Source organism: Liolophura sinensis, chromosome 11 (assembly GCF_032854445.1).
Source record: "Liolophura sinensis isolate JHLJ2023 chromosome 11, CUHK_Ljap_v2, whole genome shotgun sequence".
Classification (NCBI taxonomy): Eukaryota; Metazoa; Mollusca; class Polyplacophora; order Chitonida; family Chitonidae; genus Liolophura; species Liolophura sinensis.
In genome coordinates this window covers 6,238,044-6,294,975 of record NC_088305.1, presented here as the reverse complement: position 1 = coordinate 6,294,975, position 56,932 = coordinate 6,238,044, and the positions used below count along the sequence as shown (strand labels likewise).

Below are 56,932 nucleotides of genomic sequence, written 5' to 3'. Positions count from 1 at the left end.
GCATTCTGCGTTCTCTAAGCATATGGCTGCTGCCTTCGTACTTGCCCTGTTCGCTGTTACCCAGTATATCTATCACTCTACTGATCTGTGTTTGTTTGGGCTATGCGAATATGTACCAGCCCCTGCTCCATTTCACCCGGCTTTATCACAGCTCTATCTATCGCGTTAACTTTTGCCCTGTTGAAACGTACGTCAAACGCTATCATATTCAGAAATATTGATATTAATAATTGGGCAAATAAATATCAATTAACCGTCCCCAGTCGGGTATATTTTCAGCCCGGGTTTGAGAATAAAAAAAGAGAATGACGTGAAATGTATTAGATCACTCCAAGCCTGTCAGCACAGCACTGTCCTCTTTGATTCTAATATACGATGAAGTTCGATAATGTTACTCACAGCCGTTTGGTAATTTACATCCGCAAAATGCTCTTAAAGGCCTTCTATTTGTACCAACAGTCTATAAATAATATGAACATCAAACAATGTCAAACTTGTCTTCAATGACAACAAAGACTAACGGTTCAATTTTAGAAACGGGGCCCTGATAGCATAGTTGGTAGAACGTTCACTTCGCGAGGCGGTATATCTAGCGTCAGTCCTGGGCCGGGTCACACCTGAGACCTTAAAAGAGGTAGTTGTAACTTCTTTGCTTGGCGTTTAGCATGAAGGGGGCAGTGGCTGACCCGTATCAGTATAACGGATCGGATGGTGCAGCTTGCTTGCCTTCCGTAAGTCGTCTCAGTGGAGCAGCACTAGATAAAAGAGCAGTGAAAATCCGTCCTGCAATTAGGAGGCACATTACACGCGCTCTGAGGACTCCTTCGTCGGCAAAAAAAAATTGTTAAGTATGATGTTAGAGACCAAGCACTCACTCACTCATTCAGTACTAGAGTAATTTCTGACTGTGTGAGTACTTGCATAGTCAGGAGTTCGAAATCAAAAGTACATCATGACAGAGGGGAATGTCTACTCTAGGGATGTCCGCAGCACATGATGGCACAGGACAATGTCTAATGTGCGGAAATCCACAGCACATGATGACACAGGTGCATGTCTACTGCAGGGATAGCCACATGATGCCACAGGTGCATGTCTACTGTGGGGATACCCGCAGTACATGATGGCACAGGACAATGTCTAATGTACGGATATCCACAGCACATGATGACACAGGCGCATGTCTACTGCAGGGATAGCCACATGATGCCACAGGTGCATGTCTACTGTGGGGATACCCGCAGTACATGATGGCACAGGACAATGTCTAATGTACGGATATCCACAGCACATGATGACACAGGCGCATGTCTACTGCAGGGATAGCCACATGATGCCACAGGTGCATGTCTACTGTGGGGATACCCGCAGTACATGATGACACAGGACAATGTCTAATGTACGGATATCCACAGCACATGGTGTCACAGGGGAATGTCTACTGAGGGATAGCAACAGCACATGATGTTACAGGGGTTACCCACAATATATGATGATGACACAGCGGAATGCCTACTGTGGAAATAGACATGTCGCATGATAATGGTAAAGGAGAATGTCTCGTGTAGGGATATCAACAACACATGGGGGCACAGTAAATGTCTACTGTGGGGATATCCACAGCACATGATGACAAGGAAATGTCTGCTGTGGGGATAGCCACAGCATATGATGACGGCATGTCGCATAGGGAATGTCTAATATGGGGATATCCTCAGCACATGATGGCGTAGGAAGTGTCTACTGCAGGGATATCCACAGCATATGAAGGCAAAGGGAATGTCTACTATGGAGACAGTCACAGGAGATGAAGGCACAGAGAATGTCTACTGCAGTGATATCCACAGTACACGAAGGCACAGGGAATGTCTACTGTAGAGGTATTCAATACAGCAACTGTCCTAAAGCACGGCCGCGCCTAGTCTTGATGAAAACCTTGGTGATCTCGATAGTGAAATGCTGATTAGGTTTGATGGACCAATTAAAAGTGTTAAAGCGTTGTGAGAATCTGGGCATTTATTCCTCAGAAAAAAACTGTAAAGAAAGAAGCTTCATTCTATACCTACCTTCTACCTACTTTAACGTTTTTTTTTTTTATTTTTTTTTTTATCTCTGATAGCATTAAGTTGCATGTTTATGAGGTGGAGTATGAACTTAGCAGCTTTCCGCACACCCCTCAGGGGCGAGGTGGTATGTCAGAAATCTTCTACGTCTATATTTATTAAGCGTCTCAAGGCTTAAGTCAAAAATTCAATAAAATTGTTTTGCTCTATGAAGATTAAAATTTGTACTCTGAAGAATAATGTTTTAACCAAAATTTGAGTTCTTCCCTGTTCTGAATTTAGCTCTTTAAGTGCTAACAATTTATGATTCAAGTCTTAAGTTCCTTGATAAACAGGTGTCCTGGACGTTATGAAGTTGACTTTTCATGGGGAAAAGTGTGAATCCGTCCTGGACGTTATGAAGTTGGCTTTTCGTGGGCAACGTCTAACACACGAGGGCAGTCGAGCAGATAACATTACAGCATCGGGGAGGTCTCGTACCCAGGCTGCATAATTACCTCAATTACACTGCTGTTCTCCACATTAAATATTTATAGTTTGTCAGAAAATGTAGGCAAGAGCTACGTTTCGGTCTGCCCTGCATGCCGAGGAGCAAATGAAGGTATGTCCCAGAGGGTGACAGTCGCTGTCAAGATTGTCTGCGCCCAACACTCCTTTTACACTATTATAGGAGTCCGCAAAAGAAGATTGCGTCATTTTTTTTTTCCAATAAGAATTTTGAAGAATTCAATTCCATTGAAGATGTAAAAAATTCGTGATATGACAAGAAAATCACACAATCCCTCAATATTCTATGTTTTAATGCTATATGTATCTTTATACGGGAACATCTACGCTTGTGTTATCAAATAAATCCGGGCAGTTACAGACTGCATATTCCTCACATACAAACCACCAATAAAAATGTGTATCTTGCAAACTAAACATTGTGTGCATCATTTACTTCTCGCAGTACACTAAATTGGCGTTTTTTCTTTCAAACTTGCACACGTTTTTGGGACCCAAGTATAAGGTCCTTATATCCTCTTAAAATGCAAATGTTAAACTGTCAACACGATACAGCATATTAAATGCTGTAAAATGTGAGTGACAGCATCGTAAAATGTTACCCCGGGTATAATGATTCCTTGCCAGTTGTTGCATAACGTTAGATTACATAATTTATTTTCAACATTTATAATGCCAAACACAACATCTATAAGTGTTAATTTGACTTGAGTGTTACATTACATTTTCGATATCTATTTTGAGAGGTGTTAAATATATGACACTTTAGAAAGTGTTATTACCCTAACACCTAATTTTTTCCCTCCTCTGCCACTGCCAAATTGTTTGATTTAACATTATTAAAGATAAAGCATATAGCATTTCACTTTTGGGAGGATACGATTTCTAGAGGACAGGTTAGGCGAGCCAATCATTGACCAGTTATGACCGGAAACGCGACGTGATTGGTCAGTTACGATGATGACCCTACCGGAGAAGCGTCTGTGAATTGTACCCAAACATCTGCTCCTTTATATATAGGATGAAAGGCTACCTATAAGCTATAAGCTCAGTCAAAACTGATGAAAGCAGTGTTATGCTTCCACCAATTTAAAGTAAAAGAAAAATTAACATTTTTAAATTGTAACCTATCTCCTCCCCTTGATACGCCTTCAAAAACGTGCTGTTCGACTGATTAACTTTTCCAAAAAACATGATCATGCTGGCCCATTGTTTAAGCATAACAAACTGTTGTCGATTGAATCTATTAACGTATTTCAAATAAACCAGTTAATTGTTAAGTGCTTAAACAGTCTTGATCTAGTCCCCTCCAGCTTCAGTTCTTATTTTATTAAACAATCATCGGTTCATTATTTCCCCACACGATCTTTGTCAGTCAACTTACAGAGGTCTTTCCATAAAACCAATCTGAGTTTCTACGCTTGTAAGATAAAAGGTCCCATAGAATGGAATAAGTTGCCTTCTGACTTAAAATACCGTGATTCTGTTTCTCTTTTTAAACCCATTTTAAAGTCCTGTCTCATTGCTTACCGTCAGTCAGACTAAGTGCCCTTCAATCGCCTCCATTCAAATGTGAATTCACCTTGTAAATGTTGTCACTCCTAGCTACAGTGGCTTAATTACTACTACCTATATCCTCAGTTAAGGGATGCATATCTTTCAGAATATATACTTATTTATTTATTTGATTGGTGTTTTACGCCGTACTCAAGAATATTTCACTTATACGGCGGCGGCCAGCATTATGGTGGGAGAAAACCGGGCGGAGCCCGGGGGAAACCCACGACCAGCATGAGCTGGACTTGAACTCACAGCGACCGCATTGGTGAGAGACTCCTGGGTCATTACGCTGCTCTAGCGCGCTAATCAACTGAGCCACGGAGGCCCCTCATAATATATACATATTAATACGCATGCAATTTTTGATTCTAGCTGGTCTTACTAAGATATTGTTTCAGGATTTCCGATGGTTGTGTTATGCAATCTTCACTAGTCCGATGTATATAAAATACCCTTATATTACCCTCAGCTCGTATTTTCATAATCTGTACCGCCCTACGTCAACTCCTAAACAGGATAAAACAAGCTCTCTAGGGTTTCTGTTCCCGCCAGGGAGCGGCATATCATTATAACATATACACTTTCATTACCGATGTCCTCTTAATGTATGTATGCATCTGGTGCAATGTGTTTTGTTGTACTCTGCTGCATTTCTGGTGAAATAAATAATAATAATAATAGTGAAATCCTCTCTGCAAGCACACTGTGAAAAGTATTATAGAAAATGACTTATATAGGAAACTTACATACGTGTCAATCCAATCGAATCAAGCAATCAGCAAGAAGAGCTGCAAGGGAAAACAGCATGCACATGATTGCTGAGGCAAAGCCAGTCTTACTCGAGTCTTTCCACTTCATCGTTGGCATTATAACAGGCGTTTTGCTTTATTTTGGGCTGAACACGCTTAACTTGTCAGTAAGCTCAGACGAACATTTGAAAGTTTATGAACATAAATTCGTGTAATAATTCTTACTAAAAATTCATTCTCCTCATTTCATTCAGCGTAAACAAGATTCCTTTATAAGCAGCGACGGGTGGAACAGATCAGAAATTTTTGAACTGAAATTGCAGAAAAATATTTCCTTTCTAGAATATAAAAAATATAACATGGAGAGTATAACTAGGGTTGGGAAAACGGCCAGGTGTCCCGTAACCGGTGATATCTAACCTACCAATTTACCTCAGTTATGATTTTATTGGACCTGTACATAAATAGTTAGATGCTAGCAATTTATACGCACATTGATATGTTAATATCAATTAATTAGATGTCACATATTTCTAAAATTGCTCAAAATATTAGGTCGCCATTACAATAAATACATGGGTCTTTTTTTAGTCATGTGCATATACGGCAAAGTTTAAATGGGCGTTGCTGAGAGTGAATTCTGAGATAGAAGCTCTTTCAGCAGTGATGTGTGTGGTAAAATTCTCTGTATATATTTATATAGGAATGTATAATAGCCTGTGTAGTGTACTTAGGCAGGATGAGCTTCGTTGGTAGCGCAATCTAAAACGTTAATTTTCTCCAGTGACCAGGAATTCATTCTTTGTGTCATGTAACACGAGTTTGAAATCTCTTAATTCTTCTCAGTTTTAGGATAGATATTAACTGTGCTGACAGTAAAGAATTACATTTCTCTCCCATTTTTTTTTTTTTGAAAAGTAAAGATATGAAAGAAAAAACTGAGTATCCCTGCTACAATTACATGGATACTGGCTAAAAAAAAAGTAGAAAAAGGTATCCCAAATATTAGAAGAATTAGGGAAACTTTATCTTTCGTCATAATATTTGTCAACTCCCACGAGTTGGTATCCACAAGGCTCTTCAGGTTTCCAGTGTCAACATAAAACTGTCCGTCTTCATATTTTGTGAGGTCGGGAGTTCGAATCCAGCTCTCGTTGTTTCGACTGCAGTCAGTAAGTTTATCACTTTGCCAAGGTCGGTGGCTTAATCCAGACGCCGTTATATATAAGTGAAAAATTCTCGAGCGCCCGTTACGCCGTTATTCTCGAGAGCCCGTCACGTTTTACACTATTGTCATGACAACGCTTGACCAAATGTCCAACAACTGGGTGACACGGCATGTGCAGCTTTGTAAAATCGATTGTTAACCTAAAAAAGAAAGTCGAATATACAATCGTGGCCTATTGTTGATAACTCATAATAAATTGCCATCATTGTATATTTCGTGGAAGTTGTTACCATGGTAACATATCCTCAATCTAATGACATTTTCGTCAGGTTTTCTCCGATTCTTGATGTGTTACTTCCGCTCTTATCGTAAACATATCTCCAGGATAAAAACTCTTGTCTTATCAATGCAGACTGCTCGCTACTTAGCCAAAGTGGTTTAGAATTCAACAAGTCCTCCGTGTCTCCGACTTGGTGTACTATCAACATTTACAAGAGAAAGTTTTGTCAGCGCACAATGATTGTACTCCGCCCGACATGCCGGGTGGCTTGCACGAGCTTGTGACGTAGCGCCAGTGACGTCACCCAAGAAAGGAATGTCGCGAGCCGTGGGTTAATCTTATTCGCATAGAAAATAGAGACGTCTGTGTTTAGAGTGACATTGTCCAGTTGAATTGGGTCTGTCTCTATCCACATAAATCCCTCCTAAGAGCACTACACCCACATAACAACCGTTTATTGCTTTATGGCAGACCTGTGGAGTGTTTGGAACTAATTCGATAATCCGCCTAGAAGCCAAAGGGCTTCGGCAGAACACTTTAAGACCGCCGCTTGCGCTATGAACCGACGTGTCCTAGGCAATGCAGCGATCTTGTCGTCGCCACACGAGAAACAGCCCGAGCGTCTTTTTGTATATAATAATAAAACCAGACCTGGCCCTTTTCGCTTGGAGATTTGCTAATTACTCATGCGCGCCTGGTGAGATGACTGACAGCTGTCATCTCAGCCTTAAGCCCCGCCTCCTGCACGCTCGGCCGACTGTCAGGCGCTCGTGTAGATTGCAACAACACCTGTTGATAGACGACGCCGTGTCTGTAACTTAATCAGCCTGTTGTGCATTTCACTGTCCTGTTTGACATTCGACCAGACCCGTACCTGGACAGATGCATGCTGATTACGTCAGGAAACAGACGAGGCTTTGCCGCCACTGCATAATACCATGCCTGAAATTCAGCATGAATCGTGAAATGTCATCAACAATAGCCAGTGTCATATAGTCTGTACATCATACAGCTAGGGATTTTTTATGTGATTTCTTTGCGTTAATTAGAAACTGCAGATCAGCAGCATTACTACTTTTACTATCCAAGGTTAAAGACAATCGGTTTGTCATTTTGTAATGTCTCTCAAATACATATTTCAACGTTGCGATGTTATGTGCATGCAAGTCTCCGTGGTATCTACTGTCAATAAACACAGCTCTGCAGTTTCCTTCTTTTTTATATTTTTGTTTCTCGTAAATTCACATTTGGCTTAGAACACTTGAGTAATATTATTTTCTATATTTGTCAGAATATTTTCGTGATATGTACACAAAATACACAGAATCTGCATGTGATATGACAGATCACCGTTGTCAGTTACAGAAAAAGTTATGGAAGGCCCAAACCTGGTATAATAAGCATATACAGAGATTGAGAACGACATCACATTTCAAAATGTATAATCATTAACCAAAAAGGCAAAAAAAGAGATAACGGATTATTTTAGTTCAGAAATATTTTTTTTTTTTTATACGTTTGATTGGTGTTTAACGCCGTATTACAGATAGGGAGACTCGAGGGCAATCTACACAAATGGTCCAAATGAGAGTAGAACGCATTTTCTTCCGTGACGTTGCAGTGCGTGTGTGCTTCATATATGTTTTATGAGCACACGTGCACTGATAATTGCGACGTAATAAAGGAAAGAACAAATGAGAACAAAACAGCTTTGGACCGCATTGATTCAGGCGGGAAGGAGTTTTACGGGTGCCCCATAAGTCACCTCATACAGTGAAGGTCACATCTATTAGGGGATGCTCGCGGCAAGGAAACGCCTCTTGACAGGCAACAGGCAAAACACTCGCCCCTTTGGCTTGTATATCAATGCCTCTGTGAGGGCTTCCGTGCTAAAATATACATACAGGACAAATTTTAGCATAGATGAATAAATAACAGCTTTACTCAGTATACTGTATATGAAATTCCCACAAGGACATCGTTATAGTCGGGAAGATTGCATTCCCATTTAGTACGGACTAGATAGATCTTTTAAATGCAAAATTTTTATTATTGCTTTCCACAAAAGATCAAGTTTTGTTTGTTTCAGCTTGGGGAAACATGCTTGTACACAATGATCAACATTTAAGAAAACGTTAATATTTTTTCTAAACCCATAGCCAATCATACGTTTGATAATAGACAACGCCCTCAGTGGCTATCACATTAGAGAAATGCAGGATCCGCTGATTGTATAGGCAATACTTTCTTATATTCATATGTCTAAGCGGACTTGATAATTAACACTATGTATAACTTCTGTCAGACCTTTAGGTAGACTTGTTTAAAATTTTAAAGTCCTACTATAATGTTGGCCGCCGTCGTATAAGTGAAATATTCTTGAGTGCGGCGTACAACACCAATCAAATAAATAAATTTAAAAAATAATATTTGAAATTTATGTTTTTTTTTTAGTTACACATACTTCAGTTTGTAAATATTAATTAGGCATACTCGATGCCACGACGTGCTCATATGTAAACTCAGAAGCATGTAAGCATGGTCATGTACACAAAAGGTCATGTACACAAAAGGTCATGTACACAAAATACATGAAAACACGGTTGACACAAAATAACAAAACTTTGCGTACACGTCTACAATCAGTCATAGTTTGTAAATAACAGAGCAATATATTTGCAAAAACACATTGATGGTTTATCGGGGAATTCAGTTTGAAGAATATGGAAATTTTACTTGCTGAACCTGTGATGATTTATATAATAAAAGGGGAGTAATCAAAGCTGAGGATACTTGCCTATTCTTATTTGTTATCTTGGGTGTATGTATCGGTTTGTGTTGACTGCATTGTTGACATTCCATTCAGTCAATACAAGAATCTAAATGCAAACAATAAATAAAACTAGTTTTTGACATGATTTAAATCGAATTTCCGCTTACTCTGAGGGACATCCTTTCACTTTTAACAAGTGCATTCTGAAAAAGCGATCTTCTTTTTGATTAAGAACACTTCAGCGCACCCCATCCGTACATTGCGGTGCATAGACCATGGGGAGGCTGTCATTGGTTTGAGACTTTGTAGCTCGATATATTTATGCCCTTACGGTAAACCACAAGAGTTCAGAGGAACCACAGCGGAAAAACTCCCCTCAGCAAACTTATCGTTGATTGGATATACACATGTGTATGCTAATTCTGAATTGGACAAAATGCGCTATTGGTTAAATATCCAGTTAACATATGTTTCACGAATATACCTCGATTTTTGTTAACTGGCGAGCTATAGTGGTTATCCGTGGTTTTTAATAACTATTCACATTATTTCACAAGGTCTGTGTGGCCTAGTGGTAATCGTGTCAGCGCGGCGCAAGGACTCAGGAGCCTTTCACCAATTCGGTTGCTGTGAGTTCAAGTCCAGCTCGTACTAGCTTCCTCTCCGTCCGTACGTGTGCGTGGGAACGTCTACTAACAACATGCCGATGGTCATGGGTTTTTTCCCGGTTTTGTGCTGTTTCTCCCACCATGATACTGGCCGCCGTCGTCTAAGTGAAATATTCATGAGTACGACGTGTACTGGGTTATATTACCTTTAATTTTGTACTGTCTTCATATATTGTTTGTTTGTGTATATATTGTTCTTGTCATAACCAAATTATAACCTAACGATCAAGCTGAACACCAACAAAAGCATTTGCACTTGACTTGCACACATGTCATCGGTTAGGCGATGCATTTGACAAAGACAATAAAAGACGTGCGACACAGAAAGTGAAACCAGAGCAGCGACGACAGCGTGATAGACGTACGACCTAGAGAGCAAAACCAGAGCACCGACGACAGTGTGATAGATATACGGCATAGAGAATAAAACCAGAGCAGCGACGACAGTGTGATATACGTACGACCTAAAGAGTAAAACCAGAGCAGCGACGACAGTGTGATAGATATACGGCATAGAGAATAAAACCAGAGCAGCGACGACAGTGTGATATACGTACGACGTAAAGGGTAAAACCAGAGCAGCGACGACAGTGTGATAGACGTACTGCATAAAGATTAAACCTAGAGCAGCGACGGAAGTGTGATATCTGGCAAATAGTCACATGTAACCGGTGAAATACAGCCTCTTGTCAGTTTACCTCAGTTAGGGTTTTATTCTAACTGGTCATTGTAAATTCTTAAATATTAACAAATTACACGCCCTTTAGCACCATGGATTAAGAAAAATTAAGAAAATACACAACGATGTCCATTACAATTTAATAGACGTCACTGATCTAGAGTTACTGTTTTAAAAAATGTGCTGTCATCACAGCAATATAGCAGAGCGAAGTTTCAAACATTTGCTCAAGGAGACATATAAATTCAAAAACAAAGACGTTTTGCAACAAGACAAAAGCTTAATTCCAGACAATACCGAGCCGTAAAATGTCAGTGCACGATGTTAGCTTAAATATAAAAGGCACGTTTTTTATTTACCATGCTGTGTTGTCAATTGGGCGACAATGCGCAACTTCCCTGTAACCCTGAACAGAATTGCTTCAGTTAAATGTCAACCATTGTGCCCTATTTTTGGGTACCGTTTACTTTCCAGATATAGCGTAAACTGGGTCACCTTAAGACCAGCATCGTGTGCATGATGTAATGCTAAAAGAATTCGAACACAAGACGTTATCCTGCGTAGCATTTTACAGGATTTAGTGCAAAGCTGCAAATCAAATCATCTAATAATCGATCCGCTTCCTCGCTTGACATTCAGCATGAAGGGGGATAGTGCAACGACTGGTTGACCCCTATCAGTATAATGGCTCGGGCGGGGCACCTTACTTGCCTTCGGTAAGGCGTCTCAGTGAAGTAGCACTAGACAAGAGCGGTGGAAATCCGTCCTGCAACAAGGAGGCACACTACATGCACTCTAAGGATTCCTTCGTAGTCATATAACTTAAAAATTGTTAAGTACGACGTTAAACCCCGAGCACTCACTCACTCACTCTAATCGAATAACAATGGACCCAAATCGAGCAAGCCCCATATCATGTAATTCTCCACGCAAACCATGTAGTTTTGGACACATCCCCTGTCATTATATGCTTTGAGCCATATCTTTATTTCCTCATTTCTGTGCTTGGAGTTTGGCGGTGTTTTTGTCTCCGTGCAACAGTCCGGGCCCAACGATGCCATATTTATACCGCTGCCTCAGTGAAACACCATTCTGATCACACTGACTACGATGCTCAACTCAGCCACAGATTACTGATGCCGAACTTTGCAGTAATGCAATGCAAAACAACCAACATTAAATGTGGTTTAAGAAAACGTGGACACCCTGGTACATGTATATTCTTATGTAGTCGCATAAACAGTTCTCTTCAGTACAAAATTATTTCAATCGGATGCAGTTGTTCTGCAAGCAGACAATTTTTATGTTAAGTGTCATAATTGTCTTCTTTTGTCGCCAAGCTATGGTTGAAATATTGCCGATGTGGCGTTCACCCATAATCACTCATCCATTCTTTTGTACTCCTTCTGAGCAACATTTGTATAAGGTTAAAAATTTATCCCCGGGAAATCACCTTAAATAAATATACTTATAGACTGTGTAATAAATTTCCCGTCTACCCGAAGTCGTGATGTTGGATTCCAAGAAAAAGAAAAAAAAAGAAGAAAAATATTCCGGCCTGTATTTCACTTAAGAGATTTACAACATCAAATCTTTATCGACCTCTCCATATGTCCATGTGTCGATGTCACGTGTCATAAAATCATAGCAAGGCGACGTTTGTCCATGGTGTAGTCTATACATAGTACAGGGATTAAAAATATATCTTCCAAGAAAACTTACTGCCCTCAATAACAGACATGCGCGTTCGTAATGCTTGAAAATTAACTCTATGATACTTTATGAAACAACCCCAAGCACTTACTCACTCACTTCACGAAACTATTCAGTACAGTTAAAGCATTTGTGTACCCCATGCTAGAACTATGCTGTCTTTCGTGAAAGAAATTTTTGAACCATTATCTTTGTATTAATGCGCATAGATTTTCGCCGGTAAAGGCTTAAAATTAAAAAATATATTTTTGACATATTGCAGAAGGAAGGAGCACCATCCCTGAAGAGAACAGTAAAGCCAATTTGATTGACAGCCTGAAGACAGTGTGTTCTAGGGATGGATATATTTTACAAATCGTCATTCATGAAAATCGCTTGAACACTCACACGAAATTTGAAATTTCCCCATGAGCAGTTATGAACCACCAGGTGCTCTCTATGGTAATCGAGCCGAGTTTTGATTTCGCTTCAAAACATGTTTTTCTCAAACTGCCTAATCGTGGAGAGTGGCGATTTATGAAATGAAATAGAACTTGGTAACGGAACTATACATTTTTAGTTCTTTGGTGGTTTGTGTTAAACGTCCTTTTGGGAATTGGCCTTGCGCTTATTGACCTGGAACGTCTACCTTGGTTTTCGGCTGGTATACGAATGTCTTTTTTGACGCAGAGATTCAAACTAGATTTGGTACGCGCAATAAAACAGGCAGATTCTGTGTACAAAAGACGACACACACTGAGGCCTTGTGGTTAGCGCGCTAGCAAAGCACTATGTCCCAGTAGCCTCCCAAAAAAGAGATTCCTTTGAGTTCAAGTCTGGCCTCCTCTAAGGCCGTTCGTGGGAAGACCTGCTATCAACTTTGGGATGGTCCTGGGTTTTCCCAGCCAGGTTTCTTCCCACCGCTCTCGTATCAGTGACATATTCTTGAGTACGAAGTAAAACACCTATCAAATAAATACATAAATAAATAAAACTTTAGGGTTGCCGTCTAAACTAAAAGTAACATCGACAGCGATGTTCCACTTCGTATCCGACCTTGTAGACATGGTAATGACCTGAGATGTCATTTCTTTTCATTCAGTTATAACTCAGACAAATTGATCAGACAATTGGCCAAATTATTGGAGCTTTGCGCTGGAGACAGTCATTATTTAACTCTGGATGTCCTTTTGGTTGAATAAGATCGGCATTTTCCGTCAATATCTGTCCTTATAATCAGAGAATTAGACTGACTGTCTGTCTGTGTGATGAATTCAACTATTAACCGTCCATTGAGAAGACACATTTACCTATAGCAACACGTCATTGTGGAGTAGTTAAAATACTAGTATATGACGACGGTCATGATTATGGTGGGGTGAATAACGTAGGCCACCCTCGTATAAGTGAAATATTCTTGAGTACGACGTTAAACATCAGCTAAGTAAATATATAAATAAAAATATAAATTATGGGTGGAAGAACCCGAAGCTCCAGGAATAAGAAATACAAGCCTCCCTACTTAAGGCCGCAGCCAAAATAGACAGAGCTGGATGCGAACCCGTTGCCTGACTCATCAAGGGCATGATGATCGCAGCTATAGTAACACGAGTGCTTTGACGATCTGAGCTGCAAGAGACATCAACAAGTATAAAAAATACACTAAACTACATATAACATTTCTGTATGTAAACGTTAGACCAGTGTCATTATTTGGCCATAAAGAGATAAGCAATAACCACAAAGCTACTAAAAAGTGTCTTGATCTGTATTAGCGTGTGTAATTAGTGAATAAGACAATTAGGAGACACAATTAGGTGACATTTACTTTGGTTATTTTGATTTGTTCTTGTCAGTTCACAGGGTGTGCAAGTGGAATTTATTTGTTTGTTTGCTGTTTTACGCAGTACTTAAGAATATTTCACATATACGACGGCGATAGACATTATAGTGGGAGGAAACCGTGCAGAGCCCGGGGTAAATCCACGATCATCAGTAGGTATAGCAACCGTCTCACGTAAGATTGAGCTGGACTTGAACTCACCGCGATACCATCGTGAGATCGTTGCATGGATCATTGCGCCGTGTTGGCACGCTAATCACCTCGGCGACGGAGGTTCCTTGATCAACATAACTGATTAAGCATCAACACTTAATTAAAGATTTTGACTGATTGATTAGTGTTTAATCGAATACTTTGTTTACTGGCATATGAGTACGGTCAGGTTTGGGGGCGAAGGAAACCGCTGGGTGCCCGGAGTATAAATTGAGATATTGTGATTCACACATGAAAAGCATGTATGCATCACTTTATTCTTTAAACACTGGATGTTGCTGAACGCTTCTGTCGGCCATTACTTTTGGTATAACAGGCTAATTAATTCATGATTTCGGGAATGAATTATAATTATTACAGGCCATCCCCGGGGCTTAGTTTTAATGTTCTTTAAGTTACCAATCTTATACAGTACGAAAGTCTGGGAGGCTAATTACTCCAAGCGTTGTGATGAAACGCTAAGTACTTTGTCCTCATTTCATTTTTCTAAGGTTTCGGTCCTGTCGTATGTGGGAAGGTCTTCCAGCAACCCGCGGATGCCGTGGGTTTCCCCTGGGCTGTGCCCGGTTTCCTCTCACCTTAACGCTTGCTGCCGTCGTACAAGTGAAACATCCTTGAGTACGGCGTTGGTCAAATACAATATGGCGCTGGTCAAACACAATACGGCGTTGGTCAAATACAATACGGCGTTGGTCAAATACAATAAATTAATAAACTTTTCAGGGTATGTCACTCTAAATATTCTGATGTATGCCATACAACTTCCCGTAGAAACTGGACGAACTCCACATTTCTACACTTTCAAATTGTAAGTCACAAATTGAAGGCCTGATCAACTTGCAGAGCCAGCGATTTCATGATTAAGACCATGTCTGTGAATAAATAGATTTCTTGCACTGTCTGCCAAATTCTTATGCCATAGGCCTAGTGATTAATTTTGTTAATGTATTGTTTAACTTTTATAACACATTTCTTCATTTTACAACGTCGCACTGGCCAGATTAAATGTCTATTTTAATCACTTTTGCGTCAAAAAATATCTATAAGCTGGACTCAAAGTTAAGTGAGGAACAGAGTTGCATCCTCTGTAGAAATCAAACACCTCGAGTGCTCGTCTCTGAGTACTTACAGAAAATTAACGAATCAACACAAATGCAGACTCATGGAAAGTGACTAAAAGCGATGTGCTTGTTTAAAGTCTAACACATCCAGACTAACGGCATTTAAATTCTAGGCGCGTGTCACGTCAAGCAAAGTAGAAGATAGATAAATAAACAGAAGGGAGGATCTGTGTAAACAGGAACCTCAGCGAGAACCACGGTAAAGGTCAGGCCAAACTAACAGGCGCTACACTCTCTAATAACGACAACTTGTTTCGCTTGTCGGGTTATCCTAGGAGCCTTCCCGCTGTGACAACGCCAGTCTCGGTCTAGGAGTCAACATAATGTATATACGGCTGAAACATTTACTCATCGACTAAACGTTTTTCGTTCATGGGATGAGTCCGGCTTTTTTGTGTAACCATAAATATTTTGGCTCCACTGATAGGAAAATAGACAAATACACAGGTTACTTGACATCCGGCGCTGACTTGAAGGTTATTTATTTAGTTAGTTAAAATTGGAAATATTTATTTGTTGATCTGCCAGTTTGATTGCTTCCTTGTTTTTGTATTTATTTTATTTTATGCATTTGGTATTTTGCGACGAATTGGAAATTGCTTCCGGTAACCTAATCAGGTTTCCGGTATATATCAATGTATGTATATATTTATGATTTGGGTTTTACGTCGTACTGTACAATTTTCCAGTCACGTGACGAGGAGAAGTCATTACGCGTGTGTGTGCATATACAGTGTGTTTATGTGGCAGGCGAACCCATGCTGCAGCCACTGAAGTATCATGTCGAAGACACTAGATATGACACCTCACCCAATCACATTATACTGTCACAGGGTCAACCAGTTCTACTCTGTTGCTCTATCCTGTCAGTGTCGGGCGCAAAGCGAGGCAGAAATAAGTACCATTTTTAAAGTCTTTGGTATGACTCGACCCGGGTTTGATCTCGGGTCTCCCAACTTCGGTTTAGGGTAGGCCTGTTATCATGTCAATCGACTCACCACAGACAAACACTTGTATTATCAGAAAGTGTTCCGGTGAGCTTAAAAATCGCACTAAAGAGTGACATGTGGACAAAAGAAAGGGTAATATTTAGAAGGAGAGTAGAATTTTACCCTATTTGCTCAACAGAAATCGTCGACTTGAAAGTATCTACAAAAAAATTTTGTAAAAACCATATGAACTTTTTTGACCTCTCATCTCAACGCTTTAATTTTCGTCTCTACATGATTCAATCTCGTTCCTAAAAGCGATTCTACATCAAAAGTTATCGATTAAACAACAGGTGTTTCAAGGTTGCTTCATAAAACTTTCACTCTAGGTTTCTTAAACTCAACAGTAAGTTTAATATGGTCTTATAGGCAAATATGGGTACAGCCTTGACGTCTTCGTATAAGCGGAAAATGGGCATGATCGAAAACACCAATCAAATAAATATATCTCTGGCTTGTGTGATGCTTGTATCCAATTCTGCTAGCCTAGGGATTAGGGGCTGTACAGGCACCCCTGCTTTTTACATAAACATTGTACTTTTATGAAGAGTTACAAAGCAGGGCGACAATGGAACACCAATTATTTAGTATTCCACACAGACAATTATATACAGCTTGAAATTCAAATTGGATGTTAAGCTTACTATGTATCGGCTGTCTTGGCTACATCATTGACAACCTGTGATGACTTCTCTCTTGTATGTCACCAGCTTTATTTATATGCTGTTTATTTAATTATTCCCTACACGTTCCCTTGGGAACTGGTGTTTTACGTTGTTCTGGAAATGGATCATGCGTTTTTCCACTGGAAACGCCCTTTCGTGGTTTACAAGTGGTATATGAATGCCGGACTTGACGCTTGGATTTCCCTAGAGGGAAGAAATAAGGTTAGCTTGAACCAAACGCGCTAAATCCGCCGGTGATATAATAACGTTTCGGCTTAGCGATGGCAGTTCGAAGTAGACACTTCCTCCAGCTCGCCGCCATACACACCTTTGTAAGAGCAATAACCACATGATTTCATCTCTTTACACTCATCTGCACCTGTGACCGGCGGATATCCAAGCTGCGCATGCGTTGTCACGGACTGTAGTGTCGCCGATGGGCCTGTATAGCCACATTAGGAGTGTTGGGTGTTATCAGATTTCAAGCGACGAACGCGGAACTCAAGTAATTACGCTTTCGTTGCAAAGAAGCATGAGTGATTTCCCTAAGTAATTCCCATAATTTAAGGCAAACAATTTCAGAAATCTAGAACCACTTTTCGCTTAATTCAGTAAGACTGCATGATATTATATTTGACCTGATGATCAAACGATTACTATAAATGTATATAACGGTTGTTAAAACTTCGGAATGAAGCACATGTTTTATGATTTTGTCTGAATGCTACGTCACCTTGATCATACATAAATGTAGGTACCAGATGTCCCAATCCAACTTTCTAATACAATCTCATACTGTAAGCCTTGCCTGCATGTTTTCTGTAGCCTTCTAGGGTTTTAGGCTATATGTCTTAAAGAGCTACTTTAGTGTTAAGACATGTATGTCTTAAGGGCATGGTTAAATGATAAGGGTCGCGATAGTTGGAACTGCTTTCTCGAATTGTAGAAAAAAACGCATTGTATTAAAGTCGTTGGTGTTAGTTCAGGAGGATAATACAGAAACAAAAGTTTTCCGCCGTTGCCTGGTGTGATGCCATGCAAGAACACTTGATGTCACCTATCACTGATTATAGTAGCAAATGACGTCATGCTTTCAAATGCGCATGACGCCATTCCTGCGTATCTGCATTACGCGACGTCACACCAGCCTGGTTCATCGTCAAATAAGGAATATTATTACGTCGCTTCAGGAAAATTTTACGAAAACTGCCGAAGATTTTGTTTGTCAGGACTCTTCACTTATAGGGGTTAAGTAGCTTTATTCAGAGTAATTTTTTTTAACCGTGGTGCTAGCTATGTTCCATAGGGTATCCTTCATATCAGTTTAATGTTTCAACCTGGCGTCTCTTAGGACTGGAGTAGCACTTTAATAATAAATGTCTACACCATGAATTTCTACTGGCTTTTGTTTCAGCAAAACAATGTGATCTGCGCCACCACTTATACTTGTGGCATTCACCCATACGAACGTCACATTTGAAATTCAATTTCGATTTCGTGTCTAGAATATCCAGTAGATGTCTGAAACACTGCACAGATGTTGGCCTGGATAAGCTTTTGCAGTACGTCGGGAGGTCTGCCAGCAACCTACGGATACTCGTGGGTTTTCCACAAGATCTGCGTTGTTTCCTCCCACCATAATGCTGGCCTTTGTCATATAAATGAAATATTCATGAGTTCCGTACAGCGTAAAACAGCAATCAAATAAATAAGTAAATACGCTTCTATCATAGGCATTTGTCAGAGACGCGATATTTATGAACAAGAGATTTTTTCGAATATCAAAACCGACACAGCATGGGCCATCGCTAGTTAATTCCATCAAAACATACTTGCTCTTCCGTGGCCCAAACCCATGATGTCATTGGCCCCAAATCAGCAGTAGCCGGTTTGATTGCGGCTTTTAGTCAGGAAGTTTTTCTAGTAGTCGGGGGGGGGGGGGGGGGGGGTGAAGGGGGATGCTGATTTACTCAGAGGCTTCTTACCTCTGCCGACGCATATTAAAGTTAACGATTCGTGCGTTCACCGTTGGAAGCCAGTGAAATAAATAAACGGACTAATAAGAATATAGCAATGTTTTCTTGTTTGACAAGTGGCAGATAAATGTTGAAAAACAAACCTAGATACGTATTCAGTCTAAGGCGAGGGCGTAATTAGCCTTGCCACACAGCTCCAGTCTACATGTGTACATCTGGAGGAGTGTCCGATGACTAAACTGGCTACTACTGAGTGTCCACATTTCTTCTGGACAGTGGCCATTGCAACTATATTTTTATCTGGGATCAAACCCGTATCGGGTCATACCAAAGATTTTAAAAATCGTACCTGCTGCCTCGCTTGGCGCTCAGCAAAGAGAGATTAGAGCAGGGAAACGGGATTGGTTGGCCTGGTGTCGGTATACTGTGACTGGGTGGGGTATCATGTCTTTCGTCTCTGGGCATGATACTTCGGTGACGGCAGTACTTTGGCTCTTCGTCGCGATACATGTGATATGAAAATTGCCCAGTACCTTACGACTAATCATGCATAGCATAAATACTGGTCAGTATTATGCCTAGCTATAGGACCTGTATATCTAAGACATCTATTTCTGACGCTAGCAAACTGACGTTCGTCAAAGAGGTTTCCGTTATAAATAAGTCAGACAGAGGTCAGAGTAAATATCATCCTTTGACAACGGTAAAATGAACATGCTAAACTCATGCTGAACAAATCAGTGTTCTTGTTTTTGCTTTTCCTCCCACTTCTACCCCTCATACAGTATATAGGCCTACTATACAGATAGATAGTACAGCTTCGAGGTGGTTTTCGCCAAGCCAACGTTAAAATGTAACTCGTCAGTAACAGTACTCGTCTTAGTTATTTGGGTGTTTTTTTTTTGTATGTGAGTGATTTTGGCGAATGTCAGCCGGGATGGTAAGATATGGGTAGATCTGAAAGGAACCAAGTCTCGGAGGGAAATAGCGGTTCAATGCCGCCTTGCTACTCGCGGCGACAAGCACGCAACACATTATGCTCCACAACAATACGTATCTGGATTTGATATGAAACAAACATTGGCATCGGAGTAAGGCATGGGAAGAGAAAGCCGGAGCACCTGGCAAGGATGTATACACATATACATACATGGCGGGAGGGAGAGAACCAATGGGGATGGGGGAGAGTGAAAGGGTGCATCCTTAAGGAAATCAAATTACAAAGACAAATATCCGTTCTGTTGGTATATGGACCGTTATTTAGGGAATGATGGACATGTACAGGTTATTTGATTGGTGTTTTACGCCGTGCTCAAGAATATTTCACTTATACGACGGCGGCCAGCATTATGGTGGGAGGAAACCTGGCACAGCCCGGGGAAAACCCACGACCACACGCAGGTTGCTGCAATATCTTCCTACGTACGGCCTGGGAGGCAGCCTGTATCAGCTGGACTTGAACTCACAGCGAAAGATTTATTTAATTTAAATGTAAATTTAATTGTTGGTTTGGATATAGCTAATTAAAAGTTAGCACATTTGACATAGTCCGTATAGATAATGTAAAAAATCAGAAGATTGGGAATAATGCTTCCTATATATTGGTTTAAGATATGGGGCCTACTTGGCTGCATCTGTTCGGACAAAGACATTTCTAATGCCTGTTCTAATGCATTTATTAGTTTAAAACATAAACTAACGTTAACATGCAAATAAATACTTTATATCCATCTATAAAACCTTGGTTTTGAGTATTGAGTATCATAGAAATGATTAGTCAAAGTTAACTAATCTACAGAATAAAAATGTCAGATAGATAACTAAAGTACCTTTTGTCTTTGTTGGCCAAAATAGTATGAATACAGACACACATGAGGGTTACATTTTTACAGTGTAAAGTGTCATGATCGAGGTTATAAAGCACAGAACAGTATCCGACCGTATCGATAGCTAGCGTATACACACTAAAAACTACCCTGTTAAATTTAACAAACTATTAACTTTCTGAGACATGCTATAATAGATTATGTTACTGCAATATTATGTTATGTGCAAACCATATCCTGTTACACCAACCAAAGTATTCTACTGTAATAACAGAACAAATCTGCTACAGATAACACAGCGGTTTGTAACAGTAACATAATCTGTTCTGCCATCAAGCGCATCCAACCATACATCTATACTGTTTAATTTTAGAGACAGATTTGTTTCGACATCATTGAGTGAATTCGGTTAATCAATATTAAACCATCGACGATCTGTTCATGGGCATTGATGGATTGATTTATTGACTGATGGGTGATTGACTGTCTAATTCATTAGATCTGATTTGTGTTTCACCTAATATTTGACTTAAATGACGACGGTCAAGTTTAAGGGTGGGAGAGACCTAAGTGAACCCTACAGAATCTTAGCACCTCGCTGGGTATAACTCACTAAAGCTATCAGTTGAACTAGCTGCAGGTGGATTCGAACTCAAGACCTCAATGATAATGAGCTATATATCCCAGTTACCCTTCGATTGCTTGCCACTGTCCACATATATCCAACGTGGCGATTTTATCCAACGCATGCAGCTCCTTAGCCCCGGCTTAGGTGGAGAGACACTGAAAATGCATGACTATTGTCGAGAATGAATGGTTACAGCACTATACATTGAAAAAAAAATCAGTATCTCAAAGCGAACAACGGGAAATTATATCCAAATTTTGCTACATGCATGTAATGTTATGTCTCTCTGTGACAGGACCGGACCCCATGACTCAGTTGGTAGAGTGTCAGCTTGGGGAACGTTAGGTTCAGACTCAATCCTGGATCGTGTCACACCAAAGATCTTAAGAGAAGAAAATGTAGCTTCTTCGCTTGGCAATCAGTATTAAGGGGATAGTGCAACGACCAGTTGACCCGTATCAGCATAATGGCTCGGGTGGGGCTGTTTACTTGCCTTCGGTAAGTTGTCTGATTGAAGCAGCACTAGATAAGAGAGCGGTAGAAATTTTTCGTATAAACTCGAAACCCACGTCCAACATTCTGGTTTCCCGATCATCAAGCGGAAAACGAACTGTACTGTTCGCTACCTTCTGGAAAGAAGAGTTCTACCGGAAATGTACAAACTGCACTTTGGCGGTTTCCGACGGCAAATCCCCTCCTAACACAAAAGACTTCAGGACTAGTTTTTAGGCAAAACGGAGTCGCCCACAGTGGATTTTGGCGCTGACTTTATTAATAATTTATCAACTTGAGGTACATATTAGAATTTTTTATGGCATGTACCTGCGAGAAAATGCAAACTCTTTTCAATGGTACTTGTTTGATATTTAAAGTTTCTTCTCCTTTAAGTACGACGTTAAACCCTAAGCACTTATTCACTCTGTGACAACAGCGAGGGAACACGGGAGGTCCCTAGACGATGATTATGGCCGAAATGCCGAACATGCTGCAGCTAAATTCATCTTGTATCATATGATATAGGCTAGATAAATTACAATGAAACCATGCTTACCCTAATTCTTCAACCTTTTCAACCGCATCTGCAACTTATATTTTCAAACATTCTAACAGAACCATGGAGTTTAGAGAAATAATTTGCACATTTAGGAAGCCTGCGCCTTTAGTGACACAAATAAATCATCGTAGCGTCATTTTCAGAATAACTGTGTGCATAAATTCCACTGAAAAAAGTTTCTTTAGAGGTCGAAGAGGTTGAAGATTTACAGTACCCGATATGTCAACCATTTACCACGTAGGCCTATGCTGAATATAATACCTTATTTTGCCCATATTTTGGTTATTATACTCTTCTCAGCACATTGCGGTTTTTTTATTGCAGCTATATGTATTTTTCTAAAATATCACCACAATATATGTTAAACATCCCATTACTATAATTATCCTCGCCCGCGTTAAACATTCCCCCAACCGGTTTCCACCCACCATAACACTGGCCGCCGTCGGATAAGTGAAATATTCTTGAGTACGGCGTAAAACACCAATCAAGTAAATAAATAAATCATTCCCTCAGCCCACACCCAATTGCCGAGTTAACTGCACTTCCCCTGCCCACCCCGTCTCCACCCTTGCCCCACCCTTTCTATTGTAGAGTAATCTTATACAAACAGATCTCTCCAGACTGCACGTCATGTACAATGCAAATGCTTAGCTGCTTCGTTAGTCAGCATGAATTCTTCCCTACAGCCTCTTATTTTGATCAACAAAGCCCTAGCTTAGCACGCTCTTCAGGGCTAGTCCACAATGCGTCTTTATTGAGCAACGCATAGCGGTTATACCTCTCTAACTACCGTTAAGCCCAAATAGCAAATACGGTTTGATTTCTCACGTGGATTAGGTTTACTTACATGACGTAATGTACTTATCGTACAGGTAAATCTGTACGTCTGGGCTATAAGCCAGTCTGTCTGTCTGATCACCTGGTCGTCTGTATACAGGTCACAATGAGATTTACAGCCTATAGGCGTCCGTAGAACGGGCAGTAGATTTTACCAGTCAAGAATGTTGTGCTTCTCGATATAACCTGGGATATTATATAATAATAGACTTACTCTCCGATATAACCTAACTGCAATACCACAATCGGGGAGGTTAGATTTCGAACTCTTTTGTCCCTAAAGGTAAAAACCTTTCCTTGCTACTATATCATGTGACTTGTCGGAAGTGTTATGCTAGCTTTGTTGACAAATGATTTAACGATCACCTAACTTTGCACACTATTTTTTCAGCTGACCATATGTTATAGTAAATGTGGTCAAAAGTAGTTGCCTGACACATCAGGATACTGTAGACAGGACGTTTTACCTTTATCTATAAAAGAGTTCAAACTCCCTAGTGGAAGGTTTTCGCAATCAGTGGTGGGACTTCTTCTCAAAATAATATGCGGGAAAAATGACATAAGAACTCGACTATGGCTATTAAAAGTACCTTGTTGGGCCAGATTCTGAGAGTTCTGTTGATCTTAGAAAGTTGTTTGAAAAGTATAACTTGTACTAGAGAAATCTAAGTTTCAGCACTAGAAGTAATTTATTACGGTATGACATTTATTTGCCTTTGAAAATGCACTTTTCGGGTGAAATTTTAGACCATTTACTGTCATACAGAACGTAGGCCTGCGTCGATCAGTATAATATTAGAGTTATCAATATAGAATTGATTCAGTATCACCTGTAAACGTCACGGTTATAGAAATTCACCTTTCACCGCGGACACCACGCCTCCTACTTGATAGTGTCTCTTAATTACCGACATTGTACCATTGTTGGGATCCGATGGATTCAAGAGAGAGGAGCATGGTGTGAAATTCCATTTCACGCAGATTCAAAATATGTCATTTTACAGTAAATAAAATGGCAAAAAGATTATTGGGCTACTGTGCACTTTTGGAGCATTTTGAACAGGCTAAATTATAGCGGTGTCAAAGGTCATGTATAGTCTTTAAACATGCTCTAAATGTTCCACAATTTCCACATATTTCCACATTTAAATACACAGACACAGATGCAACACTATAGGCCTATGAGTGAGTGAGTGAGTGAGTGAGTACTTTGGGTTTAACGTCGTACTTTACTGTCTGTTCAGTCATTAGAGTGCATGTAATGTGCCTTCTTGTTGCAGCAGAAATTTCCACCGCTCTTTTATCTATACTGATACGTGCTAACCAGTCGTTGCACTATCCCCTTAATACTGAATTCAAAGCAAGGAAGCTACAACTTCCTCTTTTAAGATTTTAGATCTGGCCCGACGCAGAACTGACCCTGGATCACCGCCCCTGAAATGGACGCTCTACTAACTGTGCCATGGGGGTCGGTTAGCACTATATGTATATTCCTGATGAACGCAGAAATATAGCAATCACAGAATGCTTAGCGGCCGAAAAGAATGCGTGACGTCACTCTGCTTCAGCTTGCTCTATATCGCCCAAAACAGCACCTCAGTATTTACGTGGAGTTTATTCACTGACAAAAAAAAAAAAATGTAAAGAAAAAAAAATCATGAAAACAATATTTACAATCAGCACAAAATGGCCTATTACATGATGCGTAGGCCTACTTCACTTCTAATTCTGTTCTTTTCTCTCCATAGATCACTGTCTCAATAACAGAAGGTTCCAGATTATTCCCAACCTTTTTCCATCCGTTCATTTATCATCTCGTACCTTTACGTCTCTGAAAAGAAATCTATGCAACTGTTATGCATAATTTAAATTATCGATCTCTTCCTTGGGCGTTTTTTTTTACTAGCTTTGAGCACGTCTGGAGGAGCTGTTTTTGTTCTTTCTAAGTTTCTGTGCAGGCCAAGGCTTTTAGTGCCGATTGCGTGGTCTAAATTATGTAAAAGCCCTAAGGAAAAGATGGTAGCTAGGCATATACTTGCTTGAACTTTTAGGCGTGCATGGGGCAAAGCATGTACATCTGATATGGGATACGCATAGAACATGGCGAGATGGCAGATGACTATAAATGTTTCTTTAAACATTTTCAGAACGTACTTTCTCGAAGGGCTTAGAACATGGGGTCTGTTGCAGAGACTCACAATCAAAAAGTTTTCGCCTGATTTAAAGAGCCATTTGCGTACAGATAATAAAATTTATTCGTTGAAAACAGGACTAAATAATACCGCTTTTCTGAATATTCTTTCAGAGTAAAGAACCAGTCATGAACCCAAAATTGTAGCAAATGACACAATTGCTCAATTATTCCGTTATTCATTCTTACAGTTATGTCTTACAACAGAATACCTGTATTTATTTACAAACCGTATTTATATTTATTTGATTGGTGTTTTACGTCATACTCAAGAATATTTCACTTATACGACGGTGGTCAGCATTATGGTGGGAGGAAACCGCTGAGAGACTGAAGAAAATCCACGACAATCCGCAGGATACTCACAGATCTTCCCACGCACGGCTGGAGAGGAAGCCAGCATGAGGTGAAAAGCAGAACAGCAAGGCGCTCGCTGGTCGAACTGCTTTGCATGAGAATCTCAGACGTGTGACCCATGCATGCTCAAGATATCGCTAAGCTATTGCTCTGTTCGTACTGGCGACCATCTTGTTCCGATTTTCCATACGTTTAGGAGCTTTTAATAACTTTAATCTATACAGGTATAAATGCTTCGAATGTTAAGACACACGTTCTTTAAAAAATGTTTGAACATTGTAGAACAAGACAAGTTGACAGCCAAAATCAGAGCCACATTCTACTGGATTTACCCGACATTAATGCACCTTCAATTTATCGTATTGTTTACAAGTCCGATCCACGAGCGAACATTGCATTGTGGGAATCTTTGCTCTGCCTCATTTACATGTTATCTCGTGATTTCCCCTTAACTGGTCCATCTTGGTTGACGGCTGGTCAGCGATTGTCTGTTTCAGCGCATAGATTCACGATTGCTCAGCTCACGTTCACACGGTTAGCAAATATCACGCATACGTCATAAAAGAACACGCCATATCAATACCCCAGTATTCCTGAGGTAAACGGCCAACGGACATCGATTTCAGAAAAGAACAGACAGAATACACGGTTATCAGTGCAAAATGTGTGTTTGTAGAAATCTTACATTATACATAATGACATGCAGGGGGCCTCCGTCGTCGACATGGTTATAGTGTGCCATTGCGGCGCACGGACCCAGGAGCCTCACACCAAGGCTGTCACTGTAAGTCCACCTCATGTTGGTTTCCTCCCCAGCCGTACGTGCAGAGGTTTGCCAGCAATCTGCGGATGGTCGACGGTTTATCCCGGGTTTCCTACCACTAATATGCTGGTCACCGCCTTATAAGTATAAAATATTCTTGTGTACCGCCACCGCGTAAGACACCATCCAAATATTGCTCAAGTTAAGCCATATAACATTTGTACTTCAGATATTAACGGTATGTTACATCAGCGACATTAAAGATAATTTTTGAAATAGCGTGGTATACGGCTTGGATAATGACTAAAGTCTTTCCGTCATTGACCGCTTAACTTTGCATGAATCGTTCATAATTTCTCACTTTAGATGCTTTTTCAGCTCTTTAGTGGTTTGCGTTGAGAATTCTTACGGAAAATCGTCTTGCGATTATTGGCCCTGAATCCTTCTCTTTTCAGCGCAAACTTCGCTCGCTACGTTCGCTTCACTTCTCTGCCACCATGCACAAGTAAATTTTGTACAGAAATCTTGAACAACGTCGTGGTCACTGGGGTCACGGTGATGAGGCAGAAAGTGATGCCAGAAACACAAAAACTCTCTCATCCTTTGTTTCAAACATTACACATACATCCTCTTTAAATAAAGTATGCACAACGTGACGACTTCCAACACCGGAAACAGGTTTATTTATGGATGCTGATGAAACAGATCTGCGCGCGGGCAGCAGTGATGAGGCCAAGTTTTGATAAGCCTACGCCCGTCACTTAGGATCAACAGGTCAAGCTTATCTAGTACCGGCAGTGACAGTGATACAAAATGAGCACAGAAAACGGCACATATTCTGTAAGAAGTATGACCTGGAACCTCCACTATGGTTAGCGGCTTGTACATGATCGACGCCTACATGATACGACAAATCGTTCTTAATTATTGTTCCGTGGTTCAGCTATCAAGACAAGTCTCAAGCTTTGTCGGATTTGCTCAACACCACGCCATTGACATATAGTGCCACCTTTCAAAAAAAATATATTCAAGGATCAAATGATCCTACATATAGAATGATTTCCCATGTATGGATGATATTAACGAAGAAAACCTCAGCTGTGCATCACAGACAATTTTCTTTTTTTTTTTGTCTCTTGAAATGAAGTGCGGAGGAACCAAAGAGGGTACACAGGGAGAACACAGTGGAAAAGCACTGGAAAGACAAGGGGTGTGTGTGGGGGGCGGGGGGGGAGGAAACACGGGAGGTGGGGGGGGGACGCACTGGAAACACAAGGGGACTACACAAGAAACCTAGTGAAACACATGGGCAGCCACAGAGGAACCCTGTTGGCAATAAACGATCTCATTTTACATCATCTAATCAGTCATTTACAAACGTACGTGTACATGTACATGTGGATTAAATATTGGATTAGAAAAACAAAAAGAAAAAAAAAAACTCATGCAAGTTTCATGCAACATAATAATGCTTTTCTTTTCGTATTTTATTGACTTTCAACGCCATGCTCAAGAATTGTTCATTTATTCGATGGCCGCCAGTATACTGTAGGTGTAATGAGAGAGTGAGTGCATGGGGTTTAACGTCGTTTAACAAGTTTTCAATCATACGATGACGAAGGGGTCCTTATACTGTAGGTGTAATGAGAGAGTGAGTGCATGGGGTTTAACGTCGTTTAACAAGTTTTCAATCATATGACGACGAAGGGGTCCTTAGAGTGCATGTAATGTGCCTCTTTGTTGCAGGACAGTCTTTCATTTAGAGTTGCTTCACTGCCCCACCCGAGTAATTATACTGATACGGGTCAACTAGTCCTTGCACTTCCTTTCAATTTCAACTACAACTTCCTCTTTTAAGGTCTTAGGTGTGACTTGACCAAGTATTGAATTCCTGAATGCTCAGCGGCTATTCGGGTCACTGTCGACTATTGAAGGGATACAGATCAGGCCATAAACAACACTGTGAAGGAAGGGGTTAATCATCATGAAGTTTTACAGTCGATGCCGCAACCCCGATCATGTCTCAATCCAAGGGAGACTACTTTGAAAATAATATAAAAATTCTTTACATAGTAGCCTCCCCTTACATCACCACCGCTGTCAATGCACTCTGAGGTACCTAGGCTCTTAAGTAGAGGTATGATACCTTGGCTTAAAGCCGTTGTTGAGTCCTCCGTGACTTAGTGCTTAGCGCAGCGAAATGATTCAGAGGCTTCCCACTGTGAGTTCAAGTTTATCTCATGCTGGCTTCCTCTCCGGACGTACATGGAAAGGTCATCCAGCAACCTGCGGATGATCGTGGCTTTCCCCAGGGCTTTGCCTGGTTTAATGACGGTCGCCGTTATATAAGTGAAATATTCTTGAATATAGCTAGTCCCCACAAATAATCAGATAAATAAATCAAGCCACAGTCTTACTAACCTGTGGCAGTGAATTGGTGTTGAACGCCAAATGAAACGTAAATGGTGCAATTTGTCAGCGATTGTCGAATTCGGCCACTCCCATGATAACAGGACAAGCTGTTTCCTTCACATTATGGAATTTTTGGAATTTTGAATTAATCCAAACAAAATGCGCAAATCATCATAAAACACTAACATCAGTATAATTATTTCAAACTCTGGGCATCATTTTGATTTTGTTGCTTTCTTTGTGTCCCTGATGCTGAAGCCTTTTTAGACTTTGACGGTGAACAACTTGGTTTGCCCTGCTTCTTTTTCCCAAGCGATTTACTTCCTTTCAATGCCACCTTAGGACATTTGGTCTGTTTGGAATTTGATTCCGCTTTCTTCCTTTGCTTTGCACTTGGAGATTTCTTGGTTCCTTTGCTCTTTTTCTCTGTGAAGATATAAGCAAAATCCCAATAACTTTACCTACATTTAGGAAAAATATCTGTAAAATATATATTAAATTACTGAACATTAGCAGATGATAAATAGAGTAAAATTCAGGAGTAACATACACCCTTTTAAATATTTGACAGTTCAATCAGAATCAAAGAAATCACTAAATGTGAAAAATTTGTTTAGAGCAGTAATTGCATGAAAACCAGGAGGATCATGAAATGAACACAAAATATGAAAGACTTAAGCATGGATAAGGTTGTTTTTGGCTTGATGTGAGGTCTTGCAATGTAACCAGATTCAAGATTCTCCTCAAGTTAGTTTTGAAGATATCAGCAAATCCCACTCACACATCAAAATAGAAGAGGGACTGCTACACACACAAAGGAACAGATATCACAAAGAAAGCATTACATTGCTAGGAGCTATAAACAAGTAGACCTTGTACATATGAGTCCACATACCAGATATGTTTTCGTCAGCAGAGACCAGAGTTGGCATATGTAACATTTCCGTGCCTACCTCTCTCTCTCCTGGTAATTCTACAAAAAAAAAACCCCTCAAAAATCAGTTGAACAAATGCAATGTTTGATCTTCTCAACATTACGAAAATGTACATCATTACCAAGAAAAAGCATCAGCAGAAATTACATTCATGACACAAACTATTAGGCTCCTATTCTTTTCACACAGACACTCTACTGGAGTATGTGAAAAGAGGGGTGAATCTTTTCACACAGGCGCTCAACAAGATTATGTGGAAGGAGGGGTGAATCTTTTCACACAGGCACTCCACAAGAGTATGTGGAAATCATACACTACTGCATTATTCGTATCTTCGAGCATACATTTAAAATAATTTGTGTAAGTAACTCTATTAGCATGACTCCAGCTCACCACTGGCAAACAATCAGCATGACTCTAGCCCACCACTGGCAAACTATTAGCATGACCAGCTCACCACTAGAAAACTATCAGCATGATTCTAGCTCACCACGGGCAAACTATTAGCATGACTCTAGCTCACACCTGGCAAACTATTAGCATGACTAGCTCACCAATGGCAAACTGTCAGCATGATTCTAGCTCACCACTAGCAAACTATCAGCATGAATCCAGCTCACCATGAGCAAACTATTAGCATGACCCTAGCTCACCACGGGCAAACTACTAGCATGACTCTAGCTCACACCTGGCAAACTATCAGCATGGCTCTAGCTCACCACTGGCAAGCTATCAGCATGACTCAAGCTCACCACTGGCAATCCATCAGCATGACTCTAGCTCACCACTGGCAAACTATCAGCATGACTCAAGCTCACCACTGGCAATCTATCAATATGGCCCTAGTCCACCACTAGCAATCTATCAACATGACCCTAGTTCACCAATGGCAATCTATCAACATGACCCTAGTTCACCAATGGCAATCTATCAGCATGACCCTAGCTCACTACTGGTAATCCATCAGCATGACCCTAGCCCACCACTGGCAATCTATCAGCATGGGCCAAGCTCACCACTGGCAATCCATCAGCTTGACCCAAGCCCACCACTGGCCATCTATCAGCATGACCCTAGCTCACGCTAACCACTGCCAATCTATCAGCATGACCCTAGCCCATCACTGGCAATCTATCAGCATGACCTTAGATCACTACTGGTAATCCATCAGCATGACCCTAGACCACCACTGGCAATCTATCGGCATGGCCCTAGCTCACCACTGGCAATCCATCAGCATGACCCTAGCCCACCACTGGCCATCTATCAGCATGACCCTAGCTGACTACTGGCAATCCATCAGCATGACCCTAGTTCACCACTGGAAATCTATCAACATGACCCTAGCTCACCACTGGCAATCTATCAGGATGACTCAAGCTCACACTCACCACTGGCAATCTATCAGCATGGCTCTTGCTCACCACTGGCAATCCATCAGCATGACCCTAGCCTGCCACTGGCCATCTGTCAGCATGACCCTAGCTCACCACTGGCAATCTGTCAGCATGACCCTAGCTCACCACTGGCAATCTATCAGCATGACCCTAGCTCACCACTGGCAATCTATCAGCATGACCCTAGCCCACCATTAGCAATCTATCAGCATGAACCTAGCTCACCATTGCCAATCCATCAGCATGAGCCTAGTCTACAACTGGAAATCTATCAACATGGCTAGCTTATTAGATTATTGGCAATCTATTAGCATGACCTGAGCTCACCACTGACAAACTATCAGCATAGCCCTAGCTTACCAATGGCAATCTATTGGCATGACCCCAGCTCGCCACTCGCCATCTATCAGCATGACCCTAGCCCCCCTCTGGCAATTACTAACATGACCCTAGTTCATCACTGGCAATCTATCAACATGAACTTAGCTCACCACTAACAGACTATCAGCATGACCCTGGCTCAACACTGGTAAACTATCAGCATGACCCTAGCTCACCACTGCCAATCTATCAGCATGACCCTAGTTCACCACTAGCAATCTATGAACATTACCCTAGTTCATCACTGCCAATCTATCAGCATGAACCTAGCTCACCAATGGCAATCTATCAGCATGACCCTAGCTCACCACTGACAAGCTATCAGCATGAACCTGGCTCACCAATGACAAACTGTCAGCATGACCCTAGCTCATCACTGACAAACTATCAGCATGACTCAAGCTCACCACTTGCAATGTATCAGCATGACCCTAGCTCACCACTGGTAAACTATCAGCATGACTCTAGGTCACCACTGCCAATCTATCAGCATGACCCTAGTTCATCATTGGCAATCTATCAGCATGAACCTAGCTCACCACTGACAAACTATCAGCATGACCCTAGCTCACCACTGACAAGTTATCAGCATGAACCTGGCTCACCAATGACAAACTGTCAGCATGACCCTAGCTCATCACTGACAAACTATCAGCATGACTCTAGCTCACCACTGGTAAACTATCAGCATGACTCAAGCTCACCACTTGCAATGTATCAGCATGACCCTGGCTCACCACTGCCAATCTATCAGCATGACCCTAGTTCACCACTAGCAATCTATGAACATTACCCTAGTTCATCACTGGCAATCTATCAGCATGAACCTAGCTCACCAATGGCAAACTATCAGCATGACCCTAGCTCACCACTGACAAGCTATCAGCATGAACCTGGTTCACCAAAGACAAACTGTCAGCATGACCCCAGTCTACCACTAGCAATGCATCGACATGACCCTAGTTCATCATTGGCAATCTATCAGCATGAACCTAGCTCACCACTGACAAACTATCAGCATGACCCTAGCTCACCACTGACAAGCTATCAGCATGAACCTGGCTCACCAATGACAAACTGTCAGCATGACCCTAGCTCATCACTGACAAACTATCAGTGTGACTCTAGCTCGCCACTGGTAAACTATCAGCATGACTCAAGCTCACCACTTGCAATGTATCAGCATGACTCTAGCTCACCACTGGCAATCTATCAGCATGACCCTAGCTCACCACTGCCAATCTATCAGCATGACCCTAGTTCACCACTAGCAATCTATGAACATGACCCTAGTTCATCACTGCCAATCTATCAGCATGAACCTAGCTCACCAATGGCAAACTATCAGCATGACCCTAGCTCACCACTGGCAAACTATTAGCTGGACTCTATCTCACCACCAGTACCCTGTTAGCAGGACATTCCACTACCATTCACTTACTCTCGACCTGTAGAAGATGTTGAGTAAATGAACAGCTTACGTTCTGCCTCAGGACTGACCACTGCATTTTCTTCTTCATCTGACATCTGTGCAGAGCCTCGCTTCCTCTTTCCCTTCGTTCTGCCTCTACGAGTTCCCTTTCCTTTGCTTTTTTGGGGGCTTCCAGAATCATCCGAGGCAGACACAGGGCCCGGACGAGCAAACTTGGCAGAGGTTGTTACCTGCTCGTAGGCACGATTCCTTATCCTCTTACGCTTGCTGCCCACCGATTCTGTTTTCTTGTGACAAAAAAAAACCCAACAAACAGACACATGATAACCTCTCTCCGAATCAATTCACAGCTGAGGCAGCACGTAATGAAATATACACATATTATTTGCTACAGTGACGTAAAACTCCAATCAAATATATAAATACATGTAAATAAATATAGTTACACTACACATTTAGTCTTATTTGCCAGCTTGTCCTTGAGTCGTAAGAGGCTCAGCTATGGCTAACAGGACTAAGTTTGGTTGTCCTACCAACTTCAATCTGAAAACACAGACCACCGACCCTCATACGTGTAAAAACCACATAGATTTCTGGAATAGCACAGATATAAACAAACAACAAACACTACCCACATCTTTGCAACATTCAGCTGTAAGCGAACAATTTTGTTTACATTTTAATACCAGTATTTTGCACACATGCTCAATGCTACACCTAAAGGGTACACTCATTTAAAATGACTTCGTGTGGCCCAATAATGATTTATTTATTTATTTGATTGGTGTTTTATGCCTAACTCAAGAATATTTCACTTATACAACGGTGGCCAGCATTATGGTGGGTGGAAACCGGGCAGAGCATAGGAGAAACCCACGACCGTCAGCAGGTTGCTGTCAGACCTTCACGCGTATGGCCCAGTAAAGCATGAATTGCCTCTCTCACACACTAAATGAATGCAACTTGTAACTAATGTATTTCCCCTCATGGAGTTATGGGCCTTTGATAACAAAAATATACGTACAAGTTTAAATTCTGGATCAGACTCGCTACTGTCTCCTGATGATGAGTGGCCTGGGTTCTGGCAAAAGATAATTTCATTTGATTAATTTAAAAAGTAATATGGTACATGTAGAAGAATGTCAGATTGAACAACTGATGATTTACAAATCTGAGATGTGCATTAATTTGGCTGACTGTAATTAGTGAATAAATATCCCAAATTGGAAGTAACTGATTCCACAGCCAGAATAACACTGACGAAGCAGTTGACAGGCAAGCAGTGTGCTGTCATAAATGATAAGATATCGGTACACATAAAACTTGACAAAATTCAAAATAATGAGAATTCAAGAATTTTCCACACTAACATCAACTCACATAAAACGGGCAGTCACAAGGTAAATATAGAGGAATTTTGTGATGGTTATCTCACCTGATATCTAGCCTTACGTCTTCCCTCAAATCTCTGTAAAATACTGGAAATTAATGAACACAGATGAATGAACACGAAGATGTGACATTAAACAGATTCTCAGCAGAGAATTAAGCATAATCAGAAGAAAATCTTACTTAACAAACCCCCCCCCCCCCACACCACCCCACCCCCAAACACCAGTAAATACAAAAAACATAACTCTTTCACTTAAACCACACCAAACAGCAGCTTGTGTTAAATTTTCAAGGGTTAAGATTCCATCTTCCTCTTATATCTTTTAATACTTCAGTACTTTAGTATTGTTTTTAGAAAAAACGGAGATAAATATCTTTATGCTGCATACAGCATAGTTTATCTTTCCCTTATTAGCTGTGTTCTAGATATATAAAAAAATTTGGAGATTTGAGAACATTTCCTGTACTGTCAAAACAGTAACAATTGCGACCTTTCTTAAAATTCTTCTATATCAATACTGAGGACTACTGTTACATCTACCCTACAAAGGGGTTGCTGTGGACGCATGCACGAACATCCTGGTATGTGCTGTGCTTACTTTTTGATGTTGAGGATGATGTTACCATTCAGGAGATTCAGGGATCGGTCGGGCTGCTCCGCTCCAGGGCCTGCCAGTGAACATTTCACATTGTAATACTGTGTGTGCAGGGCTTCTATTTGCTACCAAAAGAAAAACAGATCCATGAAAGAGATGTAGGAATGAATGCATTTAATGCTATATTGGCAGTATTTCAGCCATAAAATAATTACATGATTACAAAGATTATGAGTGTTAAGATTTATTATTTGATTGGTGTTTTACACCGTCTCAAGAATATTTCACTTATACGATTATGGTAGGAGGAAACTGGGCAGAGCCCGGGGGAAACCCACGACCATTCGCAGGCTGCTGCAGACCTTGCCACGTACGGCCAGACAGGAAGTCAGCAAGAGCTGGACTTCAACTTGCTGGAGCAAACTGGAGAGCCTCGGGTAAAACACACTGACCTATGGCAAGCTACTGACAAACTTTTCCACATGTGATGTATACATACAAGTGCATACAGTATGAGGTTGTATGTTCTAATCCTGATCTTGTTTGGTGGAGAGGTTTGTCAGGAATCTGTCAAAGGGCGGTGGTTTTACTCGGACACCCCAGTCTCATCCACTCATAAAGATGACTCAATTTGTATTTATGAATTTGGAATTTATTTCAGTCCAATACAGGCCATCATATAATTGAAAACAATCTTGATTATTATTAAAAACCAATCAATCGATCAATCAACTAATCATTCACAATCCAGATGCATGCATTGTTGACTGATACTTCACACTTACCTCCAGCAGATCAGCATTAATGATGTCCCTAATTAAGCTCTCTTCCACCTCCTTCATGGGGTCCTTAGAGCGGTCTGACTCTGGCTCTGCCTCCTTACTCTGGGGGAAATGCTGCGTCAAGAGCAAACATACACATTACTGAGTTGGGGAGAATGATCTGAGAGAGTCAGAAAAGAAAGCCATAATATGGGACACAGGCCACTAAATGAACACACTGACAGTAAGGCACACTTCTTTTTCCTAAAACTAACATGACAATTACGGCATTTGACTTGTGCACTATTCGAAAATTAGAGTTGGCTACATGACCAGTAATAAACACAACCAGTATTCATAAATTATAATCCAACCTTAAGAAAATGGACATGTACATTCAAGTTGAATAAGTCATAAATCATGTCTTATTTTCAGTCGACTGCACTGCCCTCATTTGTAATCTTTTATAGTTTTATTCATCTTTTGAGGATGAATACAAGTCGATAATGTGCTGTTTGAAGCACCTCCATTCAGATACTGGTACCATGATGCCTCTCTTGTTCACTCAAATAGTAATATCATTTAATATGGAAATTGGCTGTAGCCATAGGACAGATAAGAATTGTACAGAGAAAATCAAGGCAAAAATTACCTCATTCTTGGTGGCTACGAAGTGAAAAGCATGTATGGCTCGTAGCTTGTTGAGAATGAAAATGACGTCAAGATGATGCTGTTCTTCCAACGTCTTCATGAAATTCAAGACCTGAGTCCACTGGGATGCAGTCAGTCGTATCTGATAAACAAACAACCATGCTCTTTGATTTATTTGATTTATTTATTTGATTGGTATTTTACGCCGTATTCAAGAATATTTCACTTATACGTCGGCGGCAAGCATTATGGTGGGTGGAAACCGGGCAGAGCCCAGGGGAAACCCACAACCATCTGCAGGTTGCTGACAGACCGTCCCACATACGGCCAGAGAGGAAGCCAGCATCAGCTGGGCTTGAACTCACAGCGACCGCACCATGCTCTTTCAGGTCCATTCCAAAACGGTATAACTATCATTCACTTTGTTGATTCCTTCTGATTTTCAAAATTACACACAAAGCATGGGGACGCTGCATATTTTGTAATCTCATGAGGTGGCGCTAGCCTGAAGCAGGACCTTGAGCCACAGTTACGTCAAAAATGGATTGTAGCGCAACGTCTACAATTTTAAAATATATTAGTTTCCAATGTTTAACACCAATAATTAAAAACATAATGTTCTTGTTTTACTCATTTTAAGCTTGATTTTGAATTGTTTTCATTTCACCTTGACACGTGGCTGACAGGGCTGGGTGCAGTAGAGGCCATACAGCATGTAGAGGGCGCAGACTCGTGTCTGGAATGGGGACGGAGGGAACCACAGAACACTGGTCATCTCAAACACCATCTCCATCAGCTGAAAACCAACAGATGATCAAGTCTCCATTCATTCAGTCACGTCAAGGAACTGCATATATAATTTTTCATCGGAATGTTTTCCACCCTATTACAAAAATAAATACCAAAACATAGTATTTATGCATGTCTAATAAAATGCGATTTTTCACCTCCTTCACATGCATAATGATACTCCTTGTAAAAGGTGGAAAAAACACAGCAGAGCCAGTTCTGTACGATTGATCATTGTTTTATCTGATTGTTGCATATTAGTGTGTCCTTGATGCACAACTCTCTGTGGCTACTGCATAGCACTGTGTGATTGGGCATTGCTTTATGTGATTGTTGGATTATACTACTGTGTACTTGATGCGCAACACTCTCTGATTGCGACTGCTACACAACACTTTGTGGTCATTGCACAATGCTGTGTGATTGCTACACAAAACTCTCTGGCTATTGCACAGTACTGTGTGATTGCTACACAACACTCTGTGGCCATGGCACAGTACTGTATGATTGCTACAAAACACTCTGTGGCTACTGCACAGCACTGTGTGATTGTTACAAAACACTCTGTGACCACTGCACACTACTGTATGATTGCTACACAACACTCTGTGGCCATGGCACAGTACTGTGTGATTGCTACAAAACAATCTGTGGCTATTGCACAGCACTGCGTGATTGCTACAAAACACACTGTGGCTATTGCATAGCACTATGTGATAGCTACACAACACTCTGTGGTCATGGCACATTACTATGTGATTGCTACACAACACTCTGTGGTCATTGCACAGTACTGTGTGATTGCTACACAACACTCTGTTCCCATTGCACAGTACTGTGTGATTGCTACACAACACTCTCTGTCTATTGCACAGTACTGTGTGATTGCTACACAACACTGTGGCCACTGCACAGTGCAGTGCGACTTTTAGTATTTATTCCTATGGTATAGCTACCTTTTTCTTTTCTTATTCAATTATTACTGTCTCTGAAGGGTAAACCAGCAATGCAAATAAAACGACTACCTGACTTTTGAGTTCATTCCTTGACAAAGAACTGATTAGCCTAAGTGTAAAGCTTAATGACTTGACACAGCTTACTACAGATTCTACAGAATACAGATCTATTCATTAAGCCTTTATCACAATATTTCCTTTTTCTTCTGTCCACTGTATTTTTCTTCACTGTAGAGTTTTCACTGAATGGTTTTATGTACCATGCATATGCATTTTGTCCTTTCATATGATGACATCCAGCATTATTATGGGAAGTTCCATTTTGATTATCAACATAATATCTTCACCATATGAAAACAACTACCTGGTTATGAAAACAACTACCTGAATTTTGTGAATGTTAAAAAAAAACACCTGTTTTGACCCCCTGGGCTATTCATTACAAGACACCTCACTCAGAGTGAATGCGTGAGTGCTTGGTGTTTAACGTCGTACTCAACAATTTTTCAGTCATATGACGACGAAGGAATCCTTAGGGTGTAGGCCTATGTACCGGCCTTCTTGTCGCAGGAATGATTTCCACCGCTCTTTTATCTAGTGCGGCTTTACTGAGACGACGCACCGAAGGCAAGTAAGCCGTCCCGCCCGAGCCATTATACATTAACCAGTCGCTGCACTATCGCCTTCATGTTTAACGCCACACCTGACTTAGATCATATTTACATTTCCCACTGATCACATATACATGTAGATATATAGGGAGGGGAAAATGTCCAGGAGGGGAAAATGTCCAGGAGAGGAAATTGTCCAGAGGGAAAAATGTCGGGGGGGGGGGGGAGATGTCCAGAGCGGGGGGGGGGGGGTCTGTAACCCCACTTACTTCGCGGGCCTCTCTTTCGGTCTGTCGCCCTGCACACAAGAAGTTCAGTTTCATCTCCCGCCATATCTCTGCGAACACCTCGTACCGAACACAGTCTGTTGCGGAAAACTTTTTTACCACTTTGTCCAAGTCAGTTTTAAATCCTGCCGCAAGAGATTGCGTGGGAAATATAGGGGAACTTTGAGACATACTGTTGCCACAGTTTGCAGTTTAGAGCAACAGTACTCGTTCTGCTCATGGCGGCTGCCCAGTGCTACTCGTTTAGAGTCGAAGCATTGGAATGTTTTTTTTTTGCGAGCGATTGTATAAAATTTCAAAACCGCGGCAAAAAACGCACAGCGTAAATCGAAGGACACTGTACAAATAGATCACGAAAACTAAATGTATATTTTTAAATCTAACATTAAAGTCTCATTCCAAATATATGTAAAAAAAACCATGAACCCAAAAGACATTATTATTCCACATTTATTTTTATTTTCGTCTATTTTAGAAGTTTTTATTTTTACTTAATTCCCAAGTTTCTCCCGTTAATCTTAAAACATCCAAATGGACATTTTGTTTTCAGTACGCTGAAAAAGGTCAGTTCAAGTCAGCTTTATGGATGTTAGAATGTACGTGGGGTTTTAGAATGTCAAGAGGAACACCGTCAAATTGATTTTAATGTTGTCTGTAAACAAAGGTGAGAGCTGAAGTCAACATGCGTGATTGTGCAACTGCTTAGACTTTGAATTTTGTCATTGCCGGTACCACTGCACTGTGAATTACTCTGACCAAATGAAAAAGTGTAAATCAAAATGAATTCGAAAACTGGGCACTTAGTAATGTAAAGTCAATAAAGTGTTAAACTTGAAAATGAGAACATAGGTAGACACAGCCCTCCGTTCTCATTTCTTACAGTGGTATTGGAGGGATAGTGGGAGATTTTAAGCTTAGTTTGCTGGCAATGGGATATCAGCTTTTCAGAATTAGTATTTGAGACTAACAAAAGCACACGTATACATTGCAGTGTAACTATTTAATTGACTATTGGCTGGTCACGGAGTTTGCCTACAGGGTGAGACGTGTGTGTTGGTGCTGGTTATCACTTGGGGCTAGCCATTGCTCCAAGTCACATCATGATGCCAGAGGGTCTGTTCCATTTGCTCCCCGGTGGCCACTGGAGGAGATGGTGGCCACTGACGTGTCGTTCCATTGGCCACTAGAGACCAGTGACGCCACTGTCGCTACTGAGTCTAGCGTCAGTGGAGTCGGTGGCGTGAATTCTGGAACATGGGCCACTGGATCTGTCACAAAGGGTGGTCAGATCAACAAATGAAACGCCATAATGGTGTCTCCTTGTAGCAGGCTATGTGTAGTGCTGCCTCACTACAGTGTCAGAAATCCAAGAAAAGCAAGTACATGAAACAAGATTGTTATATTTAAAGGTAAAGTAGATGTATGACATAGCACAGGATGCTATATGAAGACACTGGTTATCGTCTTGCATCATATGCAGAATGGTCCAATCCTGTGTCGTATAGATACAGCAAATTTGGACTCTTGAAATTAAAGTCATCGGTGGAAAAATATAGCCATAAGATGGCTGGATGAAAGTCATAAGAATTTACAGATCAGTTCAGTAGAGGACATGTAAAACTGTAAATATGATTTAAATATATACCTTAATTCCTCAACCTTTTCACAGATGAAAGAGCAACTTTCAGTGAGATTTATGCATCTGTTTAATTTGCTTTCAGAGACCAAATCTACATTGGTTGGATTGACCAATTTCAGGACTGCACAAAAAGTATAATTTTACCAATCTATAATGTTCTCAGAATATACTTGAATAAGCACCTTGTAAACATGTGAAAAGATTGAAGCAGAAAGTATATGTTTTGACTTGAGAAACATGTGGAGGCAGCAAACAATTTAAGGTTAAAGGTAGAAAAAAAAAGTTCGTTCCAACAAATATTTGTATGATTTGTAAACAGATTTGTTTGTTGTCTTGCAGGCTATGATAAGTGAATATGAATCTATTTTCATAGTCTACAAGATGAGTAGAAGAATGGGGTGAAAACCTGGTGATAACTTTGTCAGAATGAATAAACAGCACCATACACTGTTGAGAGGTCTTCAGGATCTGTATGAAAACAAACTCCTGACAGATGTGGTCCTTTGTGCAGACACGGAAGAGTTTCGGTGTCACAGAAGTGTGCTAGCTGCAAGCAGTCCATATTTCAGGTACATCAATTGTGATACAACTTAAGGATTGGAACATCATTTTAACCAAATGACTAATAGCCGTTGCACTAAATTAGTATGCATGAAAGTACATCCAGGCTTTTAGCCCTTACTCCTTCAAACCTCACCGCCCCCCATCCCCTGCCCCACGGCCCCCGTCCCCGCCCATCTTTAAACACTGGTCACTGTCCCTCTCTAAGTCCTATGCTGTGCATGTAGTATTGTCACTCTTGAGCATGGAACAAACTAAAGCAAATATTTAACCACCACCTCACAAAAAAGGAATAAAATAATTAAATGAACAATGTATTGGCGAACATTCAAATATTGTGATACTGGCTTCTTTCAGAGGCATTTAGGAATTGGGATGGTATAGATTGACAGAGGCATTACTTATGGATAACAACTCCAGGATTTATTGTGTTGGTGACGTTTCGATGTAGGTTCTTACATATGGTTTGATAACGATGTAAGAACCTACGAAACGTCACCAAGAACCTACGAAATGGATGCATCAAAACGTCACCAACACAATAAATCCAGGAGTTGTTATCCATAAGTAATGCCTCTGTCAATCTGTTGTGATACTGGTACACCAAATTTGATGATTATTATTTTGTTCTTAGTATTGATGTTTTTTCACATATTTTTGTTTCCAGGGCCATGTTTACAGCTAATGTTAGAGAACAGGAAGAGGCTAGGGTGCAAATTCATGAAGTCGACGCTCCAACAATGAAACTGGTCATTGAGTACATATACACAGCCTCTGTTGCCATCGACAGCAATAATGCTCAGAACATCTTCATCGTGGCCAACATGATGCAGTTACTGCACCTGGTTGACTTAAGCGCAGATTTCATGAAGTCTCAACTCTGCAGCAGCAATGCCGTGGAAATTTTCAACTTCGCCTCCTTCTACAGTTGCGACAAACTGCGAAAAGCGGCCAGGCAGTTTATTTTGGAAAATTTCAGAGAAGTGTTAGGCACAGAAGGTTTCACAGGATTTGATATAACAGATTTAGAGTCAGTTTTGAGTGAAGATTACCTTGGAGTGGAATTAGAAGAACATGTTTATTCTGCTGTTATTAAATGGGTAGAGTTTGACAAAGAAAACAGATGTCAACATCTGAAAAAACTCCTCAAGCATATACGCCTGGGTCTTGTTCAGTCAGATTTTATCAGTGTCATGAAAACAAATTCTTTGCTTTCTGACAACAGTAGAATTGTACGCCAATTAGAAAATTTTAATTCCCATCCAGGGTTGGTATTGAACTCTGAGGCAGCTAAGAAAGGAGATATGAAGTACAGTTTTTTTTCCACGAGTATGTCGCCAAGGTTGGGGATGTTAAAACGGACCATGTTGGTCTTTGCTGGAGGTGCCAACAATTCCGAGGAGCGCTCTCTGACCTGTTTTGATCCCAGTACAAACAACAACTATTACGGAATCAAGCAGCATTCAAGCTTTGACTTCAAACACAAAATTGACCATCACAGGGTGATATCTTTAGACAGCAAGCTCTATTTCATCGGCGGAGTTCTTTATGAGGAGTATCATTTTGAGCCGACAGCGTCGGCGTTAGACGCCGTTTTCCAATACATTGAAAAGGACCAATGCTGGATAAGAAGAGCACACATGCTCACGCCGAGATGTGCCTTTTCTGCCCTCAGCCATTGCGGGAGAATTTACGTTATGGGTGGTAAGACAACATACCCACGTGGAGGGCCCCTGTTCACGGCAGAGTGTTACGATGCCGATAGTGACCAGTGGCTTCCCCTGGCTCCAATGCCACTCGGCCTTTACCATCACGCATCAACGGTATACCAAGACTCTATTTTTGTGTTTGGTGGAATAGAGGAAGACGAGCAACATGTGAATACTGTATTCCAGTACAGCATTTCTGCCAATTCCTGGACTTTTGTGGAGACGATGATGGCGCATCTGCGCGCGGAGTTCTCGGCCGTCACATACAAGGACAGAATTTATCTTGTGGGAGGAGCCAATAAAACCGAGAACGTCACCGCTGTGGAAATATTCAACCCCAAATCGCGACGTTGGCAAATTGGCGCAGACTTTCCAGAAGATCGTAAGGCTATGTCAGCCGTCCTGATTGGAGATTGTATCTACGTCTGTGGAGGAGTGAAGTACATAGGAGCACGGGGGCAAAGACGCAGTAGGATGGTGGAAAGTCGCGACCTCTACAAGTACAACCTTGTAACTAATGACTGGAGTAGACAGGTAAAACTAGTGCAGTATGCTAATATACAGACCTGTACAGCCTGTGTTCTTAACACCAAGTTTCTAAATGAGAGTGATTTCATCAGCAGTAACTAACAAAAGTGTGTTAACTACTGACGGACAAAACATGCTTCTGGATGAGATAGTTTAAAAGGGTGTTAGCCACTGACTGACAAAACTGTCCTAGTTTCTGGGTGTAGTCATTCAAAAATGATGTTAGCCAGTGACTGACAAAACTGTCCTAGTTTCGAGCCTGGTACATGTAGTTTAAAAAGGTGTCATCCACTCACTGACAACTTAGTTCTGGATCTGGTAGTTCAGAAGGGTGTTAGCCAGTGACTGACAAAGCTGTCATACATGTAGGCCTGGACCTAGAAGTTCAGATTGGTGTTTACCACTGACAAGACTTTGTTCTTGACTCAGTAGTTGAAAAGTTAGTAATTAGTCACCAACTGACAAAACTGTCCTAGATTTGGACCCAGTTGCTCCGAAGTATGTGAGCCGCTTACTGAAAAAACTATCTTAGTTCAAAAGGGTGTTAGTTGCAAACTGACAAAAGTTCTGTGCCATGTAGTTCAGAAGGGTGTGAGCCAATGACTCACAAAGCTGTCCTAGTTATGGGCCTAGTAGTTCAATAAAAATGGTTTTAGCCACTAACTGACTGAACATAGTTCTGAACTTCTGGTTCTGGTAGTTCAGAAGGGTGTTAGCCAATGGTGTCAGCCACTTACACGTACTGACTGAACTTAGTTCTCAACTTCTGGGTCTGGTAGTTCAGAAGTGTGTTAGCCAGTGAGTGACACAACTTAGTTCTGGGCTTGGTACATGTAGTTCAGAAAGGTGTTAGCCACTTACCTGTACTGACTAAAGCATTTTGACAAGGTTTTTGATTTTGCCTTTTAGTCAGAAATGGTTTTGTGGAATTTGACAATGAACTGTATACTTTGGAGTGAATCTTGCATTAAAGTGGGCAGATGTATAACAAAAATTGCCAAAAATCAATTTTTCACATGGCCGTCAAAAAATTTGCCTGAAGGTTAAACCTTCTATCAAAACCAACATTTCTCAGTTTACATGTAGTTTTAACTAGAAGGTGAAAATGCTCTATTTTCTCGCTTTCAGGTCTATATATATATGTGTGTTTGTACTGTTTAGTGATGCAGTAAGGAATTATGCAATACTGTGTTGTTAGTTTAGCACTTTTGCTGTCAGATGTTATAAAGTATAAGCTTCTGGCATTTGTAACTAAAGTTGTAACTGTTTAAAAGGTATGGTTAAGTGCTGGCACTTATCACTAGTACTGTAGTGTTGTAACTGGTAAAAAAAATAGTATGAGCTTACAAGCTGTGGATTTGAACCAGTGATCTCTGGGTTTCAAGAGTGATTGGACAAACCAGCTGGGGATTTGAAATTCTTTGCAGCTCATTGGTAGATAGCCCTATACAACACCCTGTTACATTCCCGTACCCCTCCTCTGCTTGCGAGGCCCTGTCTTCTTAAACTACCCAGGAAAGAAGAGGCGAGGTACATGAACTGGCATTTTTTATTAGCCTTTTAGTGCTATAATTGTTCAAGAAATATTGTATTTATATTTTGTAGTTAATTTTTTACTGGTGTAATTATTCCAGAAGTATGGTAAGGTACTGGTACTTACAATTTTATTACTAACCTTTTAATGATATAACCGCTCAGGCAGTGTGGTAAAGTACGGGACTTGAGATCTGGGTCCTTCTTGAATCTCCCAGCTTAAAGGGATACAGAACTGACACTGATTGACTAATAGCGTGGATAGGTTTTCCTGGCTTACACCCTGCAACTTTGGTCGCACTTGAAGAAATCTGATGGTGAAGAGTATATTAAGAGATTGCCCAGTGTACACTCAATTTGCTTTTGGGTGAAGTGGTGCACTGTAATTGATTGAAGATCACGAAAAACCTGTTTTCATGTATACAGCTTTGACAATTTTAGGACAGACCGACAGGTCCAAGATCCAATTTAGGGAATGTAATGATTTATTTTATTTGTTTATTTGATTGGTGTTTTACGCCGTACTCAAGAATATTTCACTTATGTGATGGTTGCCAACATTGTGGGGGGTGGAAACCGGGCAAAGCCCAGGGGAACCCACAACCATCTGCAGGTTGCTGGAAGAGCTGGACTGGGTCAATACGATGCGCTAGCGCGCTAACCAACTGAGCCATGGAGGCCCCGCGAATGTAATCATTCAGAGTGGTTAATGTGGAAGCTAAGCCGGGAACATGACCAACTGATCTCAGAGATCTCCCCATGTCTCCCCAACTGAGCCATGGAGGCCCTGCGAATGTAATCATTCAGAGTGGTTAATGTGGAAGCTAAGCCAGGAACATGACCAACTGATCTCAGAGATCTCCCCATGTCTTCCCAACTGAGCCATGGAGGCCCTGCGAATGTAATCATTCAGAGTGGTTAATGTGGAAGCTAAGCCGGGAACATGACCAACCGATCTCAGAGTTAGATACGATTAAGTACTCACAGAATGAAGCTGATCTTTTAGTGCTATGACTTTTCTGAAGCATTGTTATGTAAAAGTACATACAATTTGTTAATAGGCATTTTCAAAGGGTTGCTTTTTCAACTTCAGAAGCTTGAAACTTGAGACTATTTGGACTCGTATTGTACTTATAATGTAATACTACATAGTGAAGTGTAAATGCAAATGATTATGTATTAATTGTGCCAAATGTCTGCTTTAAATTAATGCACATTGTTTTAAAATGAGGACATCAGAGATATGTAATCATGAGGGAGATTTTTATGGCAGTCAGCTATGCTTTCTGTTCACCACAATGAGCTAAACAGTTTGTAATGTAGATCAATGATATTCTTACCATAACATGGCTAGCTGAAATACATGAATTTATTTCAAGCCAAAACCACTCATGCATTCATCCATTCAGTCAGCCTTTATGCAACACATTTACAGTACAAATCTAAAGTAAATTTTCCATTAGGCTGGTTACCATGACTGCAGACCACAGCAGTATGTGTACGGCCCAAGCAGGTGGATGGTTGAGGAATAGTAGTGAGCTAGTGACATGCTGCTCTTGACCAGTGATGAGCTAGTGACGTGCTGCTCTTGGCCAGTCATGAGCTAGTGGTGAACTAGTGACATGCTGCTAATGTGCCAGTGGTGAGCTAGTTACATGCTGCTAATGTGCCAGTAGTGAGCTAGTGGTATGCTGCTCTTGGGACAGTGATGAGCTAGTGACATGCTGCTCTTGGCCAGTGATGAGCTAGTGGCATACTGCTCTTGGCCAGTGATGAGCTAGTGGCATGCTCCTCTTGGCCAGTGATGCGCTAGTGACATGCTGCTCTTGGCCAGTGATGAGCTAGTGGCATGCTCCTCTTGGCCAGTGATGAGCTAGTGACATGCTGCTAATGTGCCAGTGGTGAGCTAGAGGTGAGCTAGTGACATGCTGCTAGTGTGCCAGTGGTGAGCTAGTTACATGCTGCTAATGTACCAGTAGTGATCTGGTGGTGAGCTAGTGAGATGCTGCTCTTGGTCAGTGATGAACAAGTGGTGAGCTAGTGACATGCTGCTCTTGGTCAGTGATGAGCAAGTGGTGAGCTAGTGACATGCTGCTCTTGGCCAGTGATGAGCTAGTGGCATACTGCTAATGTGCCAATGGTGAGCTAGTGGCAGACTGCTAGTGTGCACGGAGATGTTCCAGTAAACCAGCCATGATCTAGTGACATGCTGCTACATATAGTGTGCCAGTGGTGAGCAAGTGGCATACTATTAGTGTGCCAGTACATTGGTACTAGTGTGAAAATGGTGAGTTAGTGACGTGCTGCTGTGTACATGTGTGCCAGTTGAGTTAGTGGCATACTGTTAGTAAGCCAGTGGTGAGCAAGTGGAATGGTGCTAATGTGCCAGTGGTGAGATAGTGGCATGCTCCTAGTGTGCTAGTAAACCAGCGATGATCTAGTGACATGCTGCTAGTGTGCCAGTGGTGAACAAGTGGTATTTTGCTAGTGTGCCAGTGGTGACCTTGTGGCATACTGCTAGTGTGCTAGGAGGTGTGCTAGTAAGCCAGTTATGCTTTAGTGGCATTCTGCCAGTGGTGAGCAAGTGACATGCTTCTCTTGGCCAGTGATGATCTAGTGGCATGCTGCTAGTGTGCCAGTGGTGAGCAAATGGCATAGTGTTAGTGTGCCAGTGACATGATTCTAGTGGTGAGCTAGTGGTATTCTGCCAGTGGGAACTAGAGGCGTACCGCTTGTGTGCTAGGAGAGAGCTGTGCTAGGAGAGAGCTAGTGGCATTCTATGAGTAGACCAGTGTATGCCTTGCCACAAGTAAATGTGCATGCATCATGTAACGTTCATCAAGCAAATAATGTCAGTTATATCATGCATCAATAAAATAAAACAGTCTGCAGATTGGTGTATGGATTGACCTCTATGATGTGCAAAATATTCATTTTTTAACTTGTTATCTTGAATTGAGGTTCTTCTTGGTGATTTGCAGTGCTCAAACTGAATATTTTGTGCAAAAAGTTCAATAATCTTATATATATTTTCCCCCCAAAAGCTTGTATTTTTTAACATTCATGTCAAGGTAACTAAGTTGAATAAAATAGTTTTGAACAGTAATGTTGACTATGTGCTTCATGAAGAACATGTGTGCTGAATCCCATCATGGACCTAGATGTAAAACCTGTACACTGAAGTCAGACTTTAACCTACATGGAAGTCAGGCTTTAATATTTACTTGTATGTATGTATGTTTGTATACTTGGTGTTTTACATCGTACAGGCGGACTCCGTGGCCAAGGGCGTGTAGCATGGTGCAATGACCCAGGAGCCTTCCACCATTGTGAACTCCTTGAGGTCAAGTCCAGCTCATGCTGGTTTCCTCTCAGAACGTAACGGGGGAATGTCTTCCAGAATCCTAGGTCATGGGTTTCTCCCGGGCTCTGTCCGGTTTCTCCCACCATAATTCTAGCCACAATTGTATAAGTGAAATATTCTCGAGTACAGCATAAAACACTCATACATGTACTTTAACAATTTTTCATTGTTATATATGATGACGAGGAGTCATTAGGTTTGTGTACATATACTGTACAGGTACCTTTTTGTGCCAGTCCATGCCGCCAATGTAGCATTACACTGAAGACACTAGACAAGACACCCTACCACGTCACATTATACTGACACTGACCAACCAATCATGTTTCATTACTTGTACATGTAGCTAGGCATGAACAAGTTCCATTTTTTACATTTTTTGGTATGGCCTGACCTGGGTTTGATCTCAGATCTCCAGACTTCAAGGCACTTCTCAGTCACAATTAGTCCTACATGTGGCGCTCAGTCACATTTAAATCAACATGTATGTTGTACTTATCACATTTAGCCCTACATGTACTTGTCAGTCATTTTTAGATTTATGGGTCTGCCAGCAACCTGCGGATGGTCGTGGGTTTTACATATGAATGTACATGTAAGTCATAATTAGAGCTACATAAGGTGGTCAGTAACATTCAGCCCTACATGTGCTTGTCAGTAACATTCAGCCCTACATCTGCTTGTCGGTAACATTTAGCCCTACATGTGCTTGTTGGTAACATTCAACCCTACGTGAACTTGTCAGTAACATTCAACCCTACATGTACTTGTCAGTAACATTCAGCCCTACGTGTGCTTGTCAGTAACATTCAGCCCTACATGTGCTTGTCGGTAACATTCAGCCCTACGTGTGCTTGTCAGTAACATTCAGCCCTACGTGTACTTGTCAGTAACATTCAGCCCTACATGTGCTTGTCAGTAACATTCAGCCCTACGTGTGCCTATCAGTAACATTCAGCCCTACATGTGCTTGTCAGTAACATTCAGCCCTACGTGTGCTTGTCAGTAACATTCAGCCCTACGTGTGCTTGTCAGTAACATTCAGCCCTACGTGTGCTTGTCAGTAACATTCAGCCCTACGTGTGCTTGTCAGTAACATTCAACCCTACATGTACTTGTCAGTAACATTCAGCCCTACGTGTGCTTGTCAGTAACATTCAGCCCTACGTGTGCTTGTCAGTAACATTCAGCCCTACATGTGCTTGTCAGTAACATTCAGCCCTACGTGTGCTTGTCAGTAACATTCAGCCCTACGTGTGCTTGTCAGTAACATTCAGCCCTACGTGTGCTTGTCAGTAACATTCAGCCCTACATGTGCTTGTCGGTAACATTCAGCCCTACGTGTACTTGTCTGTAACATTCAGCCCTACTTGTGTTTGTCAGTAACATTCAGCCCTACATGTACTTGTCAGTAACATTCAGCCCTACATGTGCTTGTCAGTAACATTCAGCCCTACATGTGCTTGTCAGTAACATTCAGCCCTACGTGTGCTTGTCGGTAACATTCAGCCCTACGTGTGCTTGTCAGTAACATTCAGCCCTACGTGTGCTTGTCAGTAACATTCAGCCCTACGTGTACTTGTCAGTAACATTCAGCCCTACGTGTGCCTGTCAGTAACATTCAGCCCTACATGTGCTTGTCAGTAACATTCAGCCCTACGTGTGCTTGTCAGTAACATTCAGCCCTACGTGTACTTGTCAGTAACATTCAGCCCTACATGTGCTTGCCAGTAACATTCAGCCCTACATGTGCTTGTCGGTAACATTCAGCCCTACATGTGCTTGTCAGTAACATTTAGCCCTACATGTACTTGTCAGTCATTTTTAGATTTATGGGTCTGCCAGCAACCTGCGGATGGTCGTGGGTTTTACATATGAATGTACATGTAAGTCACAATTAGAGCTACATAAGGTGGTCAGTAACATTCAGCCCTACATGTGCTTGTCAGTAACTTTCAGCCCTACATGTGCTTGTCGGTAACATTTAGCCCTACGTGTGCTTGTCGGTAACATTCAACCCTACGTGTACTTGTCGGTAACATTCAACCCTACATGTACTTGTCAGTAACATTCAGCCCTACGTGTACCTGTCAGTAACATTCAGCCCTGCATGTGCTTGTCGGTAACATTCAGCCCTACGTGTGCTTGTCAGTAACATTCAGCCCTATGTGTACTTGTCAGTAACATTCAGCCCTACGTGTCCTTGTCAGTAACATTCAGCCCTACATGTGCTTGTCAGTAACATTCAACCCTACATGTACTTGTCAGTAACATTCAGCCCTACGTGTGCTTGTCAGTAACATTCAGCCCTACATGTGCTTGTCTGTAACATTCAACCCTACGTGTACTTGTCAGTAATATTCAGCCCTACATGTGTTTGTCAGTAACATTCAGCCCTACATGTGCTTGTCAGTAACATTCAGCCCTACATGTGCTTGTCAGTAACATTCAGCCCTACGTGTGCCTGTCAGTAACATTCAACCCTACGTGTACTTGTCAGTAACATTCAGCCCTACGTGTGCTTGTCAGTAATATTCAGCCCTACATGTGTTTGTCAGTAATATTCAGCCCTACATGTGTTTGTCAGTAACATTCAGCCCTACATGTGCTTGTCAGTAACATTTAGCCCTACATGTACTTGTCAGTCATTTTTAGATTTATGGGTCTGCCAGCAACCTGCGGATGGTCGTGGGTTTTACATATGAATGTACATGTAAGTCACAATTAGAGCTACATAAGGTGGTCAGTAACATTCAGCCCTACGTGTGCCTGTCAGTAACATTCAGCCCTACATGTGCTTGTCAGTAACATTTAGATCTACACCTACATGTCAGTCACATTATATGCACTTCTCAGTCATGTTTAGACCTACATCTACTTGTCAGTCACATTTCAGCTCAGCAGCTTCCCTCAGTTGTGCTGAAGAACATTTCACTTCATCATTTCACATGATGATGGTCACCTTCATGGGTGGAGTTGGAAGACAACATGCTGGCATATACAGCTGGTAACAAATATGCTGGCATACACGGCTGGTGACAGACACTACATGCTGGCGTGCACAGCTGTTGACAGACAACATGCTGGTATACACGGTTGGGGACAGACAGCATGCTGGCATACACAGCTGGTATCAAATATGCTGGTATACACGGTTGGGGACAGACAGCATGCTGGCATATACAGCTGGTATCAAATATGCTGGTATAACACGGTTGGGGACAGACAAGATGCTGGCATATACAGCTGGGTAACAAATATGCTGGCATACACGGCTGGCGTACACAGCTGGTGACAGACAACATGCTGGCATACACAGCTGGTATCAAATATGCTGGTATACACAGCTGGGGACAGACAACATGCTGGCGTACACAGCTGGTGGTAGCATGCCACCATACAGACTGCATCTTGCTGCCTCACTGTACAGTCTATAGTGGCCCCCCAATACTCCCAGACTGGACTGATTGGTATTCCAGGACTCAATATTTCAGTTATACATCGGCAGTTAGTTTCATGTGCTAAGGACACCAGGGGCACATGAAGTACACCAGAGTGAAGGGATGAACTGATGAATGTTCCCAAATGTGGTCTGAGGTTTTCACTTTCAGTCATTACAACACAAGGTGCATGTTCAAACCTGGTCATTTCTTGCACCAATATGCGTACCTCTACATCACAGGTTGGAGTTTCCTCCACACATAAAACTGACCCCCATTGTATATGTGAAAATTTATTGGATTTATTCGATTTCATGCGAATGGAGATTTACGCCGCACTCAAAAATATTTCACTAATACGACACTGGCTAGCATTATAATGGGAGCCGGGGCAGAAACCGTGAAGATGCCCCAACCATCTGCATGTTGCTGCCATACTTTCCTCAAGTACAACCCCAGGGGTGCCATTATATCAACATTTTTTGGACAAATTGACTGAGACAAAATATTGCATCTTTCGTGAAAATGTATTTATTGGCGCAATGACCTTCATCAGATTGACCATCTAAGTAACATTGTTTACATGTACATGCACATATACATACAGCCACTCTCTTATTTATTTGATTAGTGTTTTACGCCATACACAAGAATATTTCACCTATATGACGGTAGCCAGCATTATGGTGGGAAATCCATGACCATCCTCAGTGTGCTGGCAGACCTTCCCACGTACGGCCAAAGAGGAAGCCGGCATGGGCTGGACTTGGACTTGGACTTGAAACAGCGGACCGCATTGGTGAGTGGCTCCTGGGTCATTGCGCTAAACTGGCGTGCTAACCACCTTGGTCACGGAGGCCCTCACTCTTTTAACAAACATGTATTTTACACACACACACAAACACACACACACACATATATATATATATATGTCTACCATGTCCACATTCTTAAAATAATTCACGCATGACAACTGTTTCCTGATTGTTAATAATTTATCACAGGATGACGAAATAATGCATGATGTCCAATCCCGCATTACCTTTACACATTTAAATCCTGCATCACATACATGTACAGAGTACACTGTACATGTGAACATACAAGTTATGTACACACATGTACACTTCAGGCAAGTTTATGTCCACACATGTACACTAATGACTTGCACATTATTGAAACAGTTACAGAATATTTAATCATTTACTAAAGCCCCATCCAGACTTTAGAACATCGTTCAGCTTTTGTTGACTCTTCAGTAAGATGAATGCTGTTGAGGTAAGTTGAGTGTCCCGTCCACACTACAAATCAGATAGGTTAACGTTGTCCAAGGCTGTTGTCGTGTGTTGAGCTGTGTTTTTTTCCCAAACTGTCAACAAAATGGAGACTAATTTCCACCTTTCTCTTCAATGCATGAGACACATCGATTTTCTTTTGTCCCTGTCTTTGTAATCTTTATAGAGAGTGTCGTAAAGGCAACATAATTTTCATTCTCCTGCATCAACGAAACTGTCTCAATTGTGAGATCAGTCTCTCTCTTTCCCATTTGGTGCTGCCATTTTGCAGAGATCACGCGCCCAAAGGACAGTCACGTTATTTCCACACTCCACGCTGATTGGCTACTTTCCCATTCCAGCAGGTTTGATAATGTTTAGTATTGTTGACTACTCAACACAGCTCAACTTGCTGACTCAACTTTATGTTGACTCTTGTTGAGTCACCAAAAGATGAGTGATGTTGATGTTGGACAGTTTGGACAGGGCTTTTTTGATTGGTGTTTTACCTCATACATATTATGGGATATTATGGTTGTAGGATACCGGGCAGATGTCCTGGGTTAAACTCCCAGGTAAAATTGCCGTATTTTCCCCCTGAGAGGTGGACATAGAACAACTGGCCTTATTCTGATCTGGATTATTGTTTTTACAGTTAGTTTTCTATAAAGTCTACCATTTATAATATTAGAATCATTCCATCAATATACATGTAAAACGTCTTCAAAATACTGATCACATATTTTATCACTAGTCTGACAAATCCCTGAAATATGGAAGCAGAGAAAAAAGGTGTGAGTGTGAATGCTTGGTCGCACAAAAATTAACTGTATTGTGAGGTACATGTATCTTAAAACCACATTTAATGCAAAGAACCAAAGTTTTAGGATCTTAATATATGTCCTCTATGACAGAGGGAATATCAGACAATACCATCAAAACTGGTGGCGATGAACAAAATACACAAGGTTGTCCTACATGTCTTTCGACTTTTTCAATGAAGCAGCGCTTCAACTTATTATATTTATTTATTTATTTATTTGATTGGCGTTTCACGCCGTACTCTAGAATATAGTGTGGTGGACTTCAAGTGATCTTAATGGAGCTTCAGGTAAGCCCAGGTGTGGGTAGTGGTCTTGTGGCACTTGCCTTTCAGTCGTTACAACACAAGGTGCAGGTTCAAAACTGGTCATTTGTTCCACAAATCTGGTATGCGTACCTCTACGCCACAGGCGGGACAGTGTCCTCCACATATAAAACTGACCCCCATCGTATACGTGAAAATTTATTGCATTTGATGCAAATGGAGGCTTACGTCGTACTTAAGAATATTTCACTAGTACGACAGCGGCCAGCATCATGGTGAGACGAAACTGGGCAGAGCCAGGGGGAAACCCACATGAAATATTATACAGTGTTCACAAAAAAATACTATATACCACAAAAATTGTCAGGACACTTTTAAATGAATTTTAAAGGAAATCTGACTTTCTTTCAACAGTTTTAAAATGAAGAGAACAAACCCTAATTCTTCAACCTTTTTATCGCCTTTGTAACTAATATTTTGAAACATTCTGAGAGAACTATGGAATGTAGAGAAATAATTTGTGCAATTTTATAAAACCTGCATCTTTAGTGACACAAACAAGTCATTTTTAGTGTCATTTTCATAATAAATGCATGCATAAATTTCAATGAAAAAGATGCTTTAGTGGCTGAAAAGGTTGAAGATTTACACTAATTGTTTAACTTTAAGTGAGGGAGTACTCTGGCTATAGCCTTACAGGCAGACAATACTGTGCTATAAATACAACTTTCAGTATAGACATATTAATATCTAATGCAGAGAGTGGTTACATGTATTTCGAGATAACAACAGTCATGGATCCAGGCCAAAGTGTGTATTTATGTATCTGATAACAGTTTAATGCTGTACTCAAGACTATTTCAATCAACAACACTGAAGTTCATGGATTAGAAAGTCACTATATGCAGATCTTGGAGAAAGCTACCGTTTCTGACCAGGTACAGTATCAGTCAGACCTGGTGACCTGAAAACCGTTTCTGACCAGGTACAGTATCAGTCAGACCTGGTGACCTGAAAACCGTTTCTGACCAGGTACAGTATCAGTCAGACCTGGAGTATCAGTCAGACCTGGTGACCTGAAACTGGTGCCACTTTAGCAAGAGCTGGATAAGAGTCTATGATCTCATTCATCATAGGCGGGCCGGCTGCGGCAACAATAACGCATTAACCGAATCACCCAGTCATACCAAAACACATTAAGAGTAACATCTTCATAATGAGAATACTTACAATACGCTGTATTTGACCTAAATTTACATCTACAACTACATGTACTTCATGTAAGCTACAGAAACTCATTTTGCCTGATTCTGGGGAGGGGGAGGGGTCTACTGACCTAAGAACAACAGTGTCCTCAGGTTTTTATTTGTGAAGGAATCCATGGAGTCCCCAGGTAAACACTGAACACATCAAATAACATACATAAATATTAATATATATATATATATATATATATAAGTAAAATATGCTTTTTAAGGGTTAGCAGGTGTTATGATTTCTTGGCAGAGCTCTTTAGCCTGTGTTCCTTCAGACATTTGGTTGAGCAGAACTTGAAGTCGCTGTACTCAAACGGCACCTTGCCCGTCATGTCAGAGGCACAATGGAAGCACCTTCTGCAGAAGAAAAATGCATGGTCCTTTAGTATCAAAATCTGGCTGTTGTGTTTCTCTAGAGCTAGAGGTATTAAATTGTAAGGATGGTGGTGCCTGTTTTGCTCGGGTAACTTTCCTAAATGATTTAATATTACTTTAATGTATTTATTTTATTGATATTATAGGCCCAGTGACTCTTCACTTCTACTAATATGGCCAGATTATTTTCCTGCAGGAAAACAAGAGCATCTTGGGTGGGCCACTGCCATGCAGCAGACGTCTTACCAGTATATCACGCCCCGGGATGACAAAGTGATATTGTACTTAAGTCAAAATTTTAAGCATTAATTTTGGTATGTTCCTTTCAATTATTTTAGCTGAATTTGAGTTATTTGTTGTACAACAACTTACACAGAAGTTACATTGTCAAGCAATATTTTGACCTTGTTACATCAGAAATAACAATTTGAAAGCATTCTGAAGTTTTGACTTAAATCTAAGATCGCCTTGTGATTCCAAGGCCACATTATTATGTCATGCAGGTGGAGGATATGTGAAGGCCAGTGTAGAATGGGTCAAGAGAAGAAATGGGTCAAGAGAAGAAATGGGTCAAGAGAAGAAATGGGCCAAGAGAAGAAATGGGTCAAGAGAAGAGATGGGCCAAGAGAAGAAATGGGTCAAGAGAAGAAATGGGTCAAGAGAAGAAATGGGCCAAGAGAAGAAATGGGCCAAGAGAAAAAAACGGGTCAAGAGAAGAGATAGATCAAAGAAATCATCTCCTTTTTTTGCAAATAAAACAAAGTTATACATGTAAATGTATTTAACATCTTTGCATTGCTACTCACGCAAGGACAGGAATTACTCCCCCTGAGGATAAGGCACTCTTCACTTGGCGTCTCTCAGCTGCTAGCGCTCTCTAAACAAAGCAACACAAGTATTTATAAACAGTAACTGATATTTTAATGGCAGCATGTGTAGCTATTTCACAGCATTTTTTCCC

General features: G+C 41.1%; 4 protein-coding genes across 4 annotated transcripts in view; 1 reads left to right on the top strand and 3 right to left on the bottom strand.

The window, feature by feature from the left end:
- Nucleotides 1-28,799: 28,799 nt before the first annotated feature.
- LOC135477947 (uncharacterized) lies at nt 28,800-33,888 on the bottom strand. The gene is made up of 3 exons (XM_064758182.1): nt 33,212-33,888; nt 29,913-29,990; nt 28,800-29,443 (listed from the first exon to the last, which is right to left on the bottom strand). The coding sequence occupies exons 1-3, from the start codon at nt 33,255-33,257 to the stop codon at nt 29,214-29,216; spliced, it is 354 nt and encodes a 117-aa protein (XP_064614252.1). The 5' UTR covers nt 33,258-33,888; the 3' UTR covers nt 28,800-29,213.
- A 138-nt stretch (nt 33,889-34,026) lies between these two features.
- On the bottom strand, nt 34,027-39,432 carry LOC135478049 (snRNA-activating protein complex subunit 1-like). Its single transcript, XM_064758312.1, has 7 exons — nt 39,188-39,432; nt 37,230-37,358; nt 36,564-36,704; nt 35,936-36,046; nt 35,154-35,275; nt 34,598-34,640; nt 34,027-34,243 (listed from the first exon to the last, which is right to left on the bottom strand). The coding sequence occupies exons 1-7, from the start codon at nt 39,374-39,376 to the stop codon at nt 34,067-34,069; spliced, it is 912 nt and encodes a 303-aa protein (XP_064614382.1). The 5' UTR covers nt 39,377-39,432; the 3' UTR covers nt 34,027-34,066.
- A 383-nt stretch (nt 39,433-39,815) lies between these two features.
- On the top strand, nt 39,816-47,043 carry LOC135477600 (kelch-like protein 40b). Its single transcript, XM_064757765.1, has 3 exons — nt 39,816-39,869; nt 41,184-41,413; nt 42,073-47,043. The coding sequence occupies exons 2-3, from the start codon at nt 41,271-41,273 to the stop codon at nt 43,742-43,744; spliced, it is 1,815 nt and encodes a 604-aa protein (XP_064613835.1). The 5' UTR covers nt 39,816-39,869; nt 41,184-41,270; the 3' UTR covers nt 43,745-47,043.
- Nucleotides 47,044-55,815: 8,772 nt separating this feature from the next.
- LOC135477796 (uncharacterized) overlaps nt 55,816-56,932 on the bottom strand; it is a 29,400-nt gene continuing 28,283 nt past the window's right edge. The window contains exons 23-24 of the mRNA XM_064758000.1: nt 56,778-56,848; nt 55,816-55,953 (exon numbers count right to left, since the gene is read on the bottom strand). Coding sequence (XP_064614070.1) covers nt 55,830-55,953; nt 56,778-56,848 — 195 coding nt within the window. The 3' untranslated portion in view covers nt 55,816-55,829. The remainder of the gene's footprint in view (nt 55,954-56,777; nt 56,849-56,932) is intronic.

Coding starts and splice junctions, on each gene's coding strand:
- LOC135477947 (XM_064758182.1), bottom strand. CDS start 33,257: ATGTCAGATGAAGAAGAAAATGCAGTGGTCAGTCCTGAGGCAGAAC. Junction 29,991..33,211: donor GGTCAGTCCTGAGGCAGAAC/GTAAGCTGTTCA, acceptor TTTTTTTTGTAG/AATTACCAGGAGAGAGAGAG. Junction 29,444..29,912: donor TGCTGACGAAAACATATCTG/GTATGTGGACTC, acceptor ATATCTTCACAG/AGAAAAAGAGCAAAGGAACC.
- LOC135478049 (XM_064758312.1), bottom strand. CDS start 39,376: ATGTCTCAAAGTTCCCCTATATTTCCCACGCAATCTCTTGCGGCAGGA. Junction 36,705..37,229: donor CCTGTCAGCCACGTGTCAAG/GTGAAATGAAAA, acceptor TTTGTTTATCAG/ATACGACTGACTGCATCCCA. Junction 36,047..36,563: donor TCGTAGCCACCAAGAATGAG/GTAATTTTTGCC, acceptor CTCTTGACGCAG/CATTTCCCCCAGAGTAAGGA.
- LOC135477600 (XM_064757765.1), top strand. CDS start 41,271: ATGAATAAACAGCACCATACACTGTTGAGAGGTCTTCAGGATCTGTAT. Junction 41,414..42,072: donor GCAAGCAGTCCATATTTCAG/GTACATCAATTG, acceptor TTTTGTTTCCAG/GGCCATGTTTACAGCTAATG.